The sequence below is a fragment of the Ambystoma mexicanum genome, chromosome 1q, assembly GCF_040938575.1.
Source record: "Ambystoma mexicanum isolate Mex_15411 chromosome 1q, UKY_AmexF1_1, whole genome shotgun sequence".
Lineage (NCBI taxonomy): Eukaryota > Metazoa > Chordata > Amphibia > Caudata > Ambystomatidae > Ambystoma > Ambystoma mexicanum.
Genome location: NC_090922.1, coordinates 162,562,668 through 162,634,756, shown reverse-complemented (window position 1 = coordinate 162,634,756; position 72,089 = coordinate 162,562,668).

The following is a 72,089-nucleotide window of genomic DNA, read 5'->3' as shown; positions in this document are numbered from 1 at the left end:
AATGCCAGACAAGTCATGCTTATCAATAGGTTTATTGGAGACAAATTACGGCCAAAATAGCAAAGCTGAGCGAGGGAGGAAGGGTTGTCAGGATGATTCTTAAACGTGAACTCATTTCTTGAGGAAACTCAAAAATAAGTGTCTCTTCTGGGAGTGCAATATGCCCAAACAAAATAAATCTCTTGTTTTGTTTAGCTTGAGTCTTGGTCTATCTTATTATCTTCACAGTAAAAGGACTATGCTCACTCTGGTTGCAAGACGATTCTACCTGCTTTCTCCGGCAGGGCTCAGCAAACTGCCTCAGGTTTAAGGGGTTCCTGCACACTTTTCTTTTGTCCTCCTCCTGGGTATCTACTGGATCAGTCTCGGCTTTCTCAACTGCACAGAAGTCTGATGGCAGTTCTGTAGTCTGCAACATCTTGGTGCTGGCCTTGTCCAGGCTCGGAGCCAATGGGACAAAGAAGACCCTATACAGACTTTAGTGTTCGTTCCGAGTCTCTTGAGACTTCCCTTCTTCAGGACCTTAGGTCCACCTATTATTTTTCTCCTTGCAGTCTCACCTTAAATTCATATCAAAGTATCTCTTCCCCTAATATGTCTGGTTCTTGGTGTAACTCCTCACCGCCTTGCCACATGACTGTTCCACCACCCATCTTCTTACTCAATGTAACATCTCCCTCCTCTTCCTTAACTATACTCTACTCCTCAACAACAGTCTCTTTCAACTGCTCATCTACTCCTTTGACCTTCCTCAACTTATCTTCATTACCTTATCCTGGCCCTTTCAGATGCTTCTCCCTCTCTTAATAATTTTTCTACCAGCTCATTTTCTCTAACTTGGCACTCAATACTGTTTGCCAGCTCCTCATCAAACAGTTCTTTGTCCTCTTCTAAAATCCTACTGAGTCTCACATTTTGAAGCTGCCAAAGATTCTCTTCCCAACCTTCTGGATCTTGTTGCTCCCAACGCTGTGGCTCACTCTCTCCCCAGTCTTCTGGGATGTCTCGGGAGGATAGCCCAGGGGCAACGCGCTCGCCGTGGAAGCAAGACGACGCTGAGCACCACAGGTTCGATCACCAGGTGCGCATTTAGAAACCGCTAGGTATTTAGCGTCTTATAAATAACCAATTATAATTTACTCACCTCTGCTGTTTGGGTCTCCCTAACCACCTTTCTTGGTCTTTTTTGCCCCAGCTCCCTCAGTTCTTTTCACTGCCTTCTGGGACCCTTAAGTCACCGGCTCTTGGGTCTTTCTGTTCCCAACCTCCCGTGTTTACTTGCCCCTAGTCTCCTTACTCTCTCCTTTATCCTTCCATCTACTTCTTAACGGAGCTTCATAGGTTCTTCCTGGGCCATCCTCCTAGGTCTCCCCTCTGGCCTCCTGTCTCCTGGTCCATTTCCAGATCCAGCTCCTTCTGCTGGTCTTTCGAGAAGAACTCCTCCTCCTCCTGGACTTCCACAGACCCTTCTTGTCATAGGGCATTGGCCCTGCCTCCTAGCCTCTCTGGTGTTGGGGAACGCTGATATGACTACTTAGGCTGCTGGGGCAAGGATCTGCTGATGGGCTCTGCCCCCTGCGTATGTATTTAGTCCTGCTCTGGGATACAGGCAACCAGTGACCACATACAATCAATGTTTCCCATACCCAGAGAGGGACAAGGGATAGCCATGTTATCTCATATGTTTGTGGATAAAAGACTACTTCGATGTTATGAAGTATCTTTGGGGTACCCCCCGCCTTCGGAGTCTAAAGGACTTGTTTGGCAGAGCACACAAAAAGAGACTCAGGCTTTGGATTAATCCTGGCTAAGAGGAAGAATGCAATCCAAACCTCAGAGAAGCCAGCAAAGTACAGGACGTTGCCACATCACTGAAAAAGTGGGCTTTCCAACTGACCATGTGCGCCCTCTAATGTACTACTTGCTCTTGTATGCACCTTACTTTTTGTCTCTGGAATATATTTTGGGAGTTTTCCATCTTTTCTTAGTCTGTACTTTCTTCTCCTGTTCTGGCAACACCTCTTCAATGGCATTTCCCTCTTTTTCCAAGTCTGTCAAGTCTCTAAACATTTCAGATCTTTGAACGCTGCGTCTCTTCCAGGAATAAAGAGCCAATGTCTCCATTGAGTCGCATGTGTCCTGATCATACTCTATTCAGGAAGATGCTGTACTCTATAATAGTGCCTTCCCTTATTGCTCTTGTCCAACTGTTCCATCCCTTTCCTTCTAATAAGGGGTTTCATTTCCCCTTTCAAAATGGGATTTTCACATCTACGTTGCTCTCAATCCTTTTTAACAGGGATTTTATTAACTGCAATACCAGAATGATTTGGTGTCAATGCTAGTTACAATTCTATCCCCTCGTCCATAATTCTGTTCAAATTAAATACTTTCAAAGAGCTTAATGAATATGTACATATAATATTGTGCTTTTATTTGTATGCTTAGGTGTAGAGCTAGCGGTGCTACCGTAAGAATGAATGCATCGTTTGTAATTTTTGCCATTTTGCACATATTTAAATAAGGCATCCAATAAGCGATCACTGCTTGACTTGTTATCCATCCCTTTATACTTGCGGTTATATTTTTACTTTGCACAAAGTCTAATCCTCTCATTTTGTTTTATCATCTTGTTTCCAAATACTATACCACACCGCACAAGACCTACTAGAACAGCCTACCTACATCTTCTCACTACCCCCAAGATTCAAGCTCCAAAAAGCTGGTGGTAGCAGCTTACCTACGATTGCCAGCAAACAATGGAACACCCTGCCGGTCCATTTAAGAGCACAAGTTTTTTTTGGCTGTTCCGTAGACCACTCAAAATGCACCTCTTCACTCAAGGTTTGGGTAATTAATGCCCTCATCCCACATCTGCTCAATCCACCAAACTCCCACCAGCCCTTCCTGTCCCCCGACATGGAAATGTCTAAATATTGTATATACAATAATTCTTTAACTATCTTCGTATGCTTGTGCCTTTTCTATGTAACAATTGTAACCTTTCTCTGTAAGATAGCTCACAGATGCCCTTGGGCTTGGCGCACTAATTAAGCAACAAAAATAAAAAAAAATAATTTAAAGTTCTATATTCTTATATTTCATTCAAGTGTTTCCATTTTAGTTTCTCCAGATGACAACCAAATTCCGCGGTTTACTTCACCATTTATCTTTGTAATATGTTAAAGCATATTTTGTTGCAAATCAGTAGAAATATCCCCCATTAAAACATGTAAGGCTGCCAATGGTTTAGATTTTCTTGTTGCATAACAAATTCTCAAAGTATTACATTGTATTACCATGACTTAATTTTTTTTGTCGGAGTCCAACTGATTTCTGACTACTTTAGACCATTCTGATAATTCCTTTATAAATCATATTGTGGTTACACTTACTTGCACTCCAATCCGTTCCTCCTGCGGCCCTCATTAAGTAGTCTATTTATGCCCTTATTGTCCATATTTCCTACTTATTGATTCCAATGTAATAACTCATCCAGTATAGCTCCCAAGTATTCAAAGGAAAAGACTTTGTAAAAGGTTCATCTACTTTCAGGTCCCATTGTTCACTCTTTTCTTCCCATAAACAGTGTTTCTTTTCTTTACTATTGTAAGGTAGACCTCCAGACAACCATACAGTTAAAAACGCTCCTCTAGGGTCAAAACGCTTGGTGCACCTCTTTGCAAGGACATCAAATGTATTTTGTATACAAAAAGGAAAAAGGTGACAGAAGGTCCTGTAGAACCAAACTGCCACGGACCGCTCAATTAGTTCAAAGCAAACATGGGGTTATAAGGAAAGATCTTGACGTTAATAACGCGCGCAGTATACAGTGTTCATCCCCTACCCCTTATTGACTACCACCTAGTATACATACTACCAATCCCCTATATTTCCTCGGCCGACTGGCCACATCCTAATCTACCCCTTACCTCTAACATTTGGCCCCCCTCCTACATTGTCTTGGTTCTATACTACCTGATGGCGATGTACCTGGTAAATTACTTTCCCCATTGGCTTGGTCATGTGGTGTGCACCTGGTCATCAACATGAATTCGGAGGATAATTCCAAGGTTAAATGGGCCGCTTTGACTAATGGTGCGCTTCTCTTGGTACCATACATACGGGCAGCCCTACCATGCCTCCCCGTTGCAAAACTAAATATGCTGGCTTCACGGGGGTTCGGGAGGATACCCACCGAAAAAAGTAACAAAAAAAATCTTTTTTTTTTATAGTAGTTTATAAGACATGGAACCCACTTGAATATGTAATATTGTCTTCCCTATGGAAGCATACTGTTAATGAACCATAGGGAACTACACTTGGTGTACATGAATTGAAACCACTGGATGGATGAATCATGAAATAAGTGTGTAGTTTGCATTGATTGTGGGCACACTGTATTAAGTGGGACATTATCAAAGCAACTTTGTGATCACAAAGAAAATAGGAAATAAATGGGATTGCAATGTTAGAGATGCCCGAATTAGAAAAACCTCTGTCTGCTCCCCTGGAACGTACGTCAGGATGGGAGTTGATGATCAAGACAGGCTTGGTTATAGTGTTGATTTTGCAAAAATGGCATTAATACACTGCTAACAACCCTAAATTACAATTCCCAGGGCATGGGTCTTTTGACCTAGAATAAATAGGATATTTAAGGGAAACGTTGGCTGCTAAGGGTTGCCAGGCCATTAGACCCCTACAATGGGAAGTATATAAGCAATGGGGAGATTATGCGAGATAAAAATCTGAGGGAAGCACAGATTAAAAAAATGTAAACCACAATCTGAAAAAGTTCAAACTCATGCATATGATCATAATAAACAAAAAATTAAGGATTGGGAAGAGGGAGACCGTGAAGATATGAGGATTAAGGGTGTGTATGTAGCCAAGGCTTAGCTCAGCCCTCACACTTGAATCAAAAGTGAGCTTGGAGGATGAGACAGACCCATTATTAGAATGTTTAATGGTTAATAGGCCACTCCCATGCCCCTATCTGGTACCTAGTGATAAGGTGGTGTCCTGACCACCTCGTGCCCGCAGGATTACATCCCACGACACATAAACCGTGGAAAAGGTAGTGTTGGCATGGATCAAAAATGGGGTGGAAGGAGTGGAACAAGCGAAAGTGTGCATGCCTCAGCAAAGAGACACGCTTATATTTTTATATTTGCAATAATACAAAGGCTATGCAAACAAATTTGACTGTTACATAAAAAGGTGAATGAGAACGAGAACATGTACCCCCTTCCGGGTGATTATGCGAAAATAGACCAAGCAATCCAAGAGTATAAACTAGATTCAAACATCTGTCCTGCAATAGGGTCAACATTTTTATTTTGGTTCATAAAGGCTCCATCAAAGTCTATGGTAACTCAAGCGTTTCCAATGAGCGAAGTGCCTGGGTTTGATACTGACAATCTAACACACCAAGTCCATGTTCTGTGGAATAGGATGGAGTTAATGTCTTTTACTAAAGATTATCCAGCTATTAGACAAAATCAGTGATGCACCCAGACAGGCCAGGGCACTTAACAGGTCTGCTCACATTGGGAGATCTAGATCAGTTGTTTTCATGCATTCTGCGAGCAGATATATGGGGCCAATGGAGAATGCAACACCATTTAGATCCGGTCATAAAATGGGATGAGATGACAGAGGCAGCGAACGAAAGGGGAAAGACTGGGGAATTGTCTGAAAAAATAAAAGCTCTTCCAGCACTGCTGATAACCAGCATCCAACAAGTGGTTCACCACAAGTAAAAGAAGGGGAGTCAGTTGAAAAATATTTTGCACGAAAGGAAGAGGCTTTTACCTCGTTTAGTGGAATGGGCATGGCTATGCCGGATCTGCGGCCAAACTCACCAAATCTGTCCGTCCACTCCACCACCATTTATTTCTCATCTGCTGCCTCTCCTGACCCTGCAACGTCAGTTCTGTCCCTCCAACGTGGATCTGATCCGATGCTGCATGTTCTCGAGGCTATAAATACCAAACATTGGGAGCGGGGGATCAACTTAGGTAATACAGCTATGCCATAGGGACAGAAAGCCTTTTGTTCACACTTTGTTGAGGGATTGGTGCCTCACTTAAAGAATGATATACAAACGTATGAGTCGACATGACTGACTCAAACTGCTGCCCAGATTTTGACTATGGCTAGGTATTATGCCAATCGCCATGCCAAAGATAAAGGAGAGAAGGAAGAGAAAATTAAGGAATTAAAAACAAAGGTGCTGATGCAACAGGCTTTTCCAGAAAGAGACGGAGGTAATCGGCATATAGAAAGGGGAAGAATAATGTATAGAGGAGGAAGAGGCGTAGTGCCCCAGCAAGTAATGAGCAGATATGATAGACACAATGTCATTTGTATAAGGCAGAAGACCACTGGATAAGAGTGTCCTTTGCGCCAGAGTGGGCGTGGATGCTGTTATGGGTGAGGAATGGCAAGAGGAACCTTTATAAGGCACGACACTGGGAGCAGTATAATAGCAAATATTGGGATACTAGAAGGCAATGAGACCAGCATATTTATTTAGACCTTAGGCAAGGCCAGCAATATTCAGCTTGGAAATATTATGAAGATAATATTATGAAGATGACTATAGCACTATAGACTATACAGCATATAGCTGCCCTGGAGAGGGAAAAGGGTGCATAGGTATTCCTGTAGATTAAAAGGGGCCATTTATAAATACTACAGTGCAAGGCAAGCAGGTGACATTTCTTCTTTGCACAGGTGCGTCCAATACATCAATTTCCCACAAACTAGTGCCCTGTATTCCCTTCTCTGGAAACGTAAACACATCAGAGGGATTCTCTAATAATCTGGTCCTGTACAGTTCAGTATAGGTCATATATCTTGCATGGCTTAGCTTGTGGTCACTGATAAATGTACCTTAAATCTGTAGGGAATGGATTTGCTGAAACATTTGCATGCAACTATACTTTGTTCACCTGATGGAGTATACCTAACATGTAATGCTGAGGCCTTTTCAAAATGTTTTGTCACTTTTACTAATGAATTGTCACCTGAATTTAAGGCCCTGAGTTATGGGCTACGGGATCCAAGGATGTATGGTAGTTGACCCCATGAAAATAACGGTTAAGCCCAGTGCTGCATTACCACAAATTCCTCAGTACTAAATACCCAAGGAAGGGTTAAAAGGAATTAAGCCTGTAATACAGGATTTTTTAGTTAAAGGGATTCTAAAAGAAATTGTGGGAAGTCCCTGCAGCAGCCTAATTCTTCCTGAACAAAAGCGAATTGATGGGAAGCCTTGTGTTCCAGCACAATTGAGTCTGATTATTGATCTCCGTGCAATAAATAAAATTGCAGAACCACAGTATCCGGTGGTGCCGGACATGACTTCTCTATTCACCTTGATATCTCCTTCCGCCAAATATTTCACTGTTGATGGACCTCAAAAATGCCTTCTTTAGCATTCCAATCCTTGAAGACAGTCCATACCTATTTGCCTCTAATGTGGAAGGAGGGTGGCCCACACTTTCTGTAGGGCCCCTAAGGATATACTGAAAGCCCAAGTATTTGCAGCCAAGCACTGAAAACACAGCCAGACATGTTCACACCAACCACAAATACCACACTGCTTCAATATGTGATTTATTGATAGCTGCAGACACCCAAGAGCAATTCATGGATCGCACTGTATGGTCATTACAGTTTTTAGCACCACTGGGACAGTGTCCCTAAAGAAACTGCAGTTCTTCAAAACTCAGGTTACCAATTTAGGACATCTATTGTCAAAAGGAGAGTGTAGATTACACCCTCAGCTCATCGAGGCTACAATGAAAATACCTGTCCCTATCACACAGAAAGATAGAGGGTTTTTGCAGGCAATAGATTCCCAATTGTTCTCTTTTAGTAAAAACACTGTTAGAACTAACACTGTATAGCACTCCAGTCCATTTGCCATAGACTGCTGATCAGCAAGAGTTTCTTTTTGATGTTCTACAATCTGCTTTATTTAATTCACCTGCTTTAGGCATGCCTGATTATACTAAATCATTTATGCTGTTTGTGCATGAAAAACAAGACTGTGCGTTATCTGTACTAACTCAAGGTGGTAAGAAACAGACCAAGTGCATGTTTCTCATCCACATTGGACCCAGTGGCAAAAGCACTTTCAAATTGTTTAAGGGGTGTAGCGGCCACCGTCATTTCTATGAAGCCAGCTGATGCCATAACATTGGAACACCAAGTTACATTGTCTGTGCCTCGTGCAATTGATATTTTATTGAATAAAACTAAAACACGGCACCTGACAAATGCCAGGTTGACTAGATATGAGCTGACGTTATTGGTTCCAAATATTGCCATACAACTTTCTAATACTTTAAATCCTGCCACCTTGCTACGCCTCCCATCGGATGAATCAAAAGTAATCATGATTGTGTATTAATAGTAGATAATGATACGAAGTGATGGGTCGACTTCATGGATACTCCAATTGATAAACCTTATGGTACATTGTATATAGATGGTTTGTGTATTAAATTACTGAATGGTACTACCACAGCAGAATATTCTATTACAACATTGAAAACCATGGTTGAGGCTTCTAGGATATCTCAGCATTCAGCACAAGCAGCTGAAATGATTGCCCTTGCGCAAGCTTGTGAGTTGAGCTCCGGTTTTATAGTTAATATTTTTACTGACGCGTTTGGAGCAGCTCACAACCTTGGCCGCGTATGGACTGAGAAAGGGTTTTTAACTTCACATGGGACAAAAATACAGCATGCTACCTTGATTTCTATATTATTGTGTTTTACTACATACAATAATTTAGAAATCAAGGTGGCATGCTGCATTTTTGTCCTAATTGAAGTTCAAAATCCTCTCTCAGCCCATATGTCCAAAGAAATGTGCCTTTTATTAAATGTATCGCACCAAGGCTATTGTAAATAAGGGGAAAGGTAATGCCTTTGCTGAACAAATTGCAAAGGCAATAGGGCAGTCCCTTGTATCACCTATGTATATTACACACATGATGCAGCAGAGAATATCCTATTTTATAAATAAACTTGAAACAGTGTGAACTATTCAGGCTGAGGCCAATGCGCAAGAGCTTCGGGAATGGAAACAGACTGGGAAATATGTAGATGGTTATTGGGTAGATATGCAAGACGAGGGAACATGTAAATTACCACATATGCATTTTCCTTTAATGTTGTCCTATGCTCATGGCCCGTCTCGTGTAGATGCAGAAGGAATGTGTAGAGTTGCTCACTACATTATGGAGTAAGATTAAACTAAGATGTTTTTTGTAAAACTGTTTAGTATTTATGTCCCATAGCATTAGGAAGAGTGAGGGAGCCCCCCACATGGACATTTTTAGCCCCCTAAATTTCCTTTTGAAGCGTAAATCTAGAGTTTATTTAAACTGCCACCCTGTCAAGGAAAAATGATGTTAGTGATAGTATGTATGTTTAGCAAATGGTTAGAAACATTCTCCTGAGAAGACAGTGCTGCATTAGGCATTGATAAAATACTTTTAAAGGAATATTTACCCCAATTTGGACTTTTTTACACTGTGGGAGCAACAGCAAAGTGCATATTGTTAAAAACTTCAATTGAAATGAGTGTAAAGAAACAATCCAACACCTGAATGCAAAATAGTCATGGGCTGCCTAGCAAATGTACGGGGTGTACAAAATTCCAAGAAATGTCATACCCGCTCTTAATTGACTATTGTAAAGAGTTGGCTAAAACACCTGTCTCTTCCCTGCAAACAGGTTGCTGATTGGATTGTTTTCCAAACACCATTTGAGAGGCCCAGGACACAGCATCCAGGCAGATAACCGGGTGCTTGTTGAGCATCAGCACTGGAGCCCAGGTGAAAGGGGGTGTTGCATGTATTACTCAACACCCAGATGGCTGAAAAAATATATTGTGGCTGCTAGTTGTGGGTCCATGTTTCGTCGTCTTTGTTAGCCACACTGTTGCCTTCCATGGCTGGTACTAAAAGCACCCCTTACGCTGAGACATTGGACATTTTTATCGGGTTCCTAAGGACATTGCTAGACTAACCGGAACCGCGATATAACTCGAGACCTAGGAACCAACGGCAACTGGACTACAAACTATGAAGAGGAATCCCTTTCCGTAAGCGACAGCTACCAGGTGGGCAAGCACACCATCTTTAATGGACTACTTGAAGGGGTGAGGTAGTAAAAAAGACGCTCCAAGGAGCGATTAAGCTCCATGAAACCTTTCCTGATGGAATTTGTTTTTACTGCTTTGCTCTATACACAGGCTATGTCAAACCACGTGTGTGGCTATATCATTCCAAAGAGGATTCATGCATCTTTATGCTCCTATCAGAGAGAGAAAAAAAAAACAACAAAGGCATTGTGCCAGGGGTTTGTATATGCAGCCCTGCTAGGATTGAGTGTTAGTGCTATAGAACCTACCTAAACACAATCTTTGTTTGGTTTAGTAATCTGTGTCCCCAAGGCCACCCTGTCACAGATCACCGGCAACTTCAAAATCCACCATAAATGCTTTTATTATGCGAGAGAATGTCATTGTAGAGAGGATGGCCATAGACACAGATTGGCATACTTGTAATTCTAGAATTATGTTTAAAAAAAAAAGACTGATTGTGAAAAATGATGCAAACATATTGTAGGCATTTTGCAAGCACAGATTCTCTAACTGGCTGTACACATTTTGAAGACTACTTGCATTGCAAAAAAAGGAAAGCCCTTTTGCGTTTTTTGCTTGTACACGTGTATTCTTGGAGCAGGCTTCAGTAGTAGAAATAGTAAGTTGACAGCTGCACCAACGAAAGCCGGCACTCTGCTCTGTGTCCACAATTAACCTGTGAGTTAATGACCTATAATTAAACTGTGTACCTAATGTATATAAGCTGTTTATTTGGAGAAGAACATCAGATGTAGAACAAAGCTAGCAACTGTATGCTACTCCCCGCTTCAAGCACATTAAAATAAACTAAAAGCTGTGCCTTTTAAAACATATCCTGTGCTGCTGTTTCATTTATGGAAATGATTATGGGCAAAGGCAGGTGTCAAAGAAATTATAGCCCACACCACACTGATCAACTGAATTTTCATGGATTTAGGGTCACTGTTTTACGTACATCTGGCAGTACAAATGGGATGGCCATTCTCCTGGGGGGCACTAGTGTCTTAGTTGAGTTTCTTTATTTGTACCGCGCACCGAACCCTCGGGTAACTCGGCGCTTAAAGCTTAGACAGAGGTTACAGAGTCATGAAACACAAAGATCAACAATTAGTACAATACATTTGAAGGTAATACAGGTGATTTTTCGAAGAAGTGATATGCATAGTCGCAGAATAGAGACATAGAAATAAGTGCAGGATGACCCGTGGTTACAGTGACAGGTCGCAGGGTGGAACCACACTATGCGGTGTCAGGAAGGTGGTTACATAAGGCTGGGTGGAGTCTGTTTGGCAGGCCCCTGGCCAGAGCAAGCATGGCACTTCCAGAGGAGCCAGCTTTTGACTTTAGCTCTGAAGGTCCAGAATACAGGTTCCGTCCTGAGGCTAAGGGGAAGTGCGTTCCACTGTTTGGCAGCTAGAACTGGGAAGCTCGCTCCCCCTGCTCTTGTTAGAAGGAATCTAGGTACAGTTAGACAGTGCGAATAGATGGTTCTAGTTGGACTGGAGGACTGGCGTATGTTGAATTTGTCAGCTAGGTATTTGGGGGCCGTGTTTGAGAGGCACTTGTGGGTGATGGCGAGCGTGCAAAGGGCAATTCTGTCCCGCACTGGGAGCCAGTGGGCGTCTTGCCTGTAGCTAGTGATGTGCAGTGATTTAAGTATATTAAGGGCTGCTCATAGGGTGTTATTTTGAAGGACCTGGAGTTTGTTGAGGTTCCCTTCAGAGGTGCCTAGGTATAGAGTGTTGCAGTAGTCGATCTTGGATAACACTATAGCCCTTGCTAGTGTGATGCAGCTACTGGGCGAGAGGAATTGCTTGCAGGCATTGATTAGTTTGTTTGTGTAGGCTGTAGAAGACGCAGTTGAGTTCACCTGTTTCTTGAGGGACAGTGTGGAGTCTAGGTACTCTCCCAGAGTTTTTCTTTCTTTGGCCACTTTGATTGGGTTTCCGTCAATGTTGATGGAAGCATAGTGGGGGTCTAGTATGTTCAGGCGGGATTGGGAGCCGACTATCAAGAGCTCAGTTTATCGTCGTTGAGGCAAAGGCAATGATCTGCCATCCACGCCTGAATTTCCAGGTAAATCTCGTTGATTCTTTTACATTCATCTTCATAGCTCCCCGAGAGGCTGATGAGGACTTGGGTGACGTCAGCATAGTTGGTGTATGTGACACCCAGATTGTCATGGTGGTCAAAGAGGAGCTTGGTGAAAATGTTGTAAAGCATCGTAGAAACGCACAAGCCTTGTGGTACGCCACAGTGGATGGGAATCGGGTCCTCAGAGGGTGCAAAGACTCTTGTGGTGTGGTTGGACAGGAAAGATTGAATCCAGGTAGTGGCATTGCTACAGAAGGTGGCTGCTTTATAGGTGATCTGTGAGGATTTGATGGTCGACAAGATAAAAAGCTGCTGAGAGGCCTAACAGCAGGAGCAGGGCAAGCTTACTGTTGTCCTTAGCCTCATCCATTTGCATTTTGAGATCGAGGAGGGTTGTTTCCGTTCCGTGTCTGGGCCTGAAGCCAGATTGCCTCGAAGGTTGTGATCCTCCAGGTGTTTCTGGATCTGAAGGTATGCCACTCTTTCTAGGATCTTTAGGATGTATGGGACGGTGGTGATGGGCCTATAGTTTGTGTAGTTTGTGGGAATGTTAGGATCTAGGATGCATTTTTTATTTTTTAGGAGGGGCATGACCCTTCTCTTAAATCTCAGCGAGGCATTTTGGCAGCTTGAGACCTCTTCCCCGGCTCCTATGAGTTTTGTCCTTCGGGACGGGTGTAGCCCTGCCCGTGCTTGACCATTCACATTCCTTTCTAGTTTCACTGGCCTGTAGTTCAATACAATTAAACTTTTCTATTTTCACCCTGAAGGCCCCTAAACTCAATTCTGCTGCTGGAACTTGCCAAAGGGAGATTACTCGAACTCTTTATAGCACAGTGCCATATTTCTAACATGGATGACCTACTACTAGGCCTCACTACCAATATGGCAGTGCTTCGGTATTTCTCGTACATGGGATCATTGTCTACGTTGTCATTACTATATACCACATTTTGATCGCTTTGCTACAATGTCACTCGTACCCTATGCCTTGGCCTATCTACACGTCCACAGCTATTACAAAACATCTATATCTACTATTCCCATTTTGCAAGTTGCACCCACTCCCTTTCGCATGCACCAATATATTTTCTGAAGCTTGAATCATTGGGCGGGGGGCTGGCCATGCATCCCAAGATTCCCCCAACCCCTCTTACTTAATCCTCCATTAACTAACTCAGCTGCTTCTCTTCTAATGTTATCATGTTTGGGCACACATGCCCTACACACATGATTTCCCCATTGTGGGCATACGGTTCTGGGGTGCATGGGGAAAAAAAACAGTCCCATCTCTTGCTCGGTCAATCCAGTATTCTATACAATTCTCTGGGTCTGGTGGGTATGATGCCGTGGTCTCAGGGGAGATGTAGGGGTCGGTCAATGCCTACCATGCAAAATGTTTTTGTATTCTCTTTTTGGTGTACCTGTGTTTTGAGATATGAGGAGCTTTACCTGCCCCTACTGAGACAATCATCACAGCACTGTTCAGGAAAGTCTTTGTGCACCACCGGCGCATCATTTGGCAAGTGCAGAACATCACCAGCAGGAACACCATTATAGGAACTAGTACTTTCACAGCCACTCATAGCCATGTTTGTGCCTATGAAAACATTAAAGCAGGAGTGGAGGCTGAAGATTGGTTTGACACAGTCTCCATACCAGTCTTCAGTTTGTGTAGGGCCCCTATGATGTGTGACAGGGGATCATTTGGGGGGATGTATGTGCAACATGGCAATCCTCACTTTTGATCAAATTCAACCCTTGTTCTGTATCATTTGACAGCTGGATCACTTCCTACTGCACGACTTGGAGCCATTTAGCATTGGCTACCAACTGGAAATCTGGCAGTAGAAGAGAGGTGAAGAACACTTTGGTTTTAGTATACAGACAATATTTTTCTGGGATTGCTTTCAATAGTTTGGAGGAGTCTTCAGATAAGTAATTGGATCACTTTTTGTTCTCAATGAACGCGTCTTTCTCTTTGCTTGTGGGGGTTGGGATGACTACAGCACTGCGACGGGCGTGTGTGCTGTTGGCAGGTGGGCATTAGGAACCACTTCAATGGCTGAATGTAGAGTGGTTAACATGCATGTTCCTCTCCATGATGGTGGGAGATGCATGTATGCCCGCTGGCCGAATACCCCAAAGATCTCCATGAGAGCAGCTGTTCCTTTGCCAAGCTTAGTAATACATAATGTCTTGTTGCACTTGCTGTTGGTGCCCTCGGGAACAATCCCATGTCCTTGGAAACAGAACTCATATTCATCTGATAATTGCACCTTTACTCAGGTTTCTTTTGTTTTAAGCCATGTTAATTTTGGGAAATACGTGGCCCACATGTTAAGACAGTTCTTGTTTATGTTCCATATGATCTTTTTCAAAGCCAACCAACCCCCTGCCACACAGCATACTGCTTCATCCCATCTGTTGGATAGGAACAACACTCCATCCATCTTCAGTAATGGACGTGCCTTACACCAAGGGTCTTTTTCATCCTTTGCACATTTTTCCTTGTCTCTGTCCATCAATACTACTTCTCACTCTGTGTCCCTGTACATGCTTCAAACCCGACAGTGCCAAATGAACCAACCACTGGGTTTCTAGGGGTGGCACTTCTTGGGTTACAAGTATTTTGGGTGCCCCTGACTCATGCCGGATGACAGAGCAGACATAGCTCCCATTTGACCTCTGCTTCCCCACCAAGTGCATGCAACTGTACCATAAATTACTGAATTCTGCATGTGTACATCAATCATTGTATCAAATACTACCTAATTATATTGATCATACTCCTCTTCCCCAACCCCTCTTTTGACCTGTGGCTTCCATTGCCATGTAACTATCAAATATCTGTATACTTTAATGTTTAATAACTCCTTTTGAAAAACATAATTTTCTAACGGTACCATATTGAATACTTACTTTTCTGTACACCCTATAATGCACCCCCCCTCTTGTATGTCACCACCGTATGGCTTAATGAATATATGCATAATCCTGAACTAGATCCTACACATATATACAATATAGGCATTATTACACAATGCTTGTGATGAGAAACCTACAGGGGGCGGGTGGATTAAACAACCATGCAGTAATCACAGAATGTTTCATATTGCTCAATATCAACACAAACGCTTTATATCGCTTGGAAAATATGATCTGGAAGGGAAACACATTCGCCGACACTTTTATTTATACAAATAACAGGGTGCAGCTACTTCATTCAGAAAGGCATTGGGACTTTATCAAAGGGGGAGCTGAATGGGGAGCCTTCTGGACATCAGAAATATGCACCCAATACCGCAAGTCCTTTCCTTTGTCCGCAAACAGGGTGGCATATACTGCTTCATAGGGACCATTAAACCTTGGTTGACTCCAGCAGCACACACAGTTTCTTATATACACTGTGTCACTGGGGGAACCGCTGGAGTGGTGATGAACTTGCAGGAACGGGCATTGTACAGTTGTCTGTTTCTTCTCTTCTTGGCGTAATATAGCTTTTATACACCTCCTTAACTGATGCAGATATGCCATAAATTAATCTCTTAAGACTGTGGCAGCCCTGTGAGAGGTGATAGCCCTTACAGGGCTGCGTCCTCAAACTGAAAACGGCAAGGGGTAAACTGTGGACACAATTCTTCTTGAGGGTTACACATAACTGACAATTTGGCCTTCAACCCATTCATCCTCTCGGCAATGCCACTGGCCTGGGTGTGGTATATGGAGCACATCTTATGGCAAATGCCTAACAATGCAGCTATTTCTTTAAACAGCTTGCTGAAGAGGTGGGTGCCATTATCAGTGTTAAGATGGATTTCTAAACTCTGACCTGGTGGGCTGAGGCTTAGGAGGCCACCATAGTTTAGTGAAACAGGGGAGCCTTCTGGACAAGCCAGACCAATCTAGGTAGCTTGGCAGGCGGTCAAGACTAATTCTCAGGAGGGGTGAGAGTGATCAGAAGCCCACAATGAGCATACACAGTAACGAACCACAAATGACTCTTAGACAAGTGTATATGAAAAATAGCTGTACATTTATTGTCGGCCGGACCAATTGACACAAGTAAACTTTAGTTATATAGAAACAGTTACCACACAAATACTATACTAGATAATATATATATACAATATGTTTCGTAATGCAACAATGGAGTAAAAGAAAGCCACAACCTGTAAAGAGAAGGGTGGGTTAACATAGTAGGAGCATTAGAATTCTTTGATGTCATTCCCTAAGTTTTGAGTTCAGCCCTAAGAAGTGGGGAGCCTTGTGCTCAACAGTACAGTTGTGCGTAAAAACGTGCGATCGCCCAGGCAGAGCAAAAAGCAGGTCTTCTTGGGAGAGCTGTAACAAGTCAGGAAGGGGCTTGAAGCGATGAAGAATTTGTTCCCACTATTCAAGTTAGGTCTGCCCTTGGCGGCAGAGCAGTTTTCAAAAGGTGAGAATAGCTAGGATGCGCAGGCTAGCCCAGCCAAAAGCAAGTACCTTTTTAGGGATGTTTGTGTGTAAAAGAGATCGGTTGTGCCAGGGGGCCACCGGTAAGTGATGCAACTACTCACTGACCAACTGCACAGCGCAGACCAAACTTTGCTAGTTCAGTCGAGCTTGCTAGTCGGTTCGAGCCCTGCAGTTTTGTGGGGCCCCAGCTCTCAGTGGCTGCAGGATTGAACAATTGTGTTTGATGGGAAAATTGCCTTTTCTCAGCTTCTGAAGGAGATACGAAGAACATGTTACGCTCACCTGACTCCCACGGAGGCGCTGGCCTGGTTCGCGCTGCTGTGACCTCTTCTAAGGTGATGCGCAGGGTTCAGAAGACGGACTGGACCGGGCCCCCAAATCTGGCTTGTCTGGCTCGCAGAAGTATCCTTCTGTAGGCGAAAATAGGGGATTAACTGTCTGCGGGGTAATGCAATCGGCCTCCCACTTTCCCCCTCTCACCCTCCTTGAAACCCTTCTGCAATTTCTCGTAGCGTCTCACCTTAGGGTCTGGAAGGACGAGCTCTCCATCCTGCTTCTGATGCAGGGGCGCGTTGGTATCCAGTTACTTCACTAGATTTTCGGATTGGTGAGAACCAAACTTGCTTGGCTTCCAGGTAAGTTTTTAGATAAGAGGTTCCCCTTGTGTCCATGCATTAATGTACTAATGCTAGTGTCTTTTTCCCCATAGGGGCCGGGGTACGGAATGCCGGGGAACAGGCACCGACCCGAGATGAGAGGTGAAATCCTTGTAGAAATCAGGTAAGTCTTTAATGAGCGTTTTTTTTGGTAATGTCTTTTCATTCGCTCATTAACGCTGATGTCTTTTTTTCCCCTTAGGGGCCGGGGTCCGGAAATGCCAGGATGCGGCGCGGACCCGAAATGAAGAGGGAATGAATCAACAGGTAAGTCTTAACATGGAGATTTAGATTTCCTTATTCCTTTCTCTCTCACCTTTTGTTCTGGTGTTTTTCTCCCTAGGCGCTGGGGCGTGACTGCGAATCCGGATGATCGCTGCTGAACATGGAGGCACCCTGTAAAGGTGAGTGGAATGCGGCGCTGCAGCGATCAACGCGATGAGCTTTTAAATTAAAGTCTTCCTTTTCAGGATTGTCGGCGAGATGTCTCCGGGATGCGGATTTAGCAGGTAAGGACTTTTCCTTCTTCTGTTCTCTTCTTCTCTTCCTTTGCAGGTGATCCAGGATGCTGGCAGGCGTGGCAGAAGTCAGGATGCAGGAGCAGACACGGTGAGCGTCCTGCTGCTAGTTGCAGAACAACGCGAAGCACGTGTGGCTGTTCGGGTGGGGTTTAAATAGCCTTGGAAGAAGTTCCAGATATGTATCCTTCCTCCAATCAGGTATGTATCCTTCCCCGACCACGCCCGGATGGTAAATTAGTCCCACAGGTGAAGTAGTTCCTTTCAGGCCTCAAGGAGGCCGGGATCCTGCAGCATGGTCTGCATCAGGTAAGTGCACCCAAGCATTCCCATGATGAGCCTGGCGCCAGGACACTGTCCAAAGGGCCCCTATATCGTATTGCTGGGTCCTTCCTTTGGGACTGGATGTCCGCTTTCGGGGACGCCGGGCTTGAACCGGCTCCCCGGGAGCGGGCATCATGACAGAACATTCTGGTGCAGCAAGCTTCAGGGCACAAGAGAGCAGGTCAGCAAGACACCGACAGTGACCGTCACCAACAGGTAGTGATGCAGGAATCATAGATGTGTTCAGCATTATGCACTCTCCTAATTTTGGAGCTAGAGGAGCTCGGCCTACACAATCTGGCAGATGACGGCACAGTACAACAAGCCAGCGATGTACCAAGTCTCGGGTTTCAACTCGAGACAGCAGCGATTCTGCTGGATACCCTGAGGTAGAGCTGGACCGTTCATTGGATGGCCCAGGAATACTTCTGAAGGGGCTCATTCCGCAGGTAAGCAGGGGCACTGAGTAGTTGTTCATACCACTCCAAAGGAGCAAAGCACCCCTGCAGGCCTTCTTGATGAAGAAAAGAGGGGTCTGACAGGACAGCAGAGGGTGAATGGTGGCAAACCATCCAAAGCATCTCTGGCAGTTTCACGAATCTGTTCCGTCATTGCAGGATATTTGGCACCTTCTGTAGTTCTGGGAGAACTTAGGTGATTAACCTAGAATGGATGCAGGACCCCTTCTCTTAGCCAAGATTAGCTTTGTGCCAAAATAGAGAACTGCCATTCAAAGATCTGCCCTCATGCGGGCAGCCCAGTCATGAACCAATCACGGCCAACGGTGGGCACAGTCATTCAGGCACTCCAGAAATCCTGGCACCAGTAGTGTGGATTGGGACTAGACAATCCCATCCTGCTGCCTGGGCACGCGCACACACACACACGCGACATGCAGAAGCCTGCAAAAGAGATTGATTTTTGCGGGCGGCTGCATGCCCAAATAAGGAAAACCTGGGTTACTTGACCTGGGTCTATGGATAGTGTTAACCTTACAGACTGCGCTCCTTCATGCATATACCACAACAGTGTTGTATTAATTAATAGGGTTTAAGAATTGAGAGAGTGAGTAAATAAATATGAGAGACACCTTGTAAGCGTATAAAGTAAGGTTCCTGTATTTTTAAATCCAGCATTGGACAGAAGTATTATTTGCATACATTATTGTCCAAATAGAAAAGAAAAGATCCATCCTTTGACAAATAATTAGTCATACATGTAGAGACTTTTGTCACACTTGGTTATTTGCACATATACTAAATATACATTTAGAAAAGAAGCTTGGTCACGCCAACACATGTTTCAACCTATCTAGGTGTAAAGCTATTGATAATTGGTGCAATAAACATTGAAACATATGCTCTCCTCTGATGATGGCATGAATATTTGATAGATACCAATGCTGGTGAACCGTAATTACTTGAAACTACAACATTGACCTTTCAGGAAACTGATCACTAGCAAATACCTACTTTACACGGCCCATGTACCTTATACATTTTCATCAGAGGAGAGCATATGTTTCAAGGACGCTAGGAGGATTTACACATAAGACTTCCTGTGCAAACTAGGATTGTCCACTGAGTATGTTTATTGCACCAATTATCAGTAGCTTTACGCCCTGAAGACGACCTAGATAGGTTGAAACACGTGCTGGCGTGACCAAGTTTCTTTTCTAAATGTATATTTAGTATATGTGCAAATAATCAAGTGTGACAAAAGTCTCTACATGTTTGACTAATTGTTTGTCAAAGGATGGATCTTTTATTTTCTATTTGGACAATAATGTATGCAAATACTACTTCTGTCCAATGCTGGATTAAAAAATACAGGAACCTTACTTTATACACTTACAAGGTGTCTCTCATATTTATTTACTCACTCTCTCAATTCTTAAACCCTATTAATTAATACGACACTGTTGTGGTATATGCATGAAGGAGCGCAGTCTGTAAGGTTGGCACTATCCATAGATACAGGCCCTCATTACGACCCTGGCAGTAAGGGGTTTGCGCCAGCGTTAGCTGCGCCGACCCCTTACCGCCAACTACGAGTTCCCATAGCGCCAAGGTCATTTTTCCGCCCGCTTTTTGCGGGCGTAAAAATCCATGGCGCTATGGGACCTTGGTGTTAATTACGCCACCGTAATTTACGGTGGCGTAATTAACTCCTTCCCCACTCCCATTATACCCTATGGGGCCGAAATGGGAATGGGGAAGGGTAAATGGGTCAATGGGGACTTACCGCCCCGCCGACCTCGGAATGGGGCGGTAAGTCCACCATCCGCCATGGCGTAAACGGACTTTACGCCATGGCCGGAAAGTCCGTCGATGGCGGAAAAAATCCGCCAGGGTCGTAATGAGGGCCACAGTCTTTTCAGGTGACAGTGGAAAATCATCAGCCTAACCACACGGCTGCAGCCGCCATTATATTGCCTATATTGACCTAAGTTTCTGCTACCTTAGTGGTGCACACCCACAAACTTATTTGGGCAAAGTTTTCCACAAAACCTACTTGACCTGGGTGTAAGCAGGGGGGAAACATAGTTTCCCAGTACTAACAGTCTGAAGGATGTCAGTTTCCCCATAACAAATGAGCAAACACTCAGGGGAGCGTAGCTGAAGGCTGTGCTCCACTGGCAAAGTTAGGATAGCCAAACAAAAGCAAAAGGCTTGGTGGTCCACATTGATGAAATCTTTCCTAACAATTGGATTTAAGTATTTTGCATGCTCCCCATCAGGGGAACACATCTTGTACTAAAAATGTGGCTGCTGATTTAGCATGTGTGTGTGCACAGCCTCAATTCAATGGGAGAACAGGCAAACCATAACAATAAGATAACGATATGTATTGCACCTTCCCCCACCCCATGTTGGCAACCTTGATATGCAGTTCTCAGAAATGTCCCCTGGGGAAGGTAACATGCCAGGCGCTGTCCTTAATGTTTGCTCCGTATTGTACATATGTCAAGTGACACACTTGGCAACAAAATTATTCAACAGCTCCTGGAGATTTGGTACAAATCAACCCTCTTAAATGTCTGCAGTTATAAGTTTGATTGGCGACATGCAAGGGATAGTGGAACTGTTCGAAAGTGACCATGACCAACTTTTGGGGCATCACTACTTTGCCTGTCAGTATCTGTCTCCATATTAGGTCAGTAGGCAACTGCTGACACACACCCTCTTTTGTGACAACTCTTTTTCTTCTTGGGGTGCTTATCCCTGCAATTTGATAATCTGGCTAATGGGTAGTGCTGTGTAGGGGACGTCTATCTCCACTTGCACACTGGCCACTGCTGGGTAGGCCTCCATAGCTGGCACTGGGAGATGAGCAGCTGTTTTGGTTGCTTGATCTACTGCCTCGTTACCAAGAGAAATTGGGTCAGTGTTGTTAGTATGCACAGCACACTTGATGAACGTGTCCAGTGTAGGATGGAGAGAGCATACATTAACACGTCTAATAGTGCTGCATGCTGCACAGGGGACCCGTCAGCCTTTCAACCCCCCCCCACCCCGCCTTATCTTCCACTGTGATAATTCAAAGTGCACGGTGGTGGTGACATATGCTGAATCAGAATATATGGTAACCCGAAACCCTTGGGATGCCTCCATTTCCTCAATCGGGGCAATACATTCTTCAGCCTGGGCAGACTAATGCATTGGCAATCTCTTCTGCACTAAAACCATGTGCTCTCCACAAGGTGGACCAATGCTGCATCTGTGTCCCTCTTTCCTGTCTCCTGGTCAATAGTTGCTGACCCATCAATGAAGAATACGTCCCTGTCTTTGAGAGCACAGTCCCTTGCCTTGGGTATGTTGTCCTCTGGGCCCTCATAAGTAACAGTCATGCACTGCATCATCCTCAGTGATTGGTTCGGTGATAAAGGTGGCTGGATTCACTGTTTTACACCTGACAATGTGCATGGATGGGCTGGATAATATTGCCTTCTATGCTGAGGCCCTTTGTGTAGTGTGTGTCCTTTCCAGTATTGCAAATAGTGCATGGTCTACATATGTCACTGAACACCCCATAGTAATAGTAGCAGATTTCTCAATGGCAAAGTCTGCTGCCGCCAGAGTCTGTTCACATGGGAACTGACCCTGCATTACTGAGTCCAGCATGCCACTGTAATACGTTAAAGTCTTGTGACCCATGGTACTCTTTTGTGTTGGTACTCCTGTCATCATCTATCCACCTGAAAACAAAAGGAATTCTTGAGCGTAGTCTGGGGTTGCTAAAACAGGGGTTGTGCTAATGACATCTTTGAGCTCCTGGAAGCTGGCGAGCATCTCTTCTGTCATGTGATGGGGCTTTTTGTATTTTTGGTCTCCTTAAATCCATGCAATAATGGCCTTGTGTATGTGGTATAGTTGAAAACCCATGCCCTGCAATAATTGCGCAACCCTAGGAATTTATGCATGTTTTTTATTTTGACTAGCTGGAGGGTGCTGCACACTCAGGCGTTACTTTCTTGCCATCAATGGTAATCAGTTGGCCTAAATATAACACTTCCTGTTGACATTACTGCATCTTTGCTCTGTCTACTGTGTACACTTTTTCTGTGAGAAGTTTCAGTAGCGTGATGTGTTTGGACAGACAGGGAACAGAGGGTTTGGGCTAGATGTATAACTACAGTTCATATATCACCTCCTTCGTTTGGACCACCCGCTCTTGATGATATTTAATTATTTTCTCCCTATACAATGGGAGAGCCGTACACATATACTCCAATGGGGTTGACGGCTCCGTGTTTACTACCCCTATTCAATCATAATATACTTTGTTAATCCAGGCTCCAGTCCAGTGGTGCCTTAACGCCCCCTTCTCTACCTGTTTTCCATTCCCTTGCCCTCCCACCTTCGTCACTCTCCATGCACACACCTCACTTCTACCTCGCACCACAACACCCCATCACACAAAGCATAGACACCTTCATCTCACTTCACACTACGATTTGACCTCATGCACCCTCCACCCCTTATATCAGGTGGAGGGGTGCCAGGGCCTCTCAATACAGTGAGCTTCTACCCATGTTCCTCTTTTCCTTTTTAATTGTTCAGTGTGGTCTTCTCACCCCAATCAGAGAGGATCCCAGTACTCCTTTATCCATTTACCTCCATAAAAAAAGAAATATATAATGCCACGTGGTCTTACCCCTCCACATTCACTTCATTCTCAACACACACCCCAACACTTCCACACCTGTATTGTTTTCTCCTGCAAAGGATGCACTTACATCGATGTGCTCTCATGAGTTCCTCCTTCACAGGGTCACGTCAATGGCCTGCACAATCTGGAAGGGTTTACAGGAGCCATGTTCCATGAATTACTGTCTGCTCTTTGGATCGGGACACCACTCCCAGTGTGTGGACAGGTGATTGGTCGCTGCAGGTGGGTGCTGCTCCTCCAGATGTGCGGCCAGGATTCCTCCATCACTGCAGAGGGTCTGTGATCACTTTGGGGTCACCAAATATATAAGGCAGACCACCGACAACCGGGCAGTATAAAACACTCCGCCAAGGAAAAAAGCTTGGTGTACCTCTTTGCAGGGAAAACAAATGTATTTTATATACAAAAAGGAAAAAGGTGATAGAAGGTCCTGTAGAACCAAACTGCCACAGAGCTCTCTGTTCAAAGGAAACATTGTGTTATAAGGAAAGACCTTGTCATTATTGATGCACACAGTATACAATGTTCATCCCCACCCTCCTTGGCTATCACCTATATGCATATTCTATTCCCTTGACTGATTGGTCACATCCTAATCTACTCCTTCCCTCTGTAGGGTACCTCCCAGTGATCAGACCAAGAAAATACAACCTGCTAGAGAAGGTTAGGTGCACCCTTTTTTTGTGAAAGATGAACTTTATTTTGTATACAAAAGAAAAAGGCGACATTACGAATCCACTGTCAAAGAGCACTCTGACGTCTTTCTCACAAGATTCAGGTTACAAACACAAAAAATCGGAACTCATGACGCACCTGATATACAGTGTTAATACCCCACCCTCACCAATAACATATAACCCATCTTCCAAATTGTTCTGCTGTCTTCTCTCTCATCTGCACCACACATAGGTAATGTCCTTGTACAATGTGGAATACTGTAAAGCAATTGGTTAACATCAAATGGTACCACCCTACCTACAATCCTGACATGCACCTGGTTATCAACGTGAACTCAGTAGGTAACTTTGAGTTCAGCCTGGTCCTTGCAAACAAAGTAGCTCTTTTCTCATCCCAGACTCATTGGTGCTGCCATCATGCCCTCCCCACTGTATAGGCATAATTCCTAGCTCTCCCTGGCACAAATAATGGCTCATGTCATGCTCCGCTTTCCCTTTTATCAGTTCCCCTACCAGAGAGTGAACCTAGTGTCCCACTAACCAATCCAAGTAAAAGGCCCATTTCCCTGCACATCTGGTAGTTCAAATATAGGTAATATCCTTCTGGGGGTGCTTATGTCTTAAATCTGATTTCGTGTTTAGGCATCCCAAGACCTCTGCCTTCGCTCCCCAGGATATGCCCTTGGTGCTGGACCGCAACCCTTCACTTCTTCAGCTGCACACATTCCTACCTAATCGGTTCAAAGGCATAACTGATGTGGAGACATATGTGTGTTCTTTGCTGCACCTTAGAACCGGGATACAATGGTGAAGCAAGGGATAAGGCCTTGTTCTGTGTTTCTTGCAAAGGCATGGCCTGCGAGGATTCAGGGCTACGTGTGAACATGGTATTAGTTTGTGTTATGACTATTGTGTGTTTAGGCATACTATATGCTACATGGTTCGATTGCAGCACTATTGGTTAGCTCCCCCCTTATGTGATTTCCCACTCCCAGCAATAATCTCCATCCATAACACCCCACCACCTCCCTACACTGTCCCATGCTCATCTCTAGATTTTAATATATTTTTTGCAATCTAAATCGTCTAGGAGGGGCAGTGGTCTGAAGGTGCATCCCAACATTCCCCCTCTAGTTGATCCCTCAATAACGTATCCATGTATCTCAGTCTATCAAATTCATCCTTAGGGGCCCATGCCCTGCACATGTGATGCAAACTACCCCCATTCCGTGCATACTTTTCCAAGGTGCATGTGAGATGCATGTAATCCCATCACCCGCTAAATCCACCCAGTGCTCGGTATAGTTCTCAGGATCTGGTGGGGTTGATGTTAGTGTCCCAGGTGGGTGAAGAGATTGTTCAATTTTGACCATACCTGGTTTGGTTAAGTCCCCTGTTTGAGCCTGCCCCTCTTTTGTGCCTGAGAGAGCTATCCTTCCCCCAACAGTAACTTTCATGTTTGCACTGCTCGGGATAGTCTTGACACAGCATCGGAGCATCATCTGGCATGTGCAAAAACACTACCAACAGGAACACCACGATTGGAACCAGTATCTTCACCAGTGCCCCAAGCCATGGCGGCACCCATGAGAACGATGTGTTGAACCTATCTTCTGGTTGCACACCTACTTCATTTTCCATTCTGGTCTTCAGCTTATGCAAGGACCCCATGATATGCGTCAGGGACCCATTCTCGGTGCCGTTTTGAGGTGTGTATGTGTAACATGACAACTCAATTTATCTGAACACACCACCTTCCATCGCTGTTGGGTACGTTCTGGATCTCCTATTTGGAAGTGTCATCAACCGGGTCAGCCTCAGTTCACTTTTGATTGCATTAAGGCCTAGTTTGGTATCATTCGCCCAACTGGATAACCTCCCAACAAACAATCTGTAGCCACTTGGCATTCGCTGCAACCTGGATTCCTGGAGTCATGAAAGACACAAAGAACACTTCCGTTTTGGTATATGGCCGGTACTTAACTGGAATTGCTTTAAGCAGCTTAGATGATTCTTCGGATAGATTGTTCAATCTCTTCCTTCCCAAATTTGATGATCGCTTGTTGTTCTTCACTTTGGGGGGGTTGAAGAGACAGTGAGATAGCTATTATCAAATGTAATTCTGGCACCACCAGGATAGCTAAGTGCAGAGTTGTCAATGTACAGGATCCTCGCCAAAAGGGTGGAAGATGCAGGTATGCTTGTTATCCGCATACCTAGTACATGTCCATTAAGGCTGCTTGTCCTTTTGCAAGATATGGCGTACACAATGTCTTATTGCACTTAATGTTAATGCCTAGTGGAACAGTTACATGCCCTCGAAAACAAAACTGGTATTCGTCCCCCTGGTTGCACCTTTACCAGTGTTTCGCAGCTTCTATCCATGGCAGTTTAGATATATGTGCTGACCAAAACTCAAAACAGTTCTTATTAATGTTCCATATTACTTCTTCTCCGAACCCTAACCAAACACCCTGTCGCACAGCTCACCACAGCCTTTTCCCATCTGTTTGATATGAACACTACTCTATCCAATTTGAACATGGGCCATAGGATTGCATTGAGGAGCATTGTTATCCTTTGCACACTTCTCTTTATCTTTGTCCATTAGTACAACTTGTACTTTGTGCCCCTAGAATAAACTGCAAACCTGACGCAGCGCTAAGTGCACCAAACACTGAGCCTCCCAAGGGCGATATCTCCTGAGGTACTAACATTTTAGGTACTCCCGACATGTGGGGGATGAGGGAGCAGACATAACAACTCCTGTTTTACCACTGTTTCCGCACTGAGTTCATATAGCTATATCACATACTGTTAAACTCTTGGTGGTGCACATTGGACATTGTAGGAAAAAAAGGAGTATCAGTACAAAGGTGTAGTGTGTGATACCATCTCCTTTTCACTCATATTTTTAAATCCCATAATAGAGTATCCTGTATTTTCATTCACTTAAAATTGTCCAATGTGGTTAAATATTCATCATTTGGTGTTGTGCCTTTAAAAGAATGTCTTTATGTTTGATTTTTTGACAATCCTTTTGAAGTACTACTACATTCCTACCCCCCTTTATATGGCCTATCCATACACCTGCAATATATATATATATATATAATCTCCAACGCAAAAGCAAATCCACACATAAAGGGATCAAATATGCTATTTCAACTGCATTTAAAACACATGGTATTTGAGAAAGCATGGCACACTTCAAGAATATCGTGAAAAAATATGCCTTCAAAAATCTATACAAAAACCAAAAAAATCCACACACAAAAGAAAAAATGAAACTACAAATTCTGCCAAAACTATAATACTGCAATCCTGCTGTAAATACTAATAACCATAATCATCAATCAACTATTTTTAAACACTGTCTAGATGCTTACAGTTGGGGGCACAGTTTGCGGTGCCTTTTAACATCAGACAAATGAACCCAATAACGCTCACCATCTCTATTCCACAGAAAACTCTCTCATTACAGATGCAACATTTTACACAAAGATGCCCCTCTTTTTGATTCGCAAGTCGAAGGAAACTATAGATACAAGTAAACAGTTGCATCGGTATGATGGTGAGTTAAAGGTGAGGATGTCACAATTTAGAGCTGAAAAAAGATCAATCTGCCATCTCCAAGCAAGCTTAAAAAGTAGCAAACATCAAAACCAGATATAAAAACTGGTTAAGAGCAAGACGGGCTTCCCTATATCAAAAAGATGGCTCACACATGTTGAACCTCATCCAAACTAAAAATTCTTCGAGAATATGGTCTATCATAAATGGCACGCATACAGGATCCCAGATGCTTGCCCAAGTGAACAGCGTTACTGAAAGTAACTGGATCACACATTTCACTAATTTATATGCTAATCCAGCAAACAAGGTAAGCCTTGATGATACTGCCAAGTTTTATTTGAAGGTTGATCTCCTAGATATTCAACTGTGTATTAAATCTATTAGTCCTTCTAGAGCCTGTTGCCCCGATGGCCTTTCTAATTACTTGCTTAAACAAAATCCAATTCTGTGGGCCCAAATTCTGTATAATATATTCACCTTAGTAAATAAACATCAAACTATCGCACAATCTTGGAGGCATTCGGTAACTGTGCCGATATATAAAAAGGGAGATCGTCATGTGCCAAGCAGTTACCGGCCTATAGCTCGTTTGGATGCTCTGGGCAAGATTTTTGCCCGGCTTTTGTTAAAGGAGCTTAAGAGCTGCATCTCAAATTCAAGCCTACATGACCCCTTACAGGCTGGTTTTGTAACAGGAGTGGGCACGATCCCGAACATTATGATTCTACATCTCATCAAAACAAAATATGTAAAACGTGGCCAAAATCTATTTATGGCCTTTGTAGATTTCCGAGTGGCTTTCGATTCGATCGATAGATCACTACTATACCAGAAACCAACCAAATATAATTGTCCCCCCTTGCTATTAGCCCTAATTATGCTATTACACACCCACACCTCAATGCAGGTGAGGCTAACATTGGATGGGCTATTATCGGCGTATATTTGTACCCAAAGAGGACTAACACAAGGATGCATCTTGGCATCAACGCTTTTTAATCTATTCATATTGGATATCAGATGCGCCTTTCAAAATATCATCTGTGATGCTCCAAAATTGGGTTTACATTCCATCAACTACTTACTATATGCCAATGATTTAATTTTGATAGCTCAAACGCCGAGTGGGTTGCAAAATATGCTAGATCAGTTGAATAATTTTGCCTCTGTGAACAACATGATTATAAATATTTCAAAAACTAAAGTTTTGGTACAAGCTTGTAACTTCAAGACAGCGGTCAAATCTTTACACTGGCATTTGGGCTCTGAAGAACCTGAAAAAGTCATAACCTATAAATACCTAGGAGTTACAATTACTAATTCAACAAGGATGGATAATGATATTGCAGAACCGCAGCAAACGTTGCAACCTCTAATTAATCAGGCAAAACTTCTTTCGTACAAATTTGCTAAATTCTCCTATGACCACATAATAATGTTTTATAGACAAAAAGTTGTTCCCGTATTAACGTATGGAGAGGAGATAACATTACCTCAACGAGTCTTTTGGGATGTGATTGATGCAAAATTGTGGAGAAAGACTTTATGCCTTCCCAATTGTACACCTCGTGCAATGATACGATTTGAACTTGGCTTATCTTAATTATTTTCTCAAGTTCAATGGAAAAGATGTGCCTTGTTAAGAAAATGCTTAACCAATTTAACAGTAGAAAATGTAGTTAGATGTCATTAAATACCGGGCCAACATACCAAGGAATCATTTCCAAGCAAATGGTTAGAACATACTTTAGACATCCTCGCAGATGCCAACATTCCGCTGGAAACACTATTACATAATCCCGGCACAGCCAAAATAAAACTGTACCAGATGGACTGGATTAATACTATCAGCCAATGTTCACAGTTAAAAGATTTCGACATAATGCTATTCGGCAATAGGAAACTGGGAATGATGGCTGACTATCTTTATAGATGGCCCTCACCACAAATGCGCAGTGAATACCTACGATTCAGATTTAACCTTTGGCACACACATGATGTATTAGCAAAAAGAAAACTGATAACCAGTGAATAAAACTATTGTAGATGGTGCAAATTAATAGATCAGAAAGAAACATTACAGCACTGTCTAATTGAATGTCCGGATCTAACAGATTTAAGAAAGAAGTATTTTTCAAGAGTCACTAAGTTTTTACCCCCCATGAATCAAATACAAGCGTGGTACTGGCTTTTTACCAAGACACTCACTGTAACGCTCACCTGATTCTCGAAGAGGCGCCGGTCTTGACTGGGCGACTACCGTATCTTCAAAAGTGATGTGTAGCACCCGGTTGGCTCTTTGGGCTGGACCTCTGTGCACTGTATGCCTGACTCGAAGAGTAAGATGTCTGCAGATAGAAAATATGGGATTAATGAACTGGGGTTATTGGGGTGTCCCTATCTCTTTCCTTTTCTCCTCTCCTGTAGAACCCCAAAGGTTAACGCTCTCACCTTAGGTAAGTGAACGCCGAGCTCTCCATCTGCCTCGGGGCAGGGTGCTGTAACCAGTTTCTTCACTGGATAGGTAGCGCAGGCCTCTTGACTTCAGAGGACTGCTGTCCGTCGTTTACTTCACGAACGGTGAGTTCCGAATATTTCAAATGTCTTTAAAAGTCTTTTGTAATGCTGTCTCTTATTTTGCAGGGTTCCGGCGATGGCGGTTGACTGGCTGAAGTGAGTTGAGGATGGACCCGTATGCGGAATAGAAGCGCCTGGAAGCGCGTAAGTAAGCGCTTGTTGCTTGCTTCACGATGCGCACTAACTGTCCTTTTATTTTGCAGGTACCAGTTCGGAGCTGCTGAAGGATGCCGGAATGCCCACTGAGTTCGGCGTGGATGGAGTAATGGCACGTGAGTATTTAACGTTACCCAATGTCTTTAAACGCACCTTCTTTTGTCTTACAGATGCGGGATGCAGCGCCGAAGGCCTCCGGAGCGTGCAAAGAGTTGGTAAGCTTTTGTCTTTCAGATGCCGGAATGCAGTGCGATGACCTCCGGAGCGCGTGAAGAGTAGGTAAGCCTTTGTCTTTCAGATGCAGGAATGCTGCGCGAGGCGTTGATGACAGCCGATGGACCAGGTAAGAGATGCGCTGTCACTGAAGACCGTAGTGCTAACCTGTTCTTTCTTGTCTTTATAGATGTTGCTGAAGACTGGATTCAAGATGATAAGCCTTTTTCCTTTAGGCCCACGATCAGATGCAGAAGACACGAGGAGCGTTCTGCTGCAGAGGATGCAGAATAACGCAAAGCAAGATTCATCCATCGGGTGTGGTTTAAATAGCCTCCTGTAGTGCTTAGGTGTCTCCTTCCACAGCCACGCCTAGGTAAGAAAAGAGTTCCTGCTTTCCAGAAGAGTTCCAGTGTTCTGAACCTAGGGAGTGGCTCCTGCCCCACCCAACAGGAAAAGTAGTCCCAAACAGAAGAGGATCAGGGGTTCAACTGGCAGGTAAGTAAGCAGCATGGTCTGCTGCAGGTAAGTCCACCCAAGCATTATGAGCCCGGCGCTTGCAGCGCTGGGACTGGGCATATTTATGAACCTGGCGCCAGGACAGGGTCCAAAAGGTCCCAATTGGGACTGGCTGGCACTCGGAACCTGGGTTATGGGTCTGCTTCCAAGGGAGTTGGGTAAGTCCTGGCCTTTTGGAAGCAGAGATCATGACACTCACAGTCCGTATAGCAATTGTACAGTATCTTAATGCAGTGTTTAAATCTGTCTAACAAATCGTGTTCCTTTCATTTATTATAACTGTATTTTAATGTTATATATTTGATTGTTTTTTTTATATTCTTAATGTTACGAATTTTGACTTGTTGATATATTTCATTTACTTTGCCATCAAGAATATGTATATGTAAAGAAAAGTATGATATATATGGAACAAGTTGTTAAATATTCAAGTAATCATGATCTTACTTTCATATGTTTTGAGAGGTTTAACATTTTGAACCAACCAAAAAATTCAAATAAAAAATTTAAATAACGCAGTTCTTTTACTTTACACTGCAGTGTATGCTTCTCCTCTTGCTGTTAAAGACCATTGTAGCAAGGTTCCTTCCACCTACAGACAAAACCTGTTACATAATCTTTACACCATTGCAATTATTTCCTAATGATAGATTTCACGGAATTTGGTGCAGTGCTGTTGTCAATCTCCTCCGACCGCCGTAGAGCAATCTGTTGGGAAAGGTATTTATCACAGTTAAAGTGTATTAAATATGAATGAAATTCATGCCCCAGAATCAACACAGCACTGTCTGCATCTGAAGCACTACGCACAGGAGTTAGTGGTGTGTGCATCCTTTTCCCTGTCACAATCTCATGAGGGGAGAGGTGATGATCATTGTAGGGTTGGGTCCTTAAACTGAGCAGGGCCCAGGGGAGACAATGCACCCAGTTCCTCTTCAGTGTTGCACACAACTTTGACAATTTTGTTTTAAACAAAACTGTTCATCCTTTCTACAACCCTGTTGGCCCGAGAGTGATCAATGGAACACAGCTTGTGCTTTATTCCAAAAAGAGCTGCAATTTATTTGACAACAGCACCCACTTCTTGAACTAGTTCTTCACTCTTAAGGGTATCGCACACTCCCCACCGGGGAAACACTTCTCTCACCAAACCATTGGCAGCCAATTTGGCATTAGGATGTGCACATGGACCAGCCTCAATCCAACAGGAAAAAGGAATAACAGCCACTATCAAGTAACAAAAAGAATTACATCTCTCTTCCATATATACATAATCTATGTGTAAATCATGAAATGAACCAATTGGACGCAGAAAGGTACCTTTTTAATGTCTTCAAGGTTTTACCAGTACTATAGGTCTGGCACACTGCACAGTTGGACATGGACAGGGATAACATTTCCTGGGTATACCAGTCTGTAGTGATACACAAAATTGCAACCTTGCCAATCAGGGCTTTAGATGACAGCATTAGCCGCTGAAAGCCAATAGTGTATTCAAAGTATGTGCTAAAAATGCTGACTTCCATTATGCAGTAGTGAGCTACAAGGAATATGCAGGCCTAGTATGAGTGATAGGTCACATTATGCATTGCTGATAGACAGGCAGGGAGAGGGCCCTAGCTCTGTACCTAATAGGTATTTTTGGAGTGTTTGGAATATTATGGCACCTATATAGCGCTTAGATAGCCAGTCTTAAGCGCTATAAACACTAAGCTATGAGTGCATGCCTTTTAGAGCTTGCAGATGGGGTTAATACATCCCTGCTTCCCTTAGAATATTCTGCCTCACTAACGGTAGCCCTGCATGGCCCCAAGCTAATCTTCCTTTTCTCTGGGAAGGCACTGATAAGACATTCCTCAGCTTTCACGCAGATGGGCCAGGGAGGGGCTCAGAAGAAGCACAGTGGAAATTAACAGAGCTGGGTTTTTTTCCATGAGCCAGCCTATATTTTGCACAGGGAAAGTTCTGGAACTGTGCGTCACGGACGGGCAGCACGAGATTATAAAATACACATGCTCACATGACTCGGGTGGGAGATCGTCCTGTGGACTTGGTTCGAGCAGATCAAGTGCCCGGAATTTTGGAGCTCTTGACGGCATCCTGCAGCACTGTTCTCTGACTGAGCGGGGCTTGTTACAGCTATCTTATGAGGGCCAGGGTCTCCCAGTGCTGATTGAAGGGGCGTAAGACTGTGTTTCTCTATATTTCTCTGTTTCTTTATGTTTATCTAAGTTCTATGTTTCTCTATATTTTGCATTTCTCTAAGTTTTGTGCTTTGTAATCTTCTCTAACTTGAATCCCAAATGTATATGAAATTCACTGTTTAGAATAAATACTAAAACCTATTGAAAGGTGTCATTTGTCACTAGCATGAGATCACTGCTCAGCACAATAGAACCTGTATTTTGGGCTGAATTGGGTATTTTTTGCTCTCAAAGGGCTGGCCCCGAGGAAGATTTTGCCCATATCAAGACACAGTCCTCTTGAATATCTGCTCCAATATGTTGTTTGGATACCTGGGCAGAATATTGAAGCTGGTCGGACAACCCCAAAGCTAAAGCTTGGGGCATCACAACGTTCCCTGTACTCGTCTGTCTCCACACCAAATCAGTTGCGGATTGTGCACACCCTCTTTTGACCCACTGGGCCTGTCCTTGTATTTCAATGATTTCTCTAACAGGAAGGGCTATAACTTTAACTGCATATTCACAAACATTGGATGTTCAGGTATATAGTACATCTGGTACTGGTAAATAAGCGGCCCGTTTCGCTGTGGTGTCTGCTGCTTCGTTTCCAAGGGAGACAAAGTGCACACAACTTGTGTGAGCAGCGCACTTCACTATTAAGACAAGCGTATGCTGTGCAAGCTCAGAAACCAATATGTGTAACAAAGCTATATGCTGCACTGGGGACCCATCTGCTCTGCAGAACCCCCTCCTCATCCATCTAGACAACCCTGAATGTACAGCTGTCACAACATACGCTGAGTCCAAATATATCAACACTCAGCACTCCTATGCTGCTTCAAGCATTTCAATAAGGGTGATCAGTTTCACTGCTTGTGCTGAATAATGTCCTGACAGCCTCAGCTGCAGAATAATCTCATCCATCAGATTTTCCATCAACGAATCGCATCACTGCTGATCTAGTATGTCTCAGACCTGTCTCCTGGTCAATAGTTGAAGCCCTGTCAACAAAATATACTTCCCCTTCGTCTAGGGCATACTTGCGTGCCTTGGAAATATCATCCTAAGGTCCTTCATACGTGACAGCCATGCACCTCATCAACATCAGTAATAGGTTCAGTCGTAGCTGTGTTCACTGTCTTACAACGAACAATGTGGATAGAAGGGCTTGAAAGAATTAATTTATATGGAGAAGCCTTTTGTGTGGCCAAGGCAGATTTGGACCTCTAGTATCGCCAAAACCATGTGCTACACCTACAATGTTAATGAGCATCCCATGACAATAGTCACAGATTTCTCAATAGCGAAGACAGCAGACACCAATGCTTGTTCGCACGGGAACTGCCCTTGCATGATAGAATCTAGCATGCCACTGTAATAAGCCAAAGGTTTATGACCCATTGTGCTGTGTTGTGTCAGCACAGCAGTCATCAACTGACCATCAGAATGTGAAAAGGGATAAAAACTCCTGCGTATAGTCAGGCATGGCCAATACTGGGGTGGTGAATATACCATCTTTACTAAATTTCAGGAGCTTAATCATTTCATCAGTCCACATAATAGTATTCTTTGTCCGTTGAGGGCCTGGAGCAGTGGTTTAGTGTATGACATGTAATCACAAATTCATGCTCTACATTAATCACATAATCCAAGCAATGGGCCTCATTATAAGCACTTGTAAGCTACAGGCGCTGTTACTACCGGACCAGCAAACTACGGGTTCTGCTCGCGGGTGCCTTTTTGTCTGCCGGGTCTGACCTGGCAAGCGTACCGGCACCCGCAAGCAGAGCACGTCGGAAGCAATGGCACCATTTACGAATGGTGCCGGTGCATCCAGCTTCCCCATTCCCATTGAGCCCTATTGGCTCAATGGGAATGGGGAAGAATATTTTCTGGCGCCCGCGAATGGGCAATTAACGGGTCCGGCAAGGCCGTAATGACCTGTTAATTGCCCATTCGCAGGCGTGGGGAAAAAAAATTATACCAGCACGGCTACCACCAGTATCATAATGAGACCCAATGTCTGCATATCCTTAACTGTAGCTGGCTGGGGGATAGCGTGCACTGCTGCTGTGCATTTTGGAATTACTCTTTTACCGTTAACACAAAAATTAACTGTCCCGAATACAACACCTCCTATTGGCAATATTGTAATTTTGCTCGGTCCACCTTGTACCCTTTGTCAGCCAACAGTTGTAACATACATACTAACAAATCATCCACATACTGAATTATGGTGCTAGGACTTTACCTAAATCTTCATGTAGCACCCTATTGAAAATACCCAGGGACTCACAGTACCTTGAGGCAGCAGTGTGTGTTGGAACCGGCTCACGGCAAACGTAAACATGGTGAGATACTGCGAGTCAGGATGCAAAGGTACTGAGAAAAAGGCATTCTTCAAATACAGTACAGTCAAATAGGTGGCATCAATAGGTATATTACACAATGTTGTAGCAGGATTTGGAACCACTGGGAACTCTATTTGTACAGTTATTAAGAGGGCATAGATCTTGAAGAATCCTCAAACTAGCACCTTTGGATTTTTTCACCAGGTAAATACACCTTCTACGCCTAATGCATGCAAACCCCAAATTACACTCACGGCACACATATCAAGCGTGAACCACACCTTGCAGTAGAATATAACAAGGGTGCCACACCTCTCTGCCCCCTATTTTAATGGGTAATTTCTTTGTAAAAGGAATCAATTAAACTGCCCCAGAAAAGCCCTGCATTTCCATAACATCACTAAAAAAAGGGAATCCTTCTTCACTAATGCATGATTTTGTTGCACCTGTATCAACCATGAGAATCAATGGTTTGTTTCCAATTTCCACGCCTACCAAGAGTTCCTCTTCTGTGTCAGCAGTGACTGATAGAACTGGACACGCTAAGGCTCTCTGTGGGCTGTCCTAATGGGGACTCATGTTAGTCCCCCGAAAAACAAACGGGTTACCTCCAACCACAGTGGCTCCCTGGTATTGGGTCACCATACCAATCAGAATGGTGTTATTGCTCAGGAAGTGCGGGCCCTGTTACTGCCCCTTATGTACAGCATATAATGGCACATTACTAGAACCTGGGGCAGGTTACTTCAGAAATGTTGGTGGGGGAACAGGTAGGGCCGTGGGCATTGGTGCACCATAAGAGGCTGCCTAGGGCATCTGTCTGTACAACTGAGGGTATGAAATTGGACCCCACCCCTGGGAATAAGGGTATATCTGTTGTTGGGGGGGGGGGTTTGCATACGTTTGTCTAATACTGCATTCTCTTTCTCCTCCTCCTCGTGGTCCCATTACTTTCAAAACCTCCATGCCTTTTGCGGGCACCCAAAAAGCCTCCTCTGCCCCACTGAAACCACCTGGGAACCCTCCTTGATACTGAGGTTGATACCCACCTGCCCAACCATTTTTTCCTCCCCACACTGGTGCCGCATGCACATCTGACTGAATCGCCCTAAGGTCTGCAACCCTTCTGTCTGCACTGCTGGCACAGCCCCCTTCAATAAGACCTTTGCTAACTTCTTTTTCACCAGTTTTGCTTCCTCTGCTTGTGCTCGCTGCACAGTTTACTTCTCCTTTTCTTTCAACCATTTACAGTTTCCACCCAACCCTTTGCCTCAATCCCCACTATTTTGTCAGGTGCCCTCTTCACCTCTTTCGGAGGACCTCCTTAACCACAAAACAGAAAATGGATTCACTCAATCCCATGAGTCACCTGTGTCCACCCACCACATTTCTTGTATGTGTAGTATGTATTGGGCAGGGTCCTCATCGCCCATAGTTCACTGCATACATCAGGCATGTCTGGGTATGCACGCCATAATGCTGCCCATATTTGGGGTCGAATATCGTTAAAATGTGCTCCATCATGGCTATCATCACCCAACTTCACACCTGGAAAACCCTGCTTTAACCTGTCTATCAACAGTCGGCTCTCCAAGTATCGACACAAACTTTTAAAATCCACAATGGCCAGGGTAGTCCCAGCTGTGTGCTTTTCAAATGCATATATCCACTTACCTGCTCCAGTTGTGAGGGACGGGAGTGTCTTTATAAGGTTATGTTTGTCCATGTGTGCACTCCCTGGGCCCTTATTTGACAGTAGGAACTGTGCTTCTACCATCTTTCCAACTTTCCCATCACCGATCTCTACTGCCATTCATCCAAACCGTTTACATAATCTAGGTCCCCACAAATGTTCTACCCCTAGGGAGGTTATGGGTGGCTGCTTTGCTCCTTCCACAGTCTACCGTGTCCCACTCCTCTTCTCCTTCGTGTGTATAATCGTATTCCTCCTCGACCATGCCACTGCAAATCCACATCCCCTGCTTGCCTCCTCCCATCTTCACGTTCATTCTCTATATGCACATCCCTGATAGCTGTACTATTTATTTTATTTATAAGGCCATTATACAACAAGACAGTGTTTCAAAGTGCTGAAACAAAATGTCTACTGCCCTCCATTCATCCACCCCTACAGACGCCTGCTGTCCACCCCTTGGTTCTAGTTTCAATCACCCCAACTCACCCTCCACCTTCCTTAATGCATCTACTAACTCTTTCTGTGGTTTTGCATCTTCCCAGTGATGCTGGAAATGCCTTATGGAGTGACCGGGCCTCCTAGTTCTTGTCCTACCACTTCTCTCTATGTGTTATGCCACTGAGGTACAGTCTGGTCCTTTGACAGTGCAGCTTGTCATCTTTTCCTTTTGGTGAAAAACACCCATGGGATACCCTTATGGCACCCATGGGTGGGGGTACACACTTGTACCCCTTATGTGTGTTTTTGGGCACCTGTGTGTTGCCCTCAGAGCAGGGTATGGGCTGGTGCCGCTACATGCTGACTTGGCAGTGGCACTGAGTGTCCTCCATTGTTGTGACACCCAGGCCCTGCCATAGGAATCAATGGATTCCTTCAGGAAGGCAAGGTGGCCCCTGTGGCCTCTGTGAAACAAGGTAAAAAACAATAGAAACTCAAAGTCCTGGGAAGCCCTGCCTCTGTGCCATCTCTCTGACTCTCCAATGGTTGGAAATACCATATATGGCTCTGGGAATGCCTTCTGTCAGGCTGACTGGAGCCTTCCCAGAGGCTGTAGGTTTTTGGGTACACCCTAGGGGTGGGGCCTGTGTGAATGGAGCCTGAAGTGAACTCACATTCTGTATTATGGGCGTTTGGTTTCTGTGTGTAAGACAATGACTAAGACCGCCCTGACTGAAACTGACATGAATGCAGTCCACCATGTTCTGTAGAATCTGGAGACAATGAACAAGGTAAACGGGTTCAGCAAGGTAAAGAGAATTGCAGTAATCTAAAGTCCCAGAAACAATGGTAGCTACAACCAGTGGATGAAGATGTGTAGGAAGAAATGGCAACATGTTGCAAAGAAACTTACGTTTGAAATGGATCTTCTGACAGGCAGTGCCAACTTGCGCCTCAACAGACAGAGAAGAAGAAATCTTAAAACCGAGGTCCTTAACCATGGTAACCAGTACAGGTAGTGACCCAAGAACCGCAGGCCTGATAGATAAAATTCCACATCCTAGGTTCATAACAAGAACTTTGTAAATTAGATATAAATTGTACATGTCTGATTTGAGGTTGATGAAAAATTACCCCAAACCAGTTAACTGATTAAAACATCCTACAGAGCTATTTTTAGCCAGAGACACTCCTGCTATCAGTGAGAGTCGATGGTTAAGCCAGCTCTCCCCTTGATATTCAATTGCTTCAAGGGACAGAATATAATATTGCTGGAATACTACTGATGGTTATGGGGCCATTGGTATGCCTAGATATTTTTGATAGACTTCGGATGATGCCCAGAATCTATTTTCTCAATAAATTTAGTTGTGGCAAAGTTAAAAGGGGATGCTGTTAGTTATGGATGTGAGAGTGCTTGAGGACTTTTGAGGCATCCCTTTATTGCACTTTAAGGCTCCGCTAAACTGATAGTTTATTGTTTTGAAATTGGAGGTCCTGCCATAGTCTTATTTGCCAGTTGTTCTTGCAGAGTACTTACTATTTGGGTTCCATTTAATGTTTGTAGGGTGGCAGATATTGTAAATCTGATAGAGAAAATAATTTGGAGAGACTGACCTCACTTAGTCCCACCTCCAAGGTGTTCATGATTTAAGCGCTGTGAGCTGGAATATTGCATGTGTTTATAACTAAGCCAAATGGGCCCCACCCTGCAGTTTTTTTCCTGGTTTTCAAGGTTGGTTCCTGTACTATGTATGGGTCTAAGTTCATGATGACTATTATGTGGTTAGGTCAGAGTGGTCCGGCCTAAGTTGCACAAGCTGGTCTGTCTGAATGGTTCCAGTGGGTCTTCAAGTGCCAGCCAGGGGCAGCAATAAGATTGAATGTTTTGTGATTGCTCTGGTCATTGGAGGGCGCCATGCTAGTTTCTTCAGTGTTCTGAACAGCCAGGGTATGAGTGATTTCCTAAAGCATAGGTCATTTTACCATACATGGAGTATTTTAAGCATTCAATGCCTTAATTTGAAGCACAGCACTCCTGCCAAGACTGCATTAGGTGGAGCAGATGAATGTTTGTAAGGGATTTATAAAGTGCAATCCTTTCTGGGAAGCAATATAGCACAGTACATATGTGGCACACTCATGCAGTTACAGGTAGAGTGTACAGGTAGAAGATGAAGTGCAATAGGCAAGGGGAGCTGGGAAGGGCGCTTTGCCATGATGTCACCAAACCTACTTGAGAAAACCAAATATCCAGCCCAGCATAGTTGCAAATTTGCCCTCTGTCGTGTGATACCTCAAGACAGTTTTACCATGTTATGTTGGTACTTGTAGTTTCAATTTTCCAATTGTACGAGCCTACAAGTCCCATGCAATTGAAAAAAACCGGACTCGCTCTGGTGTCATGCATAACAGGGCAACTCGGTAGCTATGCTCGAGCGGTGATCAAAATGCCCTCTTGGTCCTGTGGCAGAGAATTGTACTATGCTCAACACCAGGCTCTCTCAAACATTAGTTTGCTGTGATTCGTGCAAGAGAAATCAATACCGCAGAGTCCCTGGCAAGGTTACTTTTTAGAAGTGTTAGAGTACCATATTCGGGCGCACTGCTTTCCCTTTTACAGTTGCCCTAAATATTTTGCTCCCCAATCTGGTTTTTAGGATCTCTAATCTCCTTTTGTGGTGAGAGGAACTTCTACAAGGAATAGGTTACTTACCTGTAACTCCTGTACTCTTACGTCCCATCCCGTCCCCTTTTCTCCATTCTGCATGTGTGTCCCTTCTTAGGGACAGGAGGGAGACAGAAACTTTTTCACCACATAAAACCTTCTTCCCCTTTAAATTTAGAGGCGCACATGGGTACGACCCTAACTCTGCCCCTCCTCCCCCCCAGTGCCACACCTAAGTCCCCTTTACCACGTCGACGGGAATGTGCCGATATTACAAGAGCTCCTGGGTTTGGCATCACTCATGTAGTACCAAACGCTCTTCTCCAGATTCTTCTTCTGTCTTTTTGTCATTCAAGTACTCGGTCCTCCGGTGCAACGCTCTTCCCGGGCGCATGTCGACTTTAGCGGGCTTCAGCAAGTGTCCAGCCTACGTCCGACCCCCACGCTCTTTGCCTCTGTTACCTTGGCTCGGACCACGGCTGGGAAGGTTGTACCGCGTGCAGCGCGCTGACTCCACACGCACTGAAGAACAGGCTAGCTAGGTGGAGGGAACTCTTCAAAAGATTGCCTCCAGAGGACTTGAAGAAATTCGTCAAACAGAGATCGATGCCCAAGGGAGGGCTGCTATTTTCCATCGCACCCCGTAAGGGCGACTCCTTCCCAAGGAAACGCCCTAACGGGAGGAACCGTTCGGGTTCTGGTACCAGCACACTTACGAGGCTAGTCCAGCTACCAGCCTCGCGACCGAGGGATCTTCAGATCCTTCCGAAATCAGTGCTGAGTGACCGCAATGTTCTTTTACCGGGTGTACACCCGATGGGCAGTGCCCTAGTACCAGCTCAATGTCGGAGGGGGCGCCTGCATGCAGCACTACCGGCGACAATGCAGAGGGCAATTCGCCTTCCAGGCCTAGCCCTGAGGTGCAGGGTAGGCTTCATGCTCCACCACCAAGAGTCTTGGAGGAGGGCGGGCCCAGGGAGCCAGGCACCACGACTTTGGCACGTGGCAAGCAGCTCGACAAAATGGCTGCTGTGCCATACAACATGGCCGCTCGTCCGATGCCACTTCTAGGAACAAAGCAGGCGTGTGAAGGAGTTTCAAGGTGGGACTGGTGTCAACCAGGTACGTGGCCTACAGTTTATCCATCAGCGGCACAGGGCAGGTTTCCTCTGCAATCCAGACAGAGTGGGCTCTGGCCCCTGCAGCCCCCAGCCACTCTGTTGATATTACCTACCAACACTTCTGCCTCCAAAGACAGGTTCTTCTAAAGGTTCCTGGTGCTGATGCGAACCCCCCAGATGGGGGCCATCCTGCGGGATGCAGTCACGGACTTGCTCCTTCCGGTCACTCCACTGGCACTCAGTCATTCCTCCCATGGCTCCGGCGGCACAGGCCCCAATGCAGTCCGTGCTGCCCTGCCAGCTCCATTGATTCCGGCTCTCCTGCCTCCCACAGTAAAAGAGGTTGCACACCAGCTTCTGGCTCCGGTCTCCACGCCGCAGCCCAAGGCGTCCAGCACCCCACCACCCGCTCTGGACCAGTCGGACACTCTGGTGGACACAGATGAGGAGGAGGACCCTGACACGCCGTCGTCAGCAAAGGCCTTCCACGATCGGCTTCCAGGTTTGGCTGAATACCTGGGCCTTCCTCAGCCTGAGTTCGAGCAGCCGAGAAGGAATGGTTTTAGCAGAAGTCCTCACCCTATGACCCCCTACCAAAACAGGTATCCGAATGCAGAAGGACGTTGTTGCCTGGGCCAAGAAGGGGTGGCTCAAGCCACACTAAGAATCGAGTCACTGATTGACAGGTTGGGCCAAGTATAGACAGATGGAGGGGGAATCCACTCTTGCTGTCGGCGCACCCTCAACCGCACTCTTCGGTGATTGCTGTGGCATCACTCTACTCTAAACCTCAGTCTTCCTCGGGCACCTCGTCCTCGACGCTGCTAGGCAAAGATGAGAATATCTTGGAGGCGTACAGGAAAAAGCTGTACTCCAATGCCTCGCTGCACCCTTTGGCGGGAAATAGCAGACTTCCTTTTGCAGCTTCCAGTGCAGAGCCAGGCACACTTCAAAGCGGGTCTAGGAGAAGCCAAGCTGGTAGCGCAGGACATCATGGAGTCCACTGTGGCCCACATTGATCGTTCGGTGGGTTCCGGGGCTTCCAGGAACGGATGTCGAGACAACCTGACTGCTCGCTCAGTCAGCACCGGTGCAAGCAACAAAAAGGTGGGGGAGCAAGGGCTTCTTCCAGTCCCCTGCCTCAGCAACAGCCTCAGAAAGAAAGCATGCCGTGTCCCTTCGGGTCCACGTGTCTCCAGTGGGGGGCAGGCTGGCCTTACACTTGCAATTTTGGCACCAGGACTTTGCGGACCCCTGGATCCTCTCTGTAGTGTCCTCGGGGTACCTCCTACCGGTCCCTTATCCTCCTCCTTCCTCCGCTCCACTTCCACAGATTGGGATGGCAACTCTGTTGGCAGAGATCCAGTCGCTCGTCGAAAGCCAGGCTGTTGAAGAAGTCCCAGCCTCCCAGAGAGGATTGGGCTTTTATTCCTGGATTTTCACCATACAAAAGAAGAACCAGGCTGGCCTGAGAGTTGTGTTGAACCTATCCACCTTCAACCTCTCTCTCCCTCCCTCTTCAGAAATTCAAGATTGTTACGCCAGCACTCATACGGAAACACTAGACAAGGGAGACTGGATGTGCTCTCTGGATCTGAAGGACGCCTATTTACACGTCCCGATTTGGCAAACTCATCGCTCCCCCCCTGCACTTCAGGATCATGGGCTACCATTTCCAGTACAAGGTGCTACCCTTTGGCCTCAACTCAGCATGAATGCGGTGGCAGCCCTCCTCAGGGCCCAGGGCTACCATGTCTACCCGTACCTGGACGACTGGCTCGTCAGGGCGAGATCCCCAGAGGGGGTTACCCACACCTCCTCCGCACTTATGAGCACTCTCCACAACCTGGGGTTTAGTAACAACATCAAGATGTCTCAGCTGCAGCCCACGCACAGCCTCACCTTCCTGGGCCTCATCTGGGATACGAGCTCCGAGATTACGGCCATCAAGAGGCCTGCTACGTACTTCCGTACCAGAGCAGTGACCTCGGCCTGGTGGTACCAACACTTACTGGGTATCATAGCAGCGGCCCTTTGGCCATGCCACACACAAGTCTCAGGATGAGGAGGTTACAGCTGCACTTCGCAGCCTCATGGAATCAGGAGAAGGGATCCCAAGCTGAGATGATCAGCATACCTCCTTCTCTCCACTCAGACCTCACATGGTGGTCCAGGACTGCAACCTGCGGATAGGCAAACCCTTCCAGCAGCCGCCTCGGTAGGTCACCATCACTACGGACTCCTCCCCAGAGGGCTGGGGAGCCACTCTGTACAGCCACAGCGTCCAGGGAGGCTGGATGCAGAAGGAGTCACACATCAACTGGCTGGAACTCGGGGCCATCTGGCTAGCTCTCAGAGCTTTCCTTCTGCTCATTGGGGGAAAGACGGTCTTATCCAGACCGACAACTCCATCAGCATGTACTATGTCAACAAGCAGGGGGGGTACCAGGTCCCCTCAACTGTGCATCCTAGCGGTCAGCATGTGGGAATGGGCCCTGGAAAACATCTACCTCACGGCCGTCCACCTCCCGGGGGAGGCCAACCTGGAAGCTGACAGGCTCAGCAGATTGGGAGAGGACAATTACAAATGGCAAATGAACCAACAGGTGCTGCTGGATGTCTTCAGCAGATGGGGGCACCCTCAGATGGATCTGTTTGCCTCCTGGAAGAACAGGAAGTGCCATCAGTTCATATCTTGGTTGGGGCAGGGCCCCGGCTCTCTGGGTGACGCATTACAGATTCAGTGGGAAGGCATGACAGCCTATGCCTTTCCTCCCACACCCCTGGTAGACAAGGTAATCCACAAGATAAAGGAAGCCTGTCACCTCAGCATCATTCTGATAGCTCTGTGGTGGCTGGCAAGACTGTGGTTCTCCAAACTGCTCAGCTTCACGGACTGACCACTGATTCACCTTCCTCTGGGCCCAGCCCATCTCTTGTCCCAGCAGGGGGGGCAGGGTCATGCACCCGCTCCACAGAAGATAGCCCTTGCAGCGTGGTTCCTGAGCAGGTCACCCTCAGGCACCTGAGCCTCTCTCAGGCTAACTTAGAGATCATTCAGGGTGCCAGGAGCAAGGCTACCAGGAGCCAGTACAAGAGTAAATTGACTAAGTTCTGTCGTTGGGCAGACTCTAAGGAGATTGACCCCCTTACGTGCACACTGGATGATGTAGTCTCGTTCTCGGCACACCTCGCGCACTCAGGCGCACAAGTGGAGACGAGTCGCACCTACCTGGCATGCATAGGGCCTACAGAAATTCAGAGGAGGCAGTCTTCTCGTCTTTCAACCTGATAGTCAAGAAGCATCTGGCAGGCTTGTACAGGCTCTACCCATCCATCAAGAGGACACTCCCTGTGTGGGACCTCAATGTGGTGTTTGGCACCTTCGCGCCCAAACCCTTGGAGGCAATGGCATCCACGGACATCAGGCTGGTCACCATCAAGACAGTGTTGTTAGTGGGACTTACTTCTGCTCGCAGAGTCAGCGAGATCCAGGCTCTCGTGGCTTCAGAACCTTATACCACTTTCCACAGGGATAGGGTGGTCTTGCGGACTTACCCAGCATTCCTACCTAAGGTAACCTCCGTCCTCCCATCTAAATGAGGAAATGGTCTTACCTATATTCTTCGCTGACCCACATGACGAGGCTCAGAGAGTCTTGCACTGTCTGGATGTCAGGCATGCTCTGACATTCTTATCTCGACAGGAACATGGGCTTCTGCAAGTCAGACACACTTTTTGTCACCTTTGGGGGCATCCAAGGCTTCTATTGCACGGTGGATGGTTGCGGCCATCAAGGAGACCTATGAAGGGCAGCACAAGCCACTGCCAGCTAACATGCATGCTCACACGGTCAGAACCAAGGCCCCAGCCATCGCATTACAGCGGCAGGTTCTGTGTCAAGTCATAAGCAGGGCAGCACCCAGGCCACCCCTTTGGCTTTCTGTAAGCATTACTGTTTGGACGCCGGCTCCAAGTCAGACACAGCCTTCGGACAGGCAGTTCTAAGGAACTTATTTGCTTAAGGAGTGTCTCCTCTCCAACCTGGGGTAACATTCAGTTGTAATCGCCCATGCAGTATGGAGGAAAGGGGACGGGACGTAAGAGTAATTAAATGTTACTCACCATAGTGACTAACGTAGACGTTAGTCCTCTTTCCTCTATACGTCCCACCATCCTCCCCCTAATGATACTGGTGTCATTAGGCAATGTAAAATATTGTCGACGCATCAATGGGGACTGAGGTGTGGTGCCGGGGGCGGTGACAGGGTAGCACATGCTCCCAGGGACGCACGCCTCTAAATTTAAAGGGGAAGAAGGTTTTTTCTGGTGAAAAAGGTTCTGTCTCCAGTCCCTAAGAAGGGACGTCCATGCAGTATGGAGGAAAGGGGACTAAGGGCTAAGAGTACGTTAGTCACTACGGTGCAAAACATATTTCTCCAGCATTGGTATCTTTCATAGATTCACATGCTGTTTTAATATTCCCATCACATTCCCCGTTGACAGGCTGGCAATCCACAGTAACATGAAAGCAGTTTACTTTTAATAGAGGACTAAAGTGACAAGCAGTTTAAAATTTAGAGCCATTTTCAGGCATAATGCCCCTCAGCCAATAGACTGGTCTCCCTTAGCTCCACCCCTGGAAGCCATCTTCAGATTTGGCATAGCGCATGTGAAGTGGCAATATGAGCCAAGAAGAGCCAAGTGGGTCAGGCGGGAGGATCACATTTTAATCTATGAAAGATACCAATGCTGGAGAGCATTAAGTTACAGATAAGTAATGTATTCCTTCTAAAGCACTGGATCGTTCATAGATTCATATGCTGTTTGAATAAGATTATAAAGCAATACATACATAAAAATCACAAGGGTGCAGGTACAGCTCAACTGGAAAAAAAAACCTCACCCCAGAAAACACTTGCCTCACCCAAACAGGTTGTGTTGCAATGCTTGGCCAACCCAGGACTCCTCCCTGGAATCCCTATCGACACAGTAGAACCATGTGAAGGTATGGACAGATCTCCACATGATACTCTACCAATATCCAGCAGGAACATACTATATAGGAAAGATGTAGAAGCAGCCGCAACTCTTGTTGAGTGTGTTCTAGGCCTGCCGAGAAGGGGCCCACTAGCCAGCCGATGACAGTGTGAAATGCATGCCGACAACCATCTTGTCAGAGAAGACTCTGAAAGAGCCTTGCCCTTACTGGAAGGACCAAATCCAACCCAATTGTTTTGACTTGCGGAGGTCCTTAGTGCGAGCCACATACCACATCCAGAGAATGCGAGCAGCATTCAGCAGGTGAGGAAGAAAAACCAAACAACACAAGCAAATCCAGCGTTTCATTAAGGTGAAATGATGACAGAACCTTTGGCATGAAAGAAGAGTTTGTGCAAAGGACCATCTTGGATTGATGAAGTCAAGTAAAACGGGTTACAGGCAGAAAAAAGCCTGGATTTTGCCTATTTGCCTGGCAGAAGTATTGGCAACCAGTAAGAAAGGACAAAAATAGGACAAACACATCAAAGAGGCTTTGTGTAGGGTGTCAAAGGGAGGACCCAACAGTTTGGAGAGGACCACATTCGACAGGAGGAAAAGGTTGAAACAGTCCCTTGAGGAATTCTTTGACTAGTTTGTGAGACCACAGAGAAGGCAAACATGTAGAACGTGAAATGGCAGCCAAATGCACCTTGATGGAAGAGTGTGCTAAACCAGATTTGTCCAAATACAAGACCGTACGGCAAGACTTCCAGGGCTTGTACGTGAAATGGGTTGAGATGTTGATCTGCACACCAGCTGGGGAAGTGCTTCATCTTGCCCTTGTAGCAGGATAGTGAAGATGGCACCCAGGCCTCCCGGCATTCTGGAGGCAGATGAATATTCCAGAACTCTAAGCATGCAGGACCCTTGAGCGAGGCTGGATCATGGTGTAGAACAGACCTGCCGTCTCTGGAGAGAAGGTTGAAGAAAGGCGGCAAGTTGATGAGAGGGTCCTCTGATAACTGTACGAGATCAGAGTACCAGATTTGCCATGGGTTGGCTGTGGCTACTTGGATCATTCTGAACTGTTACTGTTTGAGTGCACTGATCACTCGAGAGAGGAACGGGATCGGAGGAAAGAAGTAGAGTAACATTCCCTCCCCCAACGGCTACTGCATCTAACATGCCGACCAGCTAGAAAGGGCAAGGTGTGGAGTGGCAATCATTTACAGGAGCGATTGTCCATGCCCTCTCCTAGAAGAAGCTTATTTAAATCACTCACCTTCTGGTTCCTTCTATCGCACAAGAAATCCATCACATTCCACCTCATCTATTCTTCTGCCAAATTAGCACATTCAAATGTCTTTCTTTGGTATTTAACGTCCCTGAGTCACAGGCCGAGAACCACACTCAAAGCACACTTTTCGCACTGACCGCTCCCAGGACCTCAAGCAAATTGTGCTCGCCCCCACACACAACAAAGGCAAAACCCTTGACTTACTGCCAAATCACGAGTTTGGCGGTAACCCTGAAATGCAACGGTAATGTTAATACTTACGCATTTAAGGGTCTGCCAAATCATGGGTTTGGCAGGATTTACCCCAGCTCAGAGCTGGGGGTAAATCTGCCACGAATTTGCTGATTTTCGGTGCTTTTACTGTGTGCTTATACCGCCGACGGTAGTAGCACTGAAAATTCCCCATTGGGCCCAATGTGGAATGGGGAATACCTGAATGGGCCCAAAGGGGAATGGGGAATTACTGTTCTGCCAAACATGTGATCCGGCGCTAATACCACCGGGGGGTTTGACAGTAACGCTAATAACCCCGGCGGCATTACCACCAGGATACCGCCCAACTCGTGATGAGGCCCATAGTGTTCACATCATCACCTGTGCAGAACCTATCCCAGTTGACTTGTCTGACCACGCCACCATCCCATTATCAGTCACCCACTTGACTACAGCTCACAAAGGCCAGACTAACTGTCCCCTTAATCAACACCGCTCATTAAAACCCTTCCAGTCAATGAGCTAGAAGCAAACTTTGCAGTCTTCCCCACAACAGGGAATGCTCAAACCTCTTACAATTATTCACCAACTCTGCTATAGAACTGGTGGACACTCATTTCCCCATAAAATCCAGCTGGGCTAAGACAAATCCATCCGCCACATGGTACAACCCTGAGCAAGCCTCAAACAAATGCTCAATCAGAGCCCTAGATAAATGGTGGCGCAAAAACCATAAGCCTCTAACAGGAGCAACGCACTCTTTGAAGTAGTAAAGCATTGTACCAAACCCTCACTAGACCCAGAGGCACCAGCAACCCAGGAAAAATGCGACTGAATCAGTACATTTGTTATTTAAAAAATAGACAAAATTCCAGAGACCATTGAATCAATCTCTCACAGCATTAATATCCTGTTCACCCTGGTACGCACACAGCCCCTGTGGCTGAATTCCCTCCTCTATTTCCCTCGGATCTTCTAAAAATGATTGCCTCCCTCAAACCTACTTCTTACTCAGATGATACAATTCCAGCCTCACCATTAAACAATTAACGGGCCCAGCTGCTCGATGCGCTCCTCAGCACCATCAATGCCTCTGTCAGAGAAGGATCATTCCAAGACACCCTCAAGACTGGTATCATATGACCTCTTTTGAAAAAAACAACCCTAGATCCAGACGACCTGGCCAACTATAGGCCCATTACGACCCTCTTGATTATTGCCAAAATCTTGGAAAAAGTAGTTGCTACAAAACTACTCCCCAGAATCAAACAACTTCACCTCCTAAATGTCTATTAGTCGGGATTCCACCCAAAGTGTATGATCAAGACATCCACCATCCAGGTGGTGGATGATGCTCCCCAAATCATGGATAAGGATGACTCTTACCTCCTCGTCCTCAGCTGCATTCGTTCTCTCCCTCCTTGCTGACAGGATGGGATTCTGAATTGGTTTACCTCCTACCTCTCAGACAGACACCAGGCTGTCGAGATGAACATGTTGCATTCTAACCTACTCCATGTCTCACCATCCTCTCACCAATTGTTTTTTAACCTTTACATGGAGACTGTAGGCACTTTCATCAAAGATCCCAATATAGCCATGCACCAATATGCAGACAATACTCAGTTGTACACAAGAGTAAATAGTGAGCATGACATCATTCCTCTCCCCGATTACCTGGATGTTGACTGCTTACCTCAAAATAAACCCAGCCAAGACTGAATTCGTTCACATCGGTTCACCCTCTAAAAAACAACTTGTCCAACAATGGCTCAATGATATGCACAGAGAAGAATTTGATGCACATCTCTCATACTCTGCTGCGAATGATAAAGCCTAAGGATTTTGCAATCTGTCCTTCCAGAAACACACAGCCAAGAAGGCTCTGGCTCAGAATTTCTACCCTTTGAAAAATCAAACCCTGCATCTCACTGCAGGACTTCCAGACCGTAGTGGGGGCCCATGTGTTCTCTCACATTGGTGGGGGAAATGCTCTGACATTCCCTAAAAGCAATCCACAACGCTGCAGCATGTCCTATTACAGGAGCACGGAAATTTGACTAAATTACTCCCTTCCTACGCAAACTACATTGGCTTCTACTCCAATCCAGATTACTGTTCAAGACTGCATGTATTGTCTACAAAGCAGTCACGAGTAGCACTCCAGAGTACCCGGTGGTTAAGCTCCACATATCTGGTGGTATATGCTCCTCGCGCAGCAAATCAACCTACCAGCTTGAATCAAAACTCGTCCGCAAAGAGAGGACCTGCAAACAACCCTTCTCTTGTCATGCTCCCACCCTCTGGAACTCGATCCCAGTGTCAGCTCAAAATGCCCCCACAATTCTCCAATTTCACAAATCTCTCAAATCATGGCTCTTTCAACAACACATGGCCATGGATTAATTCCTATGGACGCACATACCGACACACAGACTTCCAAGTACTGCGATACAGTTAAAAGATGCCAACCCAAATGCCAGCTACACACAATCTGTACAGCGCTCCGCTGCTCTCGAGCTAGGTCTGCGCTTCAATATAATTAAAATAAATGGGAACGAGAACGCAGCTCCCAGACTCCCAGTCGGAGGAAATCTGCTTGCAAATGCTATGAATTTCTTGTTGGTTACAGTGGCTTAAAGGAGCAAATTCTGAAAACCCCCACCTGGAGAAGACGCCACGAGTGGGAGCTTCTTCAAGACCTTGTTCTCTGCAAGATAGGAAATCTGCCACTGTATTGTGGATCACTGAATAGGATAGGTGAAAAGAAATCCGGAACATACTGTGCGGTAGAGCCCATGACCATAGAGCCTGATCCTCTGTTGACAGAACTGAACTGGGGAGCGGGTCCCCCATTGTTTGTGAATATAAAACATGGTGGTTGTTCTGTCTGTGAAGATGTGTTTATCACCCAGCCCTGTAGTTTAGGCCTGAAGGCTCGTAGCTTGATATGAAGCTTCTTTTGATTGAAAGACCATAGGCCTCTGGCTTGAAACCAACCCTGCCCTCCAGTGAACCATCCATTATAACCGTGATTTTATGGTCTGGAGGTGAAATGGGGCTCCTTGAGTGAGATGGAGACTAAGGCTCCACCAACGGAAAGGGTTTCAAAAGGACGCATCAGAGGAATCTGGTCTTCCCAGGATTCTGAAATGTGTTGCTACAGGCATCCAGGAATTCATGAGGGTGTCTCATCCAAAGTCTGCAGTGTGGAATCAACAGGATGGAAGAGGACATCATTCCCAACAGGGATTTGAGAGTGAAGACTGAAGAAACGGAGCATGTGGCCCTTTAGGACCATGCATATGTAATGGATGGGATCACACCAGAATAATCCTAAATCCAAATAATGGAAACAACTCAGGAAGATGGCAAAGTACTGTTTTATTATCAATTATCTAAACAGGGAGGTTACAACGAACATCAACGGACCTACACTCAGTCTCTCAATGAACTCCACAAAAAACATACCTCCTATAGCAATAATGCATCTGAGTGATGTCATACTATGTGGCAATAGTAAAAAACCTATTAAGTGTCAGGATTGGAGACATCCAAGTATACTTTTCTATAGGAGCTAGGATTGTTATTGGTTGTCGGTTATCAGGCGGAGACCTTATGACTACCTTTAAAAAACATGTTGCACCTTAATGCAAGAAGGTTCATCCTCTGCATACTCCTTCAGAATAGATAGCTGGCCTTGCTTCTTGAATCTTGACTCAGGCCAGGCAGCCTTGCAGTACAGCTTCACAAGCAGATTATTCTTGCTGCAACACAGTTTTCCATTCCCGCTTCATGGGTTCTGGCTTACGAAATTCATGATACAATGTCCAGTTTCTATACTGTGGTGGCTTTGCCTCTATTCTATTCACTACTTGTAGCCAGCTTCTATGATGACTTAATCTACATTGCGTTTCAGCATCTGTACATTTATTGAACGGTTGTTTTTCTGCAGCACTTCGTGCACGTGTACTCTTCCTTTTTTATAGTTGGAAATTTGACTTGATTCTTTACTTCGTCATCAGTTTCTTTAGGATATATACATCATCTTCAGCCAGGATCTTGGGATGTCGTGCATACCTTGTAGGATGTCACTAGCTGCTTTTCTTTGCGGATTGTCATATTCATTCAGGAAGTTCCTCCTGCATGTTTTCACATCAGGGATGCATTTGATAATGTTCTCTGAATGGGTACATTCTTCCAAAGACTCACGGTGGAATTGGCACAATGCCTGGTGTCAAACACGGTGCAGTCTCGTGTCTCATGTCTCATATAAAGGGAAGAAGAGGGGCAGGGTCTCCTGCAGAGGTATACAGCTGCTCCTTTACATTACCACCTCTGGTCGAGTCCTCGACCACCTCCTCAAGTCTCTGTGCCCTTGTATTTTCTCTTGAAAATGTTTCTTAGGGTCCATATTTTCATCACCTCTCTCAGGGTACCCGGTGTTTCAAAGTGTTCATCCTCACTCCAGGTTGTGTAATTTAATTGTCTCTTTGGGGTACAGTAGACCCAACGCCCTACGTACTTCTTATGATCCCTGGTATAACAGAACTTCATTCCTTCAGGTGCTACAATGCTAGCCTTTATATATTCTCTGACAGCGTTATGAGTCAGCTCCTTGGCTTCTGTTCGTCCTTGGCATCTATCATGATCTTCATTCTTAATGCTTTCTTTGCTGTTTTCTGACATTGTGCAATTATTATTCAGAATCCAAACTTGATCAGCACCAGTATTGCTTCCAAGGATCTTGAATAAATTTGCCAACCAATGAGGAATCCATGAAAATAAGAATGCGAACCAACTGTCATCTTCAATGCTATCTGTCTCTTCCTCTATCTTAGCATGCAGGTATGTCAACATTGATATAGCCTCCTTCAAGGTCCCATTTTCACCGTTGTGAGAAGGTGTAAATGTGCAGCATGATGGCGTGATCTTGGCGCAAACTCCTCCTTCCATTGCTGTGATCATGTCAAGGACATACCTATTCTGGAAGGTCATCAGTCGTATGGCCCTCAGCTCTTCTTTTATGGCGTTGAATCCTTTTTATAGTAGCATTGATTGTCTGCAGAAGCTCCCACCTGGTGATTTGTAACCATTTGGCATTCACCGCTGTTTTGAAGTCCAAGCATAAATATAGATGTCATTATCATAGCATTTTTAGTGAACAATTTGTGTTAATCAGGAATAGCTTCATAAGCGTTTATTGATTTGGATGAGAAATAATTCTCTCTTCATCTGTTGGAGTTCAAGTGATCTTTTTCTCAAATCGTCATCCACCTTTGGGAATTCATCAATGTTTAAATCACTCTGTTCATGTTCCAGCACTGGTGATCCCTCAAACACCAAGGAACACACTTCACCCCAATCCCTGGGCAATTTCATATATGCTCTAGATCCGCAGGCCTAGTATCGATCCATTAGGACAGTGGTCCCTTTTCTCATTCCGGGAACGCCAATGGTGGTTTTACACCCTTTATTATGTCCAACGTGATTCTTTCCATGACCTCAGAAACACAATGTTGCATGAACTAGTGGAACTACAGTCACTGGTACTGATTTGTCTTCCACCCATGTCAACAATTTGGAGTATCTAGCCCACGACTACTGGCATTCGTCCTTCACCTTCTGTATTCCTTGTACTTCTTCCTTCCTCAGCAGATGAGCTGCACAGGACATCATACCATCTTCCCAACCTTTGCTCATGCTCACTCGTCCATAGATTAGCAGCTGTGATCGTTCCCAGCATTCAGGCATCCAAGCTTTTTCCATCATATCAGAACAATCCATCCTCTTCATTTCCTTGACTATCACCTTACATTGTCCTTCAGCAGGATACACAAGCATCTTGTCTGTCTGTCCATCCGGGCTCCTTCTCCATCTGAGTAGTCTTAATATAGTCATCTTGGTATGGGAACGACTGTCTCGGTCTCTATCGCAGGTTTGCCCAGCTCCATTCGAATAGTCCTTCACATAGTACATGCAGCAATATGTCTGACGCATTTTGCATCAGATGCCGACACCCCTTTTGAAAGGAAAGTCTACACGGTATTCATGGCATAGGATGAAGGTTCAGGCATAGCAATTCTCATCAGATGCTCTTTCACCCACCTTTTTCATGGGTTAATCCCACATATTATTCCCCAGGTGAGCTGAATTATCTAGATAGGTATTTTATCCCCTGGTTATCTTCTTCTGTGTCCCTTTTATGACCCTTTTATGTCGTCTAACATACTGATAGGGCATGTACAAACAATGACAATTTTTTTGATCTCTTTCTTCAATGGGACCATTAAGATAATGGAGACTGTGAAATGTAAGATACAAAAAGATAAAGGGAATAATCATATAAAAGTATATTATGCCTAGAAGTCTGGAGAACCATTTGTTGTGCCATCCCACTGCTTGCTGAACTTGTGCTCTCTCTATAATCATGTTATCTCCCTCAATCATTTTGTGTACAAATATTTTGTTATTTTACATTTGTAAGTGCACAACCTGTTCAATTATAGCAATGAGGAGGCTTATTACTGGACCATTTTGGGCTCCTGTAAAAAAAAGTGTGAATATCAACGTCTCTCCTAACAAAGGCAGGGTAAGATTGAAGTATAAGCACAAAAATAGCAACCACAAAACTGTATTAGTGGCAACAGGTATCATGTATCTTATTAACTAACTAAAACAGACATCCTCCACGAAATTAATCTGGGTATTGTTCTCTCTTCCAATTTCTGATCAATAACTGACGTTTAGGCATAGTACTGATGTATTATTCATTTCTTGAATATATTTCTAAAAGTTAATTTCAGCCGCTGGAATTCTTCCACAAGTGTTTGCACTTCCTGCTAAAATATATAAGGACTATCCATTGAATTCCAGTCCAAAAGAAATATGTGCTAATCAGTTGCTTCTTGGTCATTGATCAAGTCTGCACATGCAGAAATTCTTCTTCTTGTCTTGGAGGGGGGATCTCGCCATTATAAAGCTTCATGTCGCTCAAATGTAGCCAAGCTCATCTTCCGATACATTAACTGTAGAAAGGGAGACTTCCTCAATGCAGAACGGTCCATTAAATCTCACTTTGTGCCACCTTCCGGTAAAGTTTATCAGTATTAGGTCACCAACATATAACTGTGGTGGTGGCAATATTTCACTTGGATTGGTCACTGGGTCGTCCTCTTCTGTTTTCTTACACCTTCCCCCCGATTCTTGATTTGATCTGAAATGAAAGAAACACTGGTAGACATACATGTCAAATAATCATGCATTTCATCACCTAGAGTCTTCGCTACACTCTGGGCATCACACCTGACCCTAGATGGAGGTGTAAGAGGTGGTCTCGTATGACGCCCTGTCACTACTTCGTGCGAGGTGAGGATGTGGTCAGAACCTGGCTGGATCTGAAGGGCATATAAGGCTGGGGTAGGCAATGTAGCCATCCCTTCTTTAAAGTCAATTTAATCTTGGCGATCCTTTCCTTGAGAGGGCCATTGAGTCTCTCACATAACCTGTTTGCTTGCGGGTGATAAGCTGAAGAAAACTTGTGTTTTATGCTAAATAGAAGCCCCATCTGTTCAAATAACTCATTGACAAAATGTGATCTTAGTACTTCGCATACACCCCATCATGGGAAGACTTCACGCACTAAAAACCTTGCTGTGCAAGTGGCATCAGGGTGTGCACCCAGACCGGCTTTGATCCACCTGGAGATGGGACACACCACCACTAATAGATACCTGTAGTCATTACATGTCTGCAGCATATCAACATAGTCGATTTGCAAATGCTGGAAAGGACCATTTGGTCGAGGTATTGCTCCTCTAATTGTTCTTAGTCTATGCCCAGCAGTAAAAATTTGACATAATGCACCATGAACTGTACAACGTGTTTGAACAAATTGGGAACAAACCAGTCTTCTGTAATAGCGGCCGCAAGACTTTCTCTGGTTAAATGCGTGCGGTAATGCAGTTGTTCAAGTGCAATTTTCAATAATGCTGTCAGCATTACTGGCTTTCCAGTGCTTTCCTGTCACCATAAAGCTTCTGTGGGGGATAAAGAACACCCCCTTCATTTCCATAACTCTTGCTCTTCCTGTAGCACGCTTCCCTGAATCTCTATTAGTTGTGTAATTGACAGCATATTAAACCCCTCTCGTACTAACATGGTTCTGGTTAAATTCTCTTTAATATCTTCAGTATCAAAACTTGAAATATCTGGGGAATATGCAACCCTTCTGGCTTTTATGTCTGCGGCTTCATTTTCCGCAAGAGATCAAATCTGTTTGTTTAGTATTGGCTGTACATTTTACGACCGCTATGGCCACTGGGAGTTGTAGTGCCTTGATGGGTCTGTCCAATAAGGAGGCATGTTGTACTGGAGAGCCGTCTGCGCAGAGATAGCCCCTCACTTTCCAATGTGCCAGCCCTGCGTGTACGGTTGACGTCACATAGGCAGAGTCACTGTACACTGTCCTTAATGTTTCTTGAGCGCAACAATAAGCGCTACTAATTCTGCTGCTTGGGCTGAAAAGTGAGACGGTAGTCTTGCACTCGCCACTACTTAAAATTCACCATTTAGTCTGTGTCTTACCACTGCAGAGCCTGAATGCCTCTCCCACTGGTTTGATCAATTTTCGATGAGCCGTCAATAGAAATAATCTCCCCTCCCGCCAAAGCATTCTTCTTTACACTGGGTATGTCATCGTAAAATTCAACATAATTTGCACAGTCATACACACGATCACCATCTTCTACAGGTTGAGCTACAGACATGGCTAGGTTCACTATTTTACATCTTACAATTTTAATCATTGGATTGGAAATCATTACCCTGTAAACTGAAGCCCTTTGGGATTTTAATGTGTCCTTGGGTTTCTATAGAATGTCAAAGCATGCTCCAAGTAAAGGGTCATAGAACAGCCCATGACAACACTTGTGGACTTCTCTATTTCAAATGCGGCAGCCGCCAAAGATTGTCCGCAAGGGAAGTGTCCTCTCATAACTGGGTCTTAAATTCTGATATAATATGCCAAAGGTTTGCACCCCAATGTGATCCTTTGTCTTAGCACTGCTGTCATGGCTGCTCAGTTTGTGTGTGAAAATAAATACAATTCCTCACTATAGTTGGGAATCCCTAAGACTGGAGCTGTACATATTACTCTTTTCAATTCCTCAAATCCTTCCTCCATTTCTAAGGTCCATTCTATCTTTTCTTTGCCAACTTGTGCTTTTTAGTGCTTGCAAAAGTGGCTTGGTATATGTACTGTAATCAAACACCCAGGCTCTGCCGTAATCGCACAAGCCCAAGAACTGTTGCATTTGTCTCACTGTGTTCGTATTTTGGGGTTTTCATAATTGCCTCAGCGCTTTTGGGTATCACTTTCTTCCCCTCATGTGAGATCAACTGATCTATGTACAACACCTCTTCCTGGCAATACTGTAATTTCTCCTTGTCCACCTTATATTCTTTGCCTGCTAAAATAGTAATTAGTTGGACAGAGTCCTGCCTACCCTCATCCTCTGTGGTGCTGCAAATCGGTTATAGGTGAAAGTTTCGAATGCATAGGATCGAATGCCAAAAGGGTCGAATCAAAAGGACCTAAAACCAAAGGGTCGAATTATTATTATTATTTTTTTCAATGTTTTTATTTTTTGGGGGTTCCCCCCCAAACCGCCTTTTTTGTGGTAAAACCACTTTCTTTTAAAAAACAGAAACCCAAAAAAATATATATTAAAAAAAAAACAAATTCTACCCTTTGCTTTTAGGTCAAATTGAGTCGACCCTTTGGCATTCGATCCTTTTGTATTAGGTACTTTAACTGGACACCCTGCAAATCAATATGTCTACACACTGTATCACTGCACTCTTAAGATCAATATTGCCTAGACCCATCTGTAACACCCTGTTAAAGATCAATGGGGACTCACAGTACCCTTAAGGCAAACAAGTATGTTTTAGTCTTTTGTGTCTAAACATAAAGGAAGTCGGGTCTTGTGAGTACTTGCAGCGGGATTGAGGACAAAAACGCATTTTTGAAAGCGATTACCATGAACTGCTGAGCCTCAACTGGGATGCTGCACACTATTGTCGCAGGATTAGAAACTAAAGGAAACTCTGCCTCAACAATATGGTTAAGAGGTCGTAAATCATGGATAAATCTCCATGACCCCCCCCTTTAGATTTTTTAACTGGATACACAGCGGTGTTATACAATGATTCCGGTGGCAGCAGGATCTGCTGATTCATCAGTGCTGAAATATACCTTCATCAGCTTCTCGGGACATGGGGTACTGTTTCACTCGGGGTAAAATTGCTACTGGCTTAAGCTTTATTTTAACTTCCCCTATTACTTTTACCAAACCTATGCGTAGGGGCCTGTGGTCCATAAAACACTTGGCACATTTTCGAGGTCTTCCTGGAAAAATGCTGGTCGTTGCCGCATTATCGCCATACGCTGTGGGACTTCTCTCTTCTCAATCCTTATCGAGTATGTAATGCTCATGAAGAACACTACTTTGTCATTGATCCGTTCCTCGCTGAACATATTGTAGTCTGTTATGTCAGTCAATCTGTGCCCCTTCTCACGAGCATCACTGTTCACCATGATCTACCTTCATCATCTAACCCTTCAAGCATTGCTATCTCGCCCCATACTATAGCTGCATCCAACTTTATAGGAATAGTCTGTCCATCTTCCTCATCCACCGGTATTCGTGGTCTAAATAAAAACTCATCAGGTTTTTTCACAATCCTCCCTACCAGACCAGGCAGCTATGACAGCAAAATGTTTACTCCATATAATAAGACTTCTGGATCTACTGTGATGCCTCGCAGAGCTACTTGCCCTGTGAATGCCAGTATGAACTCTCCTACATATAAATAGTGTATTCCTGGAGTGGAGTACACTATTGTTTGATTATTAAATTAAACTGTCATGCTAGATTTTCATTAAATCCCTTCCCAAAATGTTAACTGGTCTCTGTCGTGAATATAAGAAAGGAACGGACACGTCACATTACCCTATGGAGACCGGTAATTTATCAGTAAAAGGAACTAAATTCGTAGCTCCAGAGAACCCTTGAGCATTCATGGCAATACCTGACATTGGGTAAAAAGGATTTGCCCCCTATCATCACATCGACCCTTGGTTCCTCTTGGGGCTCTGGTGTCACAGATAGTACTGAACACATCAAGTCACCCTGCGAGCTGTCCTATTGAGGGTACAAAGGTACAAGCTCATCTCTGTCCCCATGAAAGGATTCCCTCCTACCACAGCGACACCTCCTATTCCAGGCGTGTCATGGCCACAGGTCCCAGAACACAAAAACCACACCATCTAGTGATGGGGGCAATGGGTCACCTGACTTACTTATGTCCCTTTGGGACCCATAAACACAGGGGCCCTGGCTGTACTCAGTCGTGGCGCCTTTTGCGCCAGACTCATTTTGAGATGTGGGGTGGAACAATTTATTTCAGAGCAGGAGTGCTTTTACTTTATTTTAGTGCAGGAGTGCTTTTATTTTACAAGAACTTTCCAGGAGCTGAAAGCCTTTATTCCAGAGAACATCCTCATGTGCTGACTCATCGGGTGTGGCTCCCTAGGCCTGGTTTTCATGTGCTGACTCATTGGATGTGACCGGGTGTGGCTTCAGAAGCTCAGCTATATAAGCTGCGCCATCCTTCAGGCCGATGCTTCGCGTTACTGTGCACTCGCGTGCAACGTGACACTCACCACCGCTTGGACCACTATTACTTACCTTTGAAACCAGGCGTTCTCCTGCATACTCACCTCCAGGAAACCAGTGCTTCATTGCTTCATCTGCAGACTCATGTCCTGACATCCAGTGATCTTGATCCCGACGCCGCAGCACCGCACTCCGCATCCACAAAATCAGACCCTGTGAAGAAGAAGAAGTAAGACAAGGTTAGAACATCTGTCCTAGGGCCGCACCGCATTTGAACCCAGCGCGCCCCCTTGTTAACAACTTACCAGCTACTGTACTGCGGCAGCTTTGTTCCCCATTCCCTCCGGCTGCCACCTCGAGCTCTGCAGAATCTGCTGGGCCGGCAACATCACCTGCAAGGGAAGAAAGCAAAAGAGCAAACATCAAAAGTGGAACGGACAGCAATACAAGACAAAAAACTTTACAATACAACAAAAACAGATGAGAGAAGACAAAGGCAAACAGGAACACTTACCTAAAGTATAGTGGCTTAGTCGCAGCAGGACTGGACTACCACGTGCAAGGGACCATTGAAGGAACTCGGTCCAGATGATCATACTAGTGCCCCTGCCAGAAGCAGCAGGACGGAGTGCTCACCAAAACTAATCAACAGGTGAGCTTTCCAGGGACCGCGCATCCCACGGGTACCACGGTTTGGGAGAGAGGGTCTGGAAGTGGATCAGGCGCACAAGCTGGCATACTCGCACCCCCTATTCCGCACGCAGGAGCAGTCCCGAGCAGCATCACCTATTACCACCAGTCACCACATAAGCGCAGAGGGCGAAGTCAGACCTGAGTGGCCACACCCCCGGAAGGGCTGCAACCGTGCCCCAACGCCTCCGCAGAGACCAGGTGAGCATAACAGGCATCAGTACTTTTTCCTATGTTCACGTATTATTGCATCTGCATAGGTGATTGCCCTTGCAGTGGGGGGTATTTGTACTTATGCCTGATGTTGCGCTTGCTGTATTTGCGGCACCTGTGCTTGATAGGATGTTTGATCCTGGGCAAAGCCCGCTCTTGTTTGTGTGCTATATGGCAGTGGATAAACTGCCCCCTCCCTTGAAAAGTGGCAATTTTTTACATTCCCTCGGCTCCTACATATGCGCATTTCCCAAGTCCAACATATTGGGGGTGGCCCTCTGGCAAACCCTCCTTGATTGGATCCTCCCCGAGCACCCTGTTTCTCATTCTGTGTTTTGGAATCCACCTTGATTGTTCCAAAGTCCACCTCCTCTTTCCTTAAAACCCATACCTTGTGGCGCAACCCCATACCCACCTTGATCTATCGGGCGTGAATTATTTGCCTGCGATTCACCTATTGCTTCCTGCATTCCCAATCCTTCTCCACTTGTCAACACATCCCCTTCCATGGCAAATTTTGACAATTGTTCCCGAACTAATTTGGCATCCTCAGTTTTTCTATTTTCGTTCTTTGTCCATTTCTTGTACTAATCAGCAGTGATCGACTATAGTCAACTGTATCTTGGCCCATGGCTTCGCTTCCATCACAACTTGTTTTTTCATCTGTCTTTGTACTGGTCCTGGTAACCCCTGACATAAAATATGATGAAATAGTGCCACTGTCTTTTTCTTTGGCGTGTTAGTTTCAAACTGCCCTTTCTCCTGAATATAAGCAATAGGGTCTTCATCGTCCTTCATTTTTCGGATCATAATTGCACCCATATCTGATGTGTCAGGATACTGTACCCTGGGAGCCCTCCAAACATCTGCCAATACAATTATCAAATGGCGCTCCATCATGCGCTGTACTTTGCGCAGTCACACTTGAGTACCCCGCTCTCCTCTATATATTTCATCAGCCCTATCCCTAAGAATGGCTGCTAGGAGACCTTTTATGTCCCTTATGGCCAGCGTGTTTCCTCCTGTCACGTTTTCTAATTCGTATATCCATTTCCCAGCACCCGAAGTGAAGCTAAGGAGCTTGCATTTTAAATTATCCTTGTCCATCTGCGGCCATGGAATATATTGCGGTCTTGCTCCCCCCTTCTCTAGCAAGGGGAACTGTGTGAACCCCATCCCATAGTCAGATACCACTATTGGTCTATCTATAGCAGGGGCAATCGTCCCTATCAGTCTCCTTGCTGGTAATGACCTTAACCTACTTACATATGGTGGCGACTCTTCGCTTGTCGCTATACAATCATCTTTGCGGAAGCTCAGGATATGCTATGGGATCTGGCATTCTAGCTTGACTGTTCCAGATCTGACCACCTCACTTCTTTAGCCCCTTGCTGGCTTCCCAAGGGGGCGCACGCACCCTCGCCTTCTGCTTCACGAAATGACACTCTTTCCTCATCTGACATTTCTAGACCTCAACTAGTATGACTATCATCCCCATCGCCTTTATCTAGGTTTAATCTGCTCAAAGACAGTGCTCAGTGTTCATCGCTAAACAGGTTTTTGTCCTCAATTTGTGGTTGAGGTACCAGGGATCGATTATCGTCCCCTTGAGTTCCATACTCACCAACTCATCTTAATTGCTGATAGGCTGTCATGGTCATCGGGCCAAGAACGTAAACATTCAAGGGTCACCTGCACAGGGGCTCCGGATGGACACAGTCCTGGTGCCTTTGGCGCCAGGCTCATGAATAACAATAACCAAAAACATTTTGGGACAAGAATGCTTTTATTTTGGGACACAACACCTCATTTGGGTGCAAGGTGCATTTAACATGGGAACTTTCTTCACTAAAGCAGCCCCATGTGTACTCTAGGGTGGGAATGCTGCTGTTATTGGGTTGCCTTGCATGTGCTGACTCTCTGGGAGTGGCAGGGTGTGGCAGGCAAGCCAGACCTAGTGGGCATGCCCACGATCACAGCTATATAAGCTGCTCCGATCCCTGAAGCAGACGCTTCGCGTTATTCTGCACTTCCATGCAGCGTAACACTCACCACCGCCTGGGATTACACTTACCTTTGGAAATCCTGCTTCCAGCTTTCATACTTACCAACTGGAAAGACTGCTATCACCTGTGCGCGTCTTCGTTGATCCTGACATTCTTCACCAAAGCTTCCGGAACGCTGACATCTTCTTCTTGACACCGCAGTTCATCTTCAAAGCTTCCGGAATGCTGACATCTTCATCTTGTCACCGCAACATGACGCGCTTCACCAGCGACAGCAGCACCTGCAAGTAAAAACGAAAGGCAAGGTTAGACACTTAAAACACATTCCGTTTAAGGTTGCGCTACCACCGAACCTCGCGCTTTGCCTTAAACCATCACTCACCTGTTGTTGGACATTGTGGTTTCAACCATCTTCTTCCTGGCCGCGTTCCGCGCCCCCACACCTACTGTTGAACCGCATTTGCATCTAAAAAACAGGAGCGAAAATGTTATTCAGGAATTAACAGCAATATTGAGAGCAATAATACCAAGACATAAAACGAGAAGAGGCAAAGAGAAAACGGAAAGGGAAAGTGACAAGAGGAGAAGCATAGTCACAGCTGGACTGGACTATTACTTACCAGGGATCAGCGAAGGAACTAGATCCCATCGACAAGCGCCCCTGCCAGAAGTAGCAGGATGGAGAGCTTACCATCAATAATTAACAGGTGAGCCCGATGGGCCGGTACCATGCCCACAGAAATCGCACGTTGGGTAGAAGGGTTTGAGCAGCACAATAATCGTCGATCGGTGCACTCACGCAGGAGCAGTGTCACCAATTACTGCCGCTCACAACTTATCCGCAGAGGGAAAGACCGGATGGGGGTGATCTAACTCCTGGGAGGGCTGCAACTGTGCCCCAACGATGCCGCAGAGAACAGGTGAGCGTAACATAGACCTCATTGATCCTTTCTCCGTTGCCTTCCGCATCCTATCTTTCTTCTTCTAGCGCTACTCTGGCATTATCTCTCATCGGGGGAATCTCTCTCACTCTCTCCCACTGTATTTCTGTGCTCTCCCTCATTTGTTCCTTGAGGATGAAACTGGCCTCCAGACCTCGCTGCCTCCTATTCTGTTCTATTTCTGCATCTACTTCTCTTCTTTCTCACATCCCTTCCAGCTATTTCTTCCTCCTGCCTTCATTCTTCCCTCCTTACTCCTTCTCTTCATTCCTCTTCTTCTCTGTTGTTAGACCATATATGGAATAAGGCACAATAACCATATACCAAATGACACGCCAGTCGTGAGGTTCGAATTCCAAACAAGTCTGGTTTATTAAAAAAGAATCTCAGTCGGTTAACCGGGTCTCAAGGCCTCACGACGTGTGTTCCCAGACACCGTGAGATGAGAGAGAGTGAGCAACAGCAAAGCAGTCATATATATACATAATACATCAGCCTATACAATATCATTCAGCCCTTATACATGATGAACAGGCTAGGGTTCAGTAAATGACAGTTATGCATGTGACTTCAGTCAGTCTAAACATTAGTATTTCTAGCAGAGGCTGCAGAGACAGTTTTCTGTTATGGGGAACATGGGGCACTGGCGCAGGGAAGGATATTAGGTTCCTGGCGGGAAGACATTCCAACCAGCGTTATCTGTTCGCTGCGGCTCATGAGCTAAGGGTCAGACAGTTCTGAGGTAGAGAAAATACCGTCCTTCGTGAAGGAGCACAGTTAGTTGCATATCATTCACATTTAACTGCCTTCTACAACAGCGCTTGCAAGACAAACCGGCTACTGAGTAGGCGCAGCTCTTGTACAGCTTCAAGGCCTCAATGAGAGGAAAACAATGTAATTCTGTACGGCTCTACATTCCTGTCTACGTTAGCATTTTAGAGTTCAAGCTGTGGCCTCGCACCGTGTGTGGACCTGAAGCATAGAATATACTTGCAAAGCATTACGAAAAACAAAATGGCCGGCATACAAAATGGCCACTTTCAGGTTCCATGGTTTGCAATGTTTGTCACATGATGCCATTTGCTTCTGGCCAACATACTATTCATACCTTTGGGCTATGCGATTTCATTTACAGTATAACAAACCCTCCTTTGTCCATAAACCAATGTCATCATTTATCCAAACATTGCATCCTCATCAGACCAAGTGTCACTTTCTGAACTACCCATGTCGCCATCACCATCATCCGAAATATTGATGGCCATAAACTCTTTGATGATCTCATTTTCAGGTCTAAAACCACCATTTATCGTATTGAACGTAGGCTTCATAATCTTTGTACTAATTGTCTGTACACATTCACTTGTAAATGTGGAGCAAATGGCTGGCAAACATTGTATGCAACAACAGCAGAAAAGGAGGATACTGAATATCATGACAAGAATTGCAATTAGTTTCCATCCCCAGGATCGTAACAGCTCCCAAAACCAGGAACTGACATTTAAATTCCAGCCACCTGCAGGGATATGAATTTCAGAACTAAGCACGTGTAATTTCTTGATTGCTTCAAAGATTGTAGGGTAGGACTCACTCACAAATACACAGCACGCTGACCCCACTAATTTGCATACAACTCTACGGTCCGCCAAAATAATGTCAAGAACCATTCTATTCTGAAGTGCAACTCACCTGATTGCTTTGTGTCCCAGTGTCATATTGTAAAGTATGTCAGTGGTCCCATTAAACGTTTTCTCTAATACCCTGGACAGTTTTCTAATATTCCAGGAGTTTATTGTTTGTCCCCAAAAAGGTATAAAGGATTTCGCTATGTCTCCAAAAATTTCCCCAGCAGTATCATCTTGTTGTGGCCGAGATCTGGCTATTTTAGCTATTTCAGAAGTTTTGGAGAGAAATACACCAAGTAATAGTATCCCTAAATAACAGGTACCTTCCCAGTTTCTAGGTAGCCATGGATAAGCTTGATTTCCACACACAAAATAGACAGAACCTCCTACATATAATGGTTTCTCTTTGTGCTCAAGTACAACAGTAGTCATAGATCTAGTGAATGATCCCACCGAGTGGGAACCCTTTTTCCGTAAACAAAATGGAACAGAATGTGGACTATGATTAATAGTATAGGAGGGAGGCATGGCATCTTTGTTTCCAATCGGAGCCATTTTGAAGGTAATTAGGGACTGGTAGGGTTTAGAGAGTCCATCAATGGGACTAAGCAATACAGTTGTTGTTTTACTACTGTTTATATATATGGAACAACCCAATGGCGTTAATACCAATCTCTCAAATTCATTTATGTTTGTTCCATCAAAATTTCCAGTGACACTGTCGTTCCATCATCCAAAAGATAATGCTCTTAATGATGCATAACAGGCAGTACTAAGGGGTAGGAGATGTAGATACCAACCCATTCCTCCTTCTCCGTGCTGGGGTAAATGCGAGCACACCCAGCAATTGGATCTGTTCCGGATAGCATGGGTCATATTCATAATCCACAATAGAGTATTATTATCATACCCTTTTCTGTTTCACATCCCGTGGCGGAAGAGTGTAAGAAAGCACATGAGCTGGGGTATTCATAGCTGGAGCATTAACAGTGGGTAATATCATTTTCATGGGATGTATAGTTTCTAAGTACCAAAACATCGGAATTAATGTAGATATAATGCAAATAAACATAATAATCAAAACAGAGGGGGGTCTGGGAAACTCTCTACCAGCACGAACTCAGCCCATTGACTTGTTCTTGGGTGGATGGCCACCGGGAGTGTCTCAACCAAGTCTTGAACTCACTGTTCTTTTCACAGAGAAGAAATGTCCCCGCATATCAGTCTTTGTCCTGCCCAGGGCCAGTCCAGCACCGAAATGCTAAGCAATTCTCCTCTGAACAAGAGTACCACAGTAATCCCATACACGTGTTTCAGCCTAGTTGGGCATCATCAGTGAGGTGAAGCTGTGCCTCTCTAAGAGCAGTGAGCAAGGGGTCCACGTCTGGATTCCCCTGGTAACTTAGGGTGAGACCTAAACTTACTTGGTATGCAAAAAAGAGCAGCAAATTAGGAGCAGGCTAATCTTTGTAGACCAAGTCTTTCTTGGGGCAGGCTCAATGTCAAGGTCTATTGTTCTATCAAAGGCAGCATCGGTGCAGGCGGCAGCAGGTGCAAATACAGACATGATTTTTGAAGTTTATTAGTTCAAAGAAAGTTTTTCTTTGTTCATCGAAAAAGTTCTCCACGCAACACACGTATAGTTCAGCAAAGTTCAGAGTTCAGCCTGCTTAAAATGGTAGTTTACCATGGTGTTTACCTCAATGGCTCCACAAAAGGCAGGAGCAAGTATCAATATCAATTTTTCATAGTGTCAGTACCGTTTGAAAGTGAAGGCCTTTGCAACCTAGCGTGAACAAGCAGGGGCAAAGATAGCACTGGGTAACCGTGTGTCAGAGCTCTCATCGGATACAACTCATATGCTCCTTTTCCCTAGGCCTCCGTTTTCAACTCCGTCCGTGAGTTAGAAACAAAGACTGCAGATTTACTTCCGATTTTGTGGACGCAGATTGTACCTTAAGGCTCCAGGTACAGTGTGATCAATGAACAATGCACTGTCGTTGTCTGCCACAGATGCAGAAACAGTGCCCATCGGCGATGCAATCAGTGATGATGATTCAGCAGGTGTGCAAGGTTGAGGTAAACCTGATGTTTCAATCTTTGTTGCAATCGCCACAGCCCCTCCTCGGGCCTAGGAAGTGGTACCGAATGGAGTTCTGTGATATCTTTGTGATCAATCAGGGCTGTTTTTCTCTGTACTTCAGAATCATCGGTCTCTTTCTTGTGTGGCAAAGGAAATGTGATTCTTTTTGTGTGCGTTGCGTGGATCCAATGCTTTCGACCATTCACTCGGACCGCAGTCTATGTGGCCAGAAGCACCTGGTATGGTCCCTTACAGCGTGGTGCGAGCAAAGTTTTTCTTTCAACGTTTTTCACTAGGGCCCACTCTCCAGGTTGCAGACAATGTCCTGGGCCTGTATATCAGACAGGAAGAGCCTCCTGCACCTGCTGATGAATCAAACGCAAGTTTTGAGTCAACTGTTTACAATAGTCAGCAAGTAAGGGGTATTCAACATCTTTCAGCTTTCTGGGACGTGGCACATTACAGACATTTGCTGGTCTCCCCATAATTATTTTGTATGGTGAGAGACCAGTCGTTGCCTGCACAGAGGTGCGCATGCACAACAAAGCCAGCGGTAATGTATCAGGCCATTTCAAATGACTTTCGGCACATATTTTTGCCAGTTTATTTTTCAGGATACCGTTTTGGCCTTTTACCAAGCCGGCACTCATCGGGTGTCTGGTTGAATGGAATCGTTTATCGATTTGGAGCCCTGCACACATCTGTAATATCACGGCTGCTATAAAATGCGGGCCATTGTCTGACCATATGACACAGGGCAGCCCAAACCTGGAAAAATATTCTTTTAACATGGATTTCACTGTTGACATAGCTGAACAAACTTTCAGGGGATAGGCCTCCACCCATTTACTAAGTGCACAGACAACTACGAGGACATATTTGGAGTTGTGGCATATTTCCATTTCTATAAAGTCAAAATGGATAACTTCAAATGGCATAGAGGGAGGGCCAAAACTTCCTACTGGTGTCACTGTCCCTTTCCCGATGTTATGCTGTAAGCAAATCATGCAATTCTGAACCAATCTCTTGGCAGTTTCTTAATGTTTCCATTGCACCATACAGAGTCAAGGTGCTGAGACATCTTTTTTGCGCCTATATGTGTTGGGCTATGGGCCATTGTAACCATTGCCATGACATATGCATTCGACAACATCCATTTATTATTTTGTGAATCCAACAACCCTGGGGATCTAATTCGGCTGGACCCTCGGACCATTGTTTTATTTCCTCAGGAGTGGCGTCTGCTTGTATCTCTTTAACTGTCTCAATGTCATCCTCTATCATGCAGGACACCCTTTCTGTTGTCCCAACATACATTTTTGTACGCAAATCTGTGGCAGTTTGTTTCACGATTCGGTCTGCAAATGCGTTACCCTTTCCTATGTTACACGTTATCTTTTTATGTGCGTTGCATTTCATTATTGCTAACAGCTTGGGAAGTGCAAGTGCAGATAACAGTCTCACTATCAAAGTGCCATGTTGAATCTTAGCTCCATGTGACGTCAGAAAGCCCCTTTCCGCACATAATCGACCAAAATTGTGGACCACCCCAAAAGCGTACTGGCTGTCAGTGTTAACCAGAGGATGTGAGATTTCTGAGAATTTTACTGTAAACATCTATACTATTATTTCCGCAGCTTGTGCTGAGTTATATGGGATTCGTTTGCTCTCTACAATGGTTTTCAGTGTGGTAATGGCATAAGCAGCAGTTGATATGCCGTCTGGTAATTTAAAACCAGAACCATCACAGAAAAGTTCTACATATGTCTCTTTCAAGGGTGTATCAATTAAATCAATTCTTCCTTTTTTTTGGATCTTGGTCAGTAATAATTAAGCAATCATGTAATACTCATTTCTCACTCCCTTTTTCACTGGAAGGAGGCAATAACTCAGCCGAATTTAAAGCACAACATCTCTTAATTTAAATATGCGGTGCATATAGGATGATTTCACACCTAGTCAGTCGTGCAGAGGTGAAATGTTGCGTCTGCGTTCTATTTAGAACGTCTACTGAATGGGGTAACGTCACGGTTAAAGAGTGACCTAAAACCATCCCCTCGGTTTGTTTTACTGACGCGGCAGCTGCAGCAACAGCTCGCAAGCAGCATGGCAAAGCACATGCAACAGGATCCAACATGGAAGAGAAATAATCGCATGGTCTATTTCTGCCCCCGTGTTCTTGAGTCAAAACAGCCAAAGCACATTCATCATTCTCATGTACAAACAACATAAAACACTTCTCATGATTTGGAGTGCCCAATACCGGAGCAGAACATAACGCAGCTTTGAGGAGGTCAAAAGCTTTTTGACACTCCATGTTCCATGGAAAAGGTAAGATAACATCCTTTTTTGTCAATGCCACTATGGGTTTCACAATCATAGAAAAATGAGCAATCCACTGCCTACAATATGAAGCCATGCCAATTAAAGCCCTGACTTCCTTTTGCGTGATTGGAATAGGCATATCAGAGATGCTTTCTATCCTTTCTGGTGTCAACCTTCTTCCCTCCTTCGATAGGAGGTAGCCCAAATAGGCCACCTCCTGTCGACAATACTGGAATTTCTTCAACGAGGCCTTGTGACAGTATGCCGCTAAATGTGTCAATAATGCAACAGTACTTTTTTTTACAAATTTCCTCTGAACCCACTGCTATAAGCAGGTCATCCATATACTGTAATAATATACACCCTCTGGCAATTCAAGCATATCTAGCTGTTCCTTCAATGCTCTACTATAAATACTTGGACTCTCAGTGTAACCTTTTGGAATACGTGTAAACGTGAATGAGCGCCCTCCTAATGTTAATGCAAATAAGTATCTGCTGTCTGGATGAACAGGAATACTAAAGAATGCGTTTTTCAAGTCAATTATGCCGAAATGAGATGCTGAAGAAGGAATCGTAGTTAAAATCGTGGTAACATCATGGACTAATGGGTATTGTGGATCTACTACTTTGTTCACCGGACGTAAGTCAATTATAAAACGGTAAGGTATTTCATTTCCACCTTTCTTGTAAACTGGAAGAATCAGACTATTACAAACACTACCAGAAATCTCTTCAACCACTTTTCTAGTAATTAAATCGGACATATTGCATTTCAATGCTCTTTCTCCATCACTCGAAATTTTGTATTGCGGAATACGTGGCAAAGTAATTCCTTTCTTCAAAATGATTTTCACTGGTTCTACTTTTAAACATCCTACATCATTATCGTTCACTGCCCATATACAAATCGGCACTTCGTTCAATTCAGTCGGCAATGGCAGAGATACAAATTGCTTTATGGGAGTTTGTTGTGGCAAAATTGTCAAATACACTCCATCAGGAGAACAATAAATTACAGCGTTTAATTTCTTCGATAGATTTAATCCCAACAAATTCTCGCCGCAATTTATTGTCAAAAGAAACAGACAGGATTCAGTATATGGACCTAGTGTAATTGCTACTGGTTGCGAAACTAGACTGATTGCTGGCGTACCTGAGAACCCTACTGATACATTTCTATGCCCTGATAGTGGTATATTTGGAACCCGTTGATGATCGATCGAACATTTCTGTGCACCTGTGTCCACTAGAAAAATGTGCTCCCTATTCCCAACCTTCATTTCTACGTAGGGCCCTTTCTGGTCAACAGGAATAGGGACTGGTTCAAAACCCTGTTTCGGGCTGTTCTAGGGGAACAGTACATCTTCGGATGAAAAGTCTACAGAGTAATATGCATTGGAGGGATTATCAAAAACATTTCCACCAGTCATGGCGTTCTGTTATTGATTCTGATTAACCTGATTATCCTGAAATTGTATCTGATTTCTATTCTGGCCGGCTATTCCAGGACGACCTCTAAACGGTCTTCTTGAAATAGTCACATTTCTATTCTGTAAATGTGGGCACTGTGCTTGCCAATGGCCTTCTTGTCTGCAATAGCCACATTGATTATACCTATTGGACCACCTTGCATGTTCGATGATAATGCAAATTGGACTTTAGGCAGTCCATTTCTGCCACCTCTAGTATTCTTGGCTACCTGTTGTAGTAACACTCGGGTTTTCAAATCTCCTTTCTTCCTTATTTCTTTATCCTTTTCTGAATTTACTCTGTTCTCGTAATATTGGGCCATGTGTAATACTTCACTTTGTGATTTTGCTTGCCATGCACTTTCAGATGTCATTATTAATGTCTGAATTTCAGGTAACAATCCTCTCACAAACTTAACAAATGATCTTTTCCCCAGGTTCGGTACTCTGATCTTGCCCACTAAAATCTGCAAATACATCTTCAAATCGGTTAAAAAAAATCTGTCGCTCCTTCTGATTTGCCCTGTAAACAAGCAGTTAATTTGTCCCAAACTATTCTCTTCTCAGGTACTAAAGTTTTCAATTTCTCCACTATTCGGGAAGGCAAAGTTAAAATTACTTGCAGAGGTTTCTCCCCAGCCTTTCTCTCGCTGTGAATTCTAATCAAGTTCTCCCATGTATCGCCTAACATCAGCGCATCATTCATACTTTTAATCTGCTTCCATATGTCCGCAGGAAGGATCACAGGGAACAATAAATCAATGCCACTTAGTGTAAAACAGATGAATTCAAAAATGATTCAATTTACTTATAGAAACCCGCAGGATTTTTCCTAATGTCAGGGACTGTCTGCTTTATAGTATTCACTTCCTGGCTAGAAAAGGGGAAATGTACAAATTGAGCAATATAATGGGCTTCTATCGTTCATGCTTGAATTGCTCCATCAGCAGCAATCTCTACTTTCGGGACAAACGTGGGGGGTACCTCCCTC